This window comes from Eulemur rufifrons, chromosome 4 (assembly GCF_041146395.1).
Source record: "Eulemur rufifrons isolate Redbay chromosome 4, OSU_ERuf_1, whole genome shotgun sequence".
Classification (NCBI taxonomy): domain Eukaryota; kingdom Metazoa; phylum Chordata; class Mammalia; order Primates; family Lemuridae; genus Eulemur; species Eulemur rufifrons.
In genome coordinates, this window is record NC_090986.1 from 65703491 (window position 1) to 65761841 (window position 58351).

Genomic DNA, 58351 nt, shown 5'->3' on the forward strand with positions numbered 1-58351 from the left:
TTATTTCCAGATAGAAGAGACTGATCCCTTGTTAACTGCTCCCCTCCTCCATCTGAATACCCCGTGCTATTCATCCATCCTGATTATAAAGTTGTTGCTGGACCTGGTTCCTATCAGCTTGATGCACTCCAAGAACCCCAACAATAAAGAGTGTGGTGTGACTAGTTTCTGCATACTTGGGAATGGGAACATTCCATTATCTGGACCCTTAATTCTATTAATGTGAGAGAGATTATGTCAGTTATTTTACCAGCTTCATCATAATTAGATTTATGATCAAGTCACAGACTCGGCTCTCATTGACCCAGTACTTAGCCATCCACCCTTTTCAAACCTAAATATAAAAATAAATTCCATATTTATTTCATCCCAGTTTTCCTCAGATTCTGTTATCTATATGTAGCCTTTCAATGTCTTCAGTCTTTTTTATAAGATTTTGAATACTTATTGAGTACCCTATCCCATGCCAGGCACTGTGCTAGGGCACAGGATACTTTTTAAAAAGTCACAGGAATAACAGGTAAAAAGTTATGACATGCTAGGAAAAAAGACATATACAATGGTATATATATAGTAGAAGGAATTGGCTACTTAAGGTGATAATCAGGCTGATAGTGAGCCCTTACTAAGTGCCAGCCACTGTGAGGAGCACTTTACAAGTACTTGCAGTTCCCTCACCTCTGAAGAAGTTTCTATCATCAGGCAGAGAGAAGTTAAATTTTCCCAAAACTACACAGCTGACTGGTGAAAAAGCAGGAGTTAATTGGGCAGATATTGACTGGAAAAGCTTTCTACAGTGGGAAGAGTATATGCACAATGCCTTGTGGGAAGCACCATGGGGCATTCAAAGGGGGTGAAAGAAAGCTGGTAGCGCTGGGTCAAAGATTATAGTGGGGAAAAGGATTAATAGGGGCTGGGGAGAGGCTAAAAAGATAGGGGCCGGCCCCCACAGCCTGGTAGATTATAGAATTTTGGTATTCTAAGAGTAATGTAAAGTCATCATTAAGCAAGATGCATGATAGAAGATTTATGCTTAAGAAGGATCACTAGTTGGTAAGGCTGAGGCCAGGAAATGGCCTTTGGGTTTAGTGATGTAGAGGTCACTGGTCACATTAGTGAGTGTGAAGCACTGAGACGAGATGGTGAACAGTTTGGTCCATGAAGTGCATGGGATCAAGAGATGCTTGGCTGCTAAAATAGACAGGAGTTGGCGATGACTTAGATACAGAGTTTGGGGAGAAAGAAATATCAAGAATGATTTCTCGGTTTCTGAATTGTAGAAACTGATGAATGGAAGTATGAAATAGGGAGAGTCAGACATAAAGTATGGAAGGTGATGAGCTCAGATGATGAGTTTTTTTTTGCAGCTTCTAAATGACTGTCAAGTAAGGCAGTGGGAAATACTAATCTGGAGTCCAGAAGAGAGGACCGGGCTAAAGATTTGAGTTCTCTTCCTATTTTGCTGGTTATTAAAGCAATGGGTGAGGATGAGGCTGCCTGGAGGGCCTGGAGTGAGAATGGCCTAAGACGGTGCCGTGGAGCTGCAGCATTCAGGTGGCACATAGTGGAAGGTGAGCTTGCAAGGGAAACAGAGGGAATGACTATGGGGGTAGGAGGAAGACTCTGTGTGTTCTCAGAAAACCTAAGGAAAAAGATTGCAGTTCCCAATGCTGCTGCTGAGAGAGGTCCAGTAAGGTAAGGACAGAAACTGTCGTTTGGGTTCAGTGATGTGGAGGTGACGGGCCACCTCAGAGCATAGGTGGCAGGATTGGCCATACTCCTTCAGTCAGCAGTTGTTTAATTGAGCAGCTAGTACATGCCAAATACTGTAATAGATGCCACAAATACAGCAGTAAAACAAGCTAGTCACAATCCCTGGCCTTTAAGAGCTTGCATTCTAAGGGCAAGAGACTAGCAATAAATGTGCAAACAAAAAGATAATTTCATTTGTTGTTAACTGCTATACAAAAAATGGTATAGGGAGTGAATAGGGGAGAAACTTTTTGAATTGTGCTCACGCCAACATTTTTTTTTTATTGTGGTAAAATACACATGTTTTACCATCTTAACCATTTTTAAATGTACAGTTCAGTAGTGTTAAATACATTAACATTGTTGGGCAACCAATCTCCAGAACTTTTTCATCTGGCAAAACTGAAACTCTATACCCATTAAACAACACTCCCCTTTCCCCCTCCCTCCAGCCCCTGGTAACCACCATTCTACTTTGTTTCTGTGAATTTGATTATTTTGAGTACTTCATATAAGTGGAACCATAAAGTATTTGTCTTTTTGTGGCTGGTTTATTTCACCTACCTCATGGAGTTGTAAGTTAAAATAAGGTAGGTTAGGCTGGGTGCGGTGGCTCACGCCTGTAATCCTAGCAACTCTAGGAGGCCGAGTTGAGAGGATCTGGGAGGATCCCTTCAGTTAAGGAGTTCGAGACCAGCCTGAGCAAGAGCGAGATCCCATCTATACCAAAAATAGAAAAAATTAGCCAGGCGTGTTGGCAGGCGCCTGTAGTCTCAGCTACTCGGGAGGCTGGGGCAGGAGGAGGGTCCCTTGAGCCTAGGAGTTTGAGGTTGCAGTGAGCTATGATGATGCCACTGCACTCTAGCCCAGGCGACAGAGCGAGACTGTCTAAAAAAAAAAAAAAAAAGTTAAAAGCATCTAGCACCAAGCCGATATGACTTATTGCTCATCTCCCCATACTTGTGCTGCTTTTCTGGATTTTTAAGAAATGGAAATATTGTCAGAGTCGGTCACAAGGGCTTTAAAAAGCCTACTGGTGGCTGGAAACACTCTTGGTTCGCACCTCTCTGGCAAGACTTGCAAGGGCCTAATTAAAACCTTTTGTCCCTAAAATTCTCCCCCGTCTATTGGCCAAATTTCCACCATCTGGGCTTCAATTTGTGGCTTCAAGTTTTGAGCCTTGCTGAAATTCAAACTGCATCAAAAAGTGTGGTCCTATTACCAGTCCTATGGGCTTGGTTTGGGACTAGGTTTGGTCGAGGCGGTTGAGCGAGTTTGCGAGCACGTTCCTCGTCTCTAACCTCCACCCCCGAGACCCGGCAAAACCTTTGGGACTCCGCAGGCCCGCAAGGCGGTAAGGGAACCCTCCCTGTTGCCCGCCCGGGCCTGGAGCCCCGCCCCTCCCCGGAGAGCCCCGCCCCGCACCCGCGGCCCCGCCCGGGTCCGTCTCGTCTGTCCCCGCGCTCCTCGGCTCCCTAGCGGTCGCGGGCCCGGCGTCCGCAGCGGCGAGCATGGGCTCCGCGTGGGAGCTGGAGGCCGCGCCGGGCGGCTCGCTGCTGCTGTGCGCCGCGCTGCTGGCGGCGGGCTGCGCCCTGGGCCTGCGCCTGGGCCGCGGGCGGGGGGCGGCGGACCGCGGGGCGCTCGCCTGGCTCTGCTACGACGCCCTGGTGCACTTCGTGCTGGTAAGTGCCGCCGCCTTGGGCAGCGAGAACGCGGGCGGCCTCTGCCTCCCAGTGGGAAGTGAGGGGGGAGAGGACGGGGGTGGGTCCAGACTCCCCTGAGGCGGGAAGTCTGCCCGGACCCGGGAGGTGCCTGGAGGCCGCGGCGCTCGTGGTCTTGGGCCAGATGTCCCCGTGCTCCGAGTTCTGATTCCCAAGTCTGTGCGCAGAGCGCCGCTTGCCTGGCGCTGCCGATTCCGCCACCAAACTTGAAATAAATTCCGTACGGGTAATGGTAGTTTGCGAGATACTGAAGAGGACCTTGGCTTCGTCGTCTTTGTAACGAGCACATAAATGTTGAACTGAAAATGGAGAGTGAAGATCGTTTTTGAATGTCCCAAAGGGAGTAAGGAAAGGTGATAGGCTACTGTTCAAAGTCCGAGGCCTGGACCAAGAAAAACAAACAAAAAATCCCGAACCTACACATTAAAGTGTTATGCATATTAATTACTAAGTCTAAAATTTCTAATCTTGAAAAACATTAGGTGACTTTCCAGTGCCACAAAGCTGGCTTGATTCTGAGTTAGTTTAGTCTGGCTCCAAAGTTTGTACTCTTTATCACTCTGGGCTTTAGGAAACATGTAGCCTTAAAAATTCAACCCACTTTATAAAATAGCCAGGAGAGCTGCACTTAAGGGAATTAATTCTACTGAAGTACCCCCCCACACACACACACATACACACTTCTTTTTAGTTTTTTAGAAAGTATGAAAACAAATCTTTTTTTACAAACTTGACCTTTCTTAAATCTTAAATCTAAACAAACATGTGGCTAATGTGAAGCCAAAGTCTAGTATTGAGAAAGCAAGCAAGCAAAGTTTCTGGTAATCATCTGGGTCTGCAGGTGCCTGGTGTTGCTGGAATGATGAAATTCCTTCTTTTCTAATAATCAATATATGGAGATAAGGGACACTCTCAACTCCTTTATTTATAGAATTGATCTTTAAGCTATCACTTGAACACAAGGTCTCCCAAAGAACAGGGGAGGTAAACAGGTTGCTAGGCCCACTTAAAGAAAAATTTATTATAACATATTTTAGACATACAAAAAAGCTGTGAAAATACTGAAATACATGCCTGTATGTTCAACCATCTACTTTAAGATTGTCTACTTTTCAAGCACAGATTGTTACAAGGAACAGGACACACAGCCTCATTTGTGGCACTACGAGGTGTGGTTTGGTATGTGGAGTCACTGCTCTGCTCCCCAGCCCCCCACCACCTGTTTCTGAAGGAAATGTCCCCCACACGGCCCTATATTGTGCCATTTACCTGTCCCCCACTGCCAAGTGTTCCACCATGTGAATACACCATACCTCAGTTCTCCAAGTCTAAGATGCATGTGGCTAGAGGGGAGGGCAGATTGACTTCCCTCCAGTGCACCTGGAAGGAGCTGTGGCAGCGTACCTGAAGAAATAAATCGTGACTCACCATGCTCACAGGTCACTATGAGTGTGCCAGGCACTGGTGCTTCATGGGTTTTTCTCCCTTCTGCAATCTAAGCATAGCATTCTAGGCATGGCCAGAAGTAGGAGGCAGGATATGTCTGTCTATGCCTGGGAAACATCCTGAAGTCCAGATTGACTGGAGCACAGGGTTTACATGAGGAAGAAGTGGGAAGACCAGCTGGAAAGGTGACAGGTAAGAATTTGAATGTTATTCTGTAGTAGGAAGCCAGAGGAACTATCTCAGTCCCTTGTTTTTTTCTTCATAATACTAAACACAATTTCTAACTATTTTATTTTATTTTTCTTGGCACCTGGTTTTTAGGAGCTATTTGTGTATTTATTACTATTGAATGAATGGAAGAATGATTCCTTTTATGATAGTTATCAGTCATTTATATTTTTAAGTCTCAAATTGTTCAGATATCTAAGGTGTCAAAGTTCTTTTTCTATCTTAGTCATGGTCTTTTAAAACAAAATTTGTTTAAATCGCATATTTTCATGATCAGTGTAAAAAGGTATAACATATATGAAAAAGGAAGAAAAGATACAATTACCTGGAAATAATTATTGTTAGTATTTTGGCAAATAGGCTTCTAGAATTTGCATGAAAATGTATATCCAGATAAGTATTTGTCATTTTACTTTTTACAAAAATGGAATCACACTGTTCATTCATTATTATTTTTACCATTTAGCTATGTTCTGTGACCATTCCTATCAGTATCTATTGAACTATCTCATAATTTTAAATCAATCTCTAATTGTTAGACTTACAGGTTCTTTCCTGTTGCTGGCAATTATATAGAATGTTCTCTGTGTATTTTTATGCCGTTGTCTAATTATTTACTCAGGATAAATCCTGATGGTAGAATTGCTGGGTCTAAGGGAAGTCAGTTTTTAAAGACTCCAGAAAGGTGGTAGCCATTTATATTCTCATCAGCTGCTTTCTCACTCCCAGGCCAGCTGTAGGTATCATTATTGTATCAGATACCTCCTTGGTACCACCTGGGGTCTTCTTGGCCTCATCTAACGCTTGACGATATGATCTGTTCCAGCTACCACATCAGTGACCAACTCTGACTCTGTTTGGATCCAGCCAGCCAGCACCTGCTCTCACCTCACCAAGGCTTTCTTGGTGCCACTGGGGCATGAGACTCTCGGGCCCTGCTCAGGGCCCTCACACATTAACTTTTGATGGTGGGATTTGGGAGCCACTGGACAGATTTTTCTTTCTTCTTCTCCCAAGATGGACTCCCCAGAGATGCAGTCATTCCTATAGTTTCTTGAAAAATTCAAGATTGAAACATTAGTTAGCTTGTTACTAAGTGGTATTATCTAAGTTACTAAGTTCAGTAATGCAGCCTCATATTTGATTCATCCTCCTATCTCATTTTTCATTCTCCTCATTCCTGCTTCCTTGAGATAGCAATCCCCATAAAAGTAGGAACATATGGTATTATGTTTTCTAGGGAACCCAGGCCAAGATGTCCTTCTTTTTAATAGTTGTATACTTTCTCATAGCATGGATATACCATGAACCAACCGTGCAAGTTTCAGGTTATTTCCAGGTTTTTGTCACTAAAAATAAACAAAAAACTACAATAAACATCATTAAACAGATATCTTTACCTCTGTAAGACAAATTTCAAAATTGAGATTCTGGGTCAAAAAGTATATCTAAGGAGATGGAAGATTTATACCACAAAATGTGTTGCATGAGAAATGGTCCTTTTCTTTCTTTTATTCAAATCAAAATAAATTGAATTGGCAAACTCCTATCCTGCCTAGGAAATTCAGCCTTAGTTATTAGAGTTCTTCTCTGTTTTGTAGGGTCTCATGAGAATATAGGAGACTTAAATGATTCCCAGGAAAAGGGGGCAGGGTATCTAGTCTTTGGTCCATCTTGATCACAGCTGATATCCTCATTGACTAAGCCTTTGGTTTTCTTGAAGGAGGACTGCTCTGCTGTTTTCAGCCAGGCATTAGGACAGGAATCGGACACTTAGATCCTGGGGTCTGCCTGTTTATCTATGGGGCAGTTCATCTTTTCCTTATTGATCTATAGGAGGTGTTCCTATGTTAGTACAAATAATTTCACCCACACTTTATTTTGCTTTTTTGGAGGAGAGCAAGAAAGTGTTGTCTCAATCTTGCCTATTGACTAATCCATTCTTTCTCCACTTATTTGAAGTTCTACCTTTATCATATGCTATAAAATCAATGTATTTTATTAATATATGCATAGATATGTTTGGGGATTTTTGAAGTTCTGTTTTATGAATCTTTTGGTTTCAGTTTTGTCCACACTTTTTATTATTTTAGCATTATAATGTTTTTTAATATCTGATAAAGCAAACTTCTCCCTACTATTCTTTTCCAAGCACTTTTAAGTTTATTATATATTGGAGGGAAGGTGTGGGAGACAAAAAAGAAAAGATATTTATTATATATCTTTCCAGATGTACTTTTAGATTCACTTTGCCCAGTTTTAACACTGGGTATTTTGATTTATTATTTTCTTCAATGTATTAAATGATATCTGTCTTGCCGGGCACGGTGGCTCATGCCTGTAATCCTAGCACTTTGGGAGGCCAAGGCTGGTGTCTTGCTTGAGCTCAGGAGTTTGAGACCAGCCTGAGCAAGAGTGAGACCCTGTCTCTACTAAAAATAGAAAAGAATTAGCTGGACAACTAAAAAGATATAGAAAAAATGAGCCAAGCATGGTGGCACATGCTTGTAGTCCCAGCTACTCTGGAGGCTGAGGCAGGAGGATTGCTTGAGCCCAGGAGTTTGAGGTTGCTGTGAGCTAGGCTGATGCCACAGCACTCACCTGGGCAACAAAGTGAGACTCTGCCTCAATAAATAAATAAATAAAATATATCTTTATAATATAGAATCTTCCCTTCGAACTAGATGGATCTCATTTTGTTTAAATCTTCTGTTACAGTCTCTTAAAGTTTATTTCTAAATATTTTATATTTTGTATTTCTCCCTTGTATTTTAACTGGTTATTGTTACTATAGTGAAAGCTATTGAGATATTCTATACTAACCAGCCACTTTTCTAAATTCCCTCCCCCCTGCTTTCTTGAGTTATAATTTACATAAAGTAAAACTCACCCATTTTGTGTGCAGTTTGATGAATTTTGGTGATTGTGCAGAGCGTAAACATCAGAATCACAAGATAGAACCCTGCCATTGGCTTTTTAAAGTTTTCTTATGCCCCTTTGTGGATAATCCCAATCTTGACTGCCAGTCCCAGCAAACACCAACCTGTTTTCTGTCTTTAAAGTTTTGCTGTTCCTTGGATTTTATGTAAAATCCAATCATATAGTATATAATTTTTTGTTTAACATAAATTGCTGAGTAGTATTCTATTCTGTGGATTATCTCAATTTGTCCATTTGCCAGTTAATAGGCATTTGGATTGTTTCTAGCTTTTGACTCTTATTAATAGTGATGCTATGAATATCTGCTTACAGGTCCTTGGGCATGTTTTTATTTCTCCTGGCTAAAGGATTAGGAGTGGGATTCTTTAACTTTAGTAGAAACTGCCAAACTGTTTTCCCAAGTGGCTGTGCCATTGTGCATTCCTACTAGCAGGGTAGGAGAGTTACTGTTGCCCCAGGTCCTCACCAGCACTTAGTATCGTTGCATTTTGTTGTTTGTCTTTTTTTTTTAAATCATCCTGATAGATGTATATGACTAAAACTTGTCACTCACCCTCATACATGCCACAGGTTGCATTTTTAAATGCAGTGCCAGTTACTAAATGCTGTTTTAGAGGGGTTCTCACCATCATCCAAGAAGCCTGGGGCAGGGTGAGAAAGTGGAAAGAATATGGGCTTTGGGGTGCAGCAGATGCACCTCGAATGCTGGCTCTGCTGTTTGTCAGCTGGAAAGTGACCCTTTTCCCCCTGCAAATCTTTTTTGTAATGAGGAGGGGAAGGAAGGAAACTGTTTCTGTCTTGGTTTCCTCATCATAAAATATGGAAATAATGTTTTCTTCAAAGAGTTATAAGGATTAAATAAAGCTGTAAAACTTAGGACAGTGCTTCTCAAACTTGAACATACACACAAATCACCAGGGATCAGCCAAGATTCTGCACTGGGAACCAGCTCCCAGGTGATGTCCAGGCTGTGGTTCATGGACCGTGTTTGGGCAGCAAGGATGTAGGGTGCCTGGCATTTAGCAGAGTTCAGTTAAATATAATCCTCTCTTCCGTCCGCTTGGTCATTCCTCCTTTTCACATTCCGTACTTGGATTAGCTTTTCATCCCATCCCTGTGTACTAAGTGATGATGTATGTGTCCAATTAAGATGAGCCTTGGAAGATTTCCTTTCATATCCTTAATCTGAGAAGTAACAAACCTTCTCAGCAGGGTATATTCTTAAAAAGGGAGAAATGTTTTTCAAGTCCTGAATCAAACACTAAGCTGCCATGTTGTAGGAACGATAGAACTCCTGTGACTGTTTGATCCCCGCAGTTCTGAGAGAGATCAGCATGGTCTACTGTGAACATTAGGTGACAACCGGCTGCTGGTGCAGGTTCCATCAAATGGAAGTCGTGGTCTCATTAAGCAGATGACAGCTGGGCAGCATACATTTATGAAGCCACTAAAGCCTTGTGCTCGAGGGGCCGTAGGAGGCTGCAGCAGCTGATCCCTCCGGAAGCAATGATGTATGCCGTTGCCATGAAATGGAAAAATCCACTCTGATTAGGCTGAGGTTTTGTGAGTCAGATTTGAAAATGCTAATAAATGTTGACAGGATTTACGTACTGATTCTATTCTTACCACACTTCATTCTCCCACTCTTGACAATGAATGTTGCGCTATTTTCTCTGGATCTTCATTCAAACACACTAAAAAAAAAAACACCTCACAAATACATTCAGATACAAATTCAGCTTCAATTTGTGTTCTTTTTATTTCTATAAGGGCTTTGTTCTGCTAAATTTTTCTTAAAGGATCAAAATGAATAAGTTGAGCATTGTCTATAAATCGGACATTTAATAAATTATAGGTAGCAATAGCTAGCACAGCTTAATCATTTGTTTTGTCTGAGCTTTGACTTATAGCTGTCTTCAAGTCTATAAAATAGCTTAAGATGTCTGGAGCATCTTAAGAGAAAAATAAGAGTAGCCTTTGTTACTTAATTTTATTTGCCATGATACATTTTGGTTTTTAAGCTGATTTTGTTAGCAGCTCAATGAAATATAGTTCAATCCGATATCTTTTAGAGCATCCAATAGGAATTTTCCTTTTTTAAACCAAATTCCTGATTTACAGAACTTTTAAATATTTTTTTATGCCTGATTTTAAAGAACACAACATCTCTTTTTTTCTGCTTGAGATACAAATGTTCGGTTTGATTGATGAGAATAAGCCAAGTACTAGAGACAACGCTAGCTTTTCTGTTTTTTCCAACGAACTCCAATGGAGGAAGAGGCCACATGGGATCTGGACTGTTTCAGTCCGCTGATAATCCAGCTATCAAATCTCCAGCCTGGGACTTCTTGAGCAGGACTGCCCCATAAGGCCGGATGTGTTGACAGTTGAAGATGGCAGATACGGAGAATTCAGCATGTATGTGCAGTTCAGTCTGATGTCCCCGTATGTCCAGTAGGATTCCATCTTTGGTGAGCACTGGGCTGAGATCAGGGTGCTGGCCCATTTTTGATGCGGTGCTTCTCTGATTCTGCTTTGCTGTCTTGGAGGGACAGTAGGTTTAGCTCGTCTGGAAGGCGGCTGGGCTAACCGTGACTTGTATCCTCCGGTCCTGGGCCTGTCAGAGGTCCCCGCAGACACAGGCACCCGCACAGCGCCAGGCCCACGTCCGCCGCCTCGCTCCGTGTGACGGGCTCTGTGGTAACTCTCGTGCCCGCGGGGCGACCGCGGCCTCCGGGTTCCTGAGCAAGTGGCGGGCAGCCGTTTCAGGGTTCAGCTCCCATTTGACACTGTTCTTCATCTCCACCTCGAGGTGACAGCTCCTCGGAAATTTCACTGTCGCCTCGCACGCCTCGGTCTGGATCTTTTCGCCTTTTCCTTCTCTCAGCAATTTCTCCCTTTCCTGGTTTTCAGGGGATGCGAACACGGCTAGTCCCAAGGAAGGAGTCGATTCCGACCCAGAGGCGCTCACTGAGACCAGGGCACCCCGGACTCCAGGTCCTCCACAGGCCGCGGGAGGATGGGCTTTCCCGGGCCGGTGTTCCGCGTCCCGCCCGCTCCCCGGCGCCGCCTGGGCCCTTCCCCGCGCGCGGGCGCGGCGCCCCCTGCAGGTGGCGGCGGAAGCAGCTCCCGAGCCCTTCCCGTGGCCGCCGCGGTCCCCAGCAGCTAAAAACGTTCTGAATAGATACGCACGGTGGAATTTTCCTCCTCACTCTCCGAGTAAATAGTAGAAAAACTAATAGCAAGGAGAAAGTATTTTAAATATCTATAACCACATACTAATATAAACGTGAAAAACGTCTTGAGGGCTACCGTGGAACTTAACAGTGGTTGTCTCTGGGCAATGAGACTGGGAGTCAGGAGGGAGGGGGGCTTTTATCCCTCCCTTTGGACGTTTTTGTAGAGTTTCTTTTGAAAACTTTCAGCATGTGTCACTTTTATAATATTTTCGAAAAGTTTAAATTTGCAAGGTGCACTACCAGAAGAAATGTCAGAAGAGCAAGGAAAAATGCGCTGAAATATCAGCGTGCAGCAGGTGTTGTGGGGACCACAGACTTCGGCCAGGAGGGCAGGAAAGGTCCCTTCACGGGTGGGCGGTAGCTCCGGGCAGCTCCTCTGCAGACCCCCGTGGGCAGCAAGGGAGAACTGCTCAGCGTGTCCCAGAGCCAGGAGGACTCAGGGCTGGCATTTTAATACCTGGTCATTTACCGAGAGGGTGCAGATATTAAAGAGGGAATATGAATAACAAGTTTTTTCCTTTCTCTTTTGGTCATGATCACGGGCTCTCCGTACTTTTAACCCTTAACCTGCCACCAAACTCAAATATGAAAATTCCCTTTGGTTTCCGTGAGCAGGTGGTTTGACAGTTGAGGGGTGTTGGCACCCCCACACACCAGGTGGAAGCCAGCATCCCTGGCTTACTGTGGGGGGGGGGGGTAGGGGTGGGCATGCTGAGCCTCCTGTGGCTGGGCACCTTGGTGTGTTACTCAAGAATCATCTTCTGCCTGGCAGGAAAGCAGAAGGCAGGAGAGAGAAGAAGATAAGCAGGTTTGCCCTGTAGTTTATTGAGGCTCAAGTAATCACCAGACTCACAGTAATGCTGACTACAGAAACACCGGTTTGTTTGATATATTAATAAAAGTGCATCTGAAGGGCAGGAGAGTAATAAATGACTTGCTTTTGTGGTGTGCTCTGCCTGCCATGTGCTGCAGATCTCTGCTGATTTTTGCCTGTGTTCATTTAGGCTGATCCAGAGCCAGGCACCCGGCTGCTTTGGGTCCTTGAAGGAGCTAAGCTCCAGGCTGTCCGGAACCTCAGGTGCTCTGTTCCTTCCATCATCCACTGTGGTCTGGGCCTCCTGCTTGCCTGTTACAAACGTGAAGGCAGAGGGCCTCTGGGACCACAGGATCCTGTGTCTGGAGTCCAAAAACACGAGGAGCACCTTCTCTGACCTCTCACAGGTGGAATGCCAAGCTCTGTGCCTGGGTCTCTCTAGTGGTGCCACATTCTAACTTGACAAGTTGCTATCTATCTTTTTAAAAATTAGGTTTTACAGTGAACCATTTCAGACATTCACAAATGTAGAGAGACTGGTACAGTATATGTGAACAGATTCGGCATTTTCAAATTTTGCTGCACTTGCTTCATCTGTCACTTTTTTTCTTTTCTCTCTCTCTCCTTTTTCTCCCTTTCTTCCTCGGTTTCTCCCCCCACCCCCTTCCTTTTTAGTTTGTTATTGCTGAAGTAATTTGGAAGCGATCTGGGCCTCATGTCACTTTACCCCTACATACTGAGTAAGTCTGTCTCTAAAAAGTCAGGTCGTGCTTCTTCAGGGATAGGTGTCTGCCTCTCGGGTTACTATAGGAATGACAGGGTACCTGAAAATGTCATTCATGTCCCAGCCAGTCAAGGAGTCTACCCTGGTCCTCTCCGTGAGCTTGACTTATAGGCACTGGCAGGTGTAGAATGCATGGCCCATGCCCACTGGAAGTGCTGGGACTTAAGCAGGCCCTGTCCCCACGGCTCATGACACCTGGCCCTCTGCTGACACACTGCCTGGGTTTCTGCCCCAAGTCCTCACCATCCTTTAAATAAGTGATAATAAGTCTTCTGAGTGCTTTGCTCAAGGCTGTAAATCAGTAAGAGAGACCAGCAAAGGTGGACTTGCAGATCCAGTCTAACTGTGCTTATTACTCATTCATTCAGTTATTCATTCACGAGACCTTTATTAAGAGCTTAACTCTACTTTTTATTATCGATTAGGAAACTGAAACCCAGAGAAGTGAGAGTAGCAGTGAATGTAAGAAATAGAATCTGTTGTACTTGTTTTTGCTCAAGCTTAACCATATCACACCTACACCTGTGCAAGCCCTGCCTTCCCAGTTATAACAACACCCTACACGTGGCCCTTTGCTGTGTACAAGCACCTTTCACCTGATCCTTAGATCCTCAGGGTGCTTGTTGAGCTCAAAACTGACTTGTAGTTCCATGTGCCTGGATCTTGGCCATACACTGTGTTTAAAGACTTTCGGAGCCAATAACCTCCCACGTTTATTCTGCAATTTAATATAGACTTCATGCCCCAGAGGCTGGAAATAATTTCAAGAGGAAAAAAAAAAAGCACTTTATATAGTTCACTTAACATAGGTTATTTAATTTAATATGGTTCATTTACTATAAAGTGTGAATTCATGGAAGGAACTGTCTGTCTACATTCTGTACAATTCTACAGAAAATTTTGGCCCTTGACAAATAGTAACTAGTGTTTTCAGTGGCTTTGATTATAAGTCTTTGTGTGGTTAGAGCAGATTTGGTTCAAAAGCCCCCAAAGAATCTTTAAAACCATAATAGCTGCTCTCATTGTGAAACTGGAGCCTCTGCCCCCACACCTGATTTGTTCAGTTTTATATCGAGTCTATTACTGATGGAGTTCCAGCTGTAGATGGTGCAGCCTACAGTGATGGGGATGTGTTTGTTGTTTTTTGTTTGTAAAGATAGGGTCTTGCTATGTTGCCCAGGCTGGTCTCAAACTCCTGACCTCAAGCCATACTCCTACCTCAGCCTCCCAAAGTGCTGGAATCACAGGTGTGAGCCACCATGCCTGGCCTAAGTTTATTGATTTACATTTCTCCTGGTGAGTTCCTTTAGAGTATGAACATGCCAATCTCAGAATCACAGAACCTTCCAGAGATCTCACCTAGAACTGTGATATTGACTCGCTCACTGCTTTTCACTGTGTGCTTTTCCTGACTTTCATCTCAACATCCATCCTGTGGTGGGATGCATCAGGACTCGATGTGAGCCACGGTGGGGTGGACAAGTTTGATGGTGTAGGGAAGGGTTACAGGCTCTTAGGGTTGGTTTTTTTTTTTTTTTTTTTACAAAGTCTCACTCTGTTGCCTGGGCTAGAGTGCCATGGCGTCAGCCTAGCTCACAGCAACCTCAAAGTCCCCGGCTCAAGCAATCCTTCTGCTTTAGCCTCCCGAGTAGCTGGGACTACAGGCATGCACCATCATGCCTGGCTAATTTTTCTATATATATTTTTAGCTGTCCATATAATTTCTTCCTATTTTTAGTAGAGATGGGGGTTCTCGCTCTTGCTCAGGCTGGTCTCGAACTCCTGAGCTCAAACGATCCTCCCGCCTCGGCCTCCCAGAGTGCTAGGATTACAGGCGTGAGCCACCACGCCCGGCCTATAGAGTTGTTTGAGGGAAGAATCAAATAGTTGCTAATGGTGCACAGTCTGCTTTATGCAGAAAAGCCAAATGTGGATCTGCTCCCTTTTTATATAAAACACAAGGGCAGTGTCCCTGCGTAGAACTATTGCACCTTTTGGGAAAAACATGACCTGCCATTTAGACAGTGCTGATCTACACTGACCCACTGTACCTGCCCCTATGTCTGCAGCGGTCCTATTTCTTTTATCTCATGAGAGCATTTTCTCCATGTAGTGAATGTTTCAGCCAAGCACCTTTGTAATTCACACCTCTGTACCCATTCATCTCTGCTATAGCAAAAAAACAAAAACAGAAAAACCCAAAGCCTGAGGATTAGGAAATTAAGTGACCCAGCTAGTACTACACAATTCAGGGGTAGCTGTCCAAAGTCTGGAGAATCTGCCTAGGGCTGTCTATGGAAGTTCACCATACATGTGTTTGGTGTTTACTGCATGTAATCAACACACGGGCCTGCCCTTAGTAGAAGAAATGGACAGGGAAACAAATCACCGTCGAGTGGTCTGGCGAGTAATAGAACTCTGTCCAGGTCTAGAGGTGGCACCAAGGAGGGAAGGATTCACTGGGGTTTTAAAGGCCGAAGAGGAGCTTTCCAGGCAACAACGGAGTAGGCATTTAAGAGTCACCGCAGACCCCTTGTTCCCATGACGGATTGACAGATCGTGTTCTCCAGTTCTTATGACAGTGGCCTCTGTTCTGCTTCACCAAATGCTCTGACTTTAGCAGAATTGTTGGTTAATCTTGCCTGTGGGGCAGACTAGCCCACTGCTTTCAAGTACCAAGTGGTGATAGTGCCACTTTAAAACTTTTACAGGCCGGGCGTGGGGGCTCTCGCCTGTAATCCTAGCACTCGAGAGGCGGGAGGATCGCTTGAGGTCAGGAGTTTGAGACCAGCCTGAGCAAGAGCGAGACCCCTTCTCTACTAAACATAGAAAGAAATTAGCCAGGCAACTAAAAATATATAGAAAAAGTTAGCCAGGCATGGTGGCACATGCCTGTAGTCCCAGCTACTCAGGAGGCTGAGGCAGGAGGATCACTTGAGGTCAGGAGTTTGAGGTTGCTGTGAGCTAGGCTGATGCCATGGCACTCTAGTCTGGGCAACAGAGTGAGACTGTCTCAAAAAAAATTTTACATTCATATCAAAAAAATAACTCAGGCCAGATGCAGTGGCTCACACCTGTAATCCTAGCATTTGGGAGGCTGAGGTGGGAGGATTGCTGGAGACCAAGAGTTCAGGACCAGCTGAGCAGGAGCGAGACCAAAAATAGAAAAAATTAGCCTGGCATGGTGGCTCTCGCCTGCAGTCCCAGCTACTCGGGAGGCTGAGGCAGGAGGATCACTTGAGCGCAGAAGTTTGAGGTTGCAGTGAGCTATGATGACACCACTGCACTCTAGCCAGGATGATAGAGCAAGAGAAAGATGAAAGAAAAGAAGGAAGGAAGAAGAGAAGAGAAGAAAAAGAAGAAAAGAAAATAAATATATAGTGCATTCCAAAAGCCTTATCAGGGTATCCTTTTTAAGTAATCTATTATGTGAACTTGCAATTAATTCAAGATTAGCAAACACTGAACACAAAATATCATACTAGATTCTTGAGGATTCTAAGATAAAGATGACAATATTCCAGGCCCCAGAGATGTATGATCTCACAGGAGCTGGAGATCCACAACCAGCAGACAGCTGGTGATTACAGAAACACAAATTTAATAGCGTGAGAGTTATAGGAAAGTGAGACATTAATCCTCCCTAGGAGGTATGGGAAGGTTTCTTCAAAGAAGGGAGATTTGAGCTGGGGTTTGAAAAATGAGTAGAGCATCAACAAGTAGCTATAAAAGGGAACAAGTTTGTTCCATACTCATAGGTCCCTGCATGTCACTGACACCCAGGTCCCCATCTTGCCCTTACAGAGTTGCCTCCGAGGAAAGGTCCTCCACCTAGTGTCGGAATCCGTGTTTTGCTAATGGGTCCAGTTGAAGACATTGCAAATGGAAGTCACATCTAGGTTTAGGGTGAGATCCACAATCTAATTTTAGGAAGTCCTTCATCTTACAGATAGATGGCCTGAAGCCTAGAGAAGGTCAAATTCAGCCGAGCCCCACTGCCCCTACTCTCTGAGCCAGTGGACATGCTTTGTCTAGAAAGTTCCTACGCCAAGCCAAGGAAGTGGTGTGGATTTCCCCCTATGGCTGTGCTAAAAATAAAATATTGGCTGGTGAAAATAAAGTGTTGAAAGTAAGTGGACTGGGGAGTGCTTATTTGTTTAAAAAAACATCGCTGTTCATCTCATATGTCATTTTTGAAACATCTCCTTTAAAGAATATAATTTTTACATATGCTGAGCTAAACCACATTTACCAGCTAAGTTACTTGCAAAGAGCGTCAAGAAAAGACAAAATAAACCAGTTTTAAAGCCAACAGCGATTAAAATGGATGAGAAGCTGAAAGATACTCATGAGATGGAAAGAAAGTGAGGTTTCTTCTCTCAATCAGAAAGAAAAAGAAAGGTGATTATAAACTGTAGGATAAACAAAAATATCTTATAAGAAAGTCATGGCTCAAATACGAAGCAAACTAAAATCTAGCATGATTTTGAGAAATTCATGAAGTAAAAAAGGATATTCCATTTGCAACACGCTCCTGAAGTGACATGGGAGTCAAGATACTGGATCCGTAGAGTAAGACATTGTGGCCCATTGAAGTGAATGATATTTCCACAGTCACAAAATTGTAAATACTGTTAATTGGCTTATCAGTTTGTAGAATCCACTTACAGATAAAACAGGGAAGACAAATATGTTTTCTGAAGAGGAATGGAAATGTGATGAATCTCAGCGAGCAAAGTGGACAGTTGCGAGTTGGAAGTGGGGAGGGAGGAGCATGGAGGGGTCTCGTGCTCTTTTGTGGTAGGATGTCCAGATGCACAATATGGGCGAGCGAGTGAGCTGAGGTTTTCAGTTTCTTACTTAAGTTACAAATTTGGATAACTAATAGAAGAATAATGTAGCTATCAAAAAACCTGGAAGGACTGGACAGGGGAAGGGAAATGATATTAATTAAATAATTGTTTATGCTAAGCAGTCCTAAAGAAATAGCAGTATAAGTTAAGAATGTAATCGCCAGAATTACAGACAACGTGGTTAAGAGTAGTAACCTCTAGGAGGTGGTACCAGAAGTGAGCAGAGGGGAGGTGGAGACATAGTTTTAATAGCATATAGGAGATTACTTTGCTAAAAAAAAAAGCTGGGCAGTGGCACACACCTGTCCTCCCGGTGACATACATGGGAGGCTGAGGCAGGAGGATCACTTGAGCCCAGGAGTTCAAGGCTGCAGTGAGCTATGATCTTGCCAATGTACTCCTGCCTGGGCAACAGAACAAGACCCTGTCTCAAAAAAAAAAAAAAAAAAAAAAGGAAGAAAGAAAAGAAAAGAGAAGAGGGAAAAAGCTGTATTGACCAAGAGCAAAATGTATTCAAAGGAGCAACATGACAATCAGACATCCCAGTGGTTTCTAGTTGTCTAGTTTTTGACATCTTAGGTAAAGAAACACTTCAGTGAAGGGAAAATATTACATGTAATTGCAGATATTTTATTACCTAAATGCTAAAATGTAGCCTGTAACCATTTTAAATGTTCCTTAATTTGCCCTCATGGAGGAGGGGGTAACTCAACTCTGATATAGACAATCAATTGCCATTTTTAAGAGACACCTTGGAATTTTTTTTTTTTCAGGTTAAAAAGAAATGAACTGCTGTGAGGTTCTTCTCAAAGATTTAAGATCCCTGGAATAATCTAGAACTTTATTTAATACAACAGTTAAACTCTTTTCTTGTGCAAAATTTTTACTTATTTTTTTCACATAAGAACATGCCTCTGATTTTATAACACCTATCATTAAAAATAACATTGATTACTACATTAGCATTGGACATATCCATCTCCAAGGTCCAGGTAGCCAAGCTCCAGGGTCACACCCTACAAGGGTGTGCAGGTGTGGTACTCCCAGGCTGCTGACCCCACGTGGACATCGGGGAGTGGGGGGCAGGGGGTGCTGCCATGCAATGCCATGTGTCTGCAGTGCCATCCTGTGGTTGTGATGCTAAATTAGAACATGTCTTGATTTTCTTCTCCAGGAAGGCCCTTTTGTCTACTTGTCTTTAGCAGGAAACATTGCAAATTCTGATGGCTTGATTGCTTCTCTATGTAAGTAATTAAAAACATTTGCATTTGAAATGTTTGAGATTAATTGCAAGTGTGGCTGCCAATTAAATGAATGCCTGTATCACATGTTGTATGACTTCATTTATATGAAATGTCCAGAGTAGGTAAATCTGTAGAGACATAATAGCTTAGTGGTTGCCTAGGGCTGGGTGTGGGGTAGGGGTATTGGGGAGAAAAGAGGAATGGCTGCTCATGGATACAGGTTTCTTTTGGGGGGCATAATAGAATGTTCTTAAGTTAGATCATTGTGGTTCAAATCTTTGAATATACTAAAACCCATTCTTTAAACAGGTGCGTTGTGTGGCATGTGAATTTCATCTCAGTAAAGCTATATGTAATATTAAAAAATGTAGTAAGTGCAGATTGAAGACCTTGCAGCATTTAAACTGGGTATTTTTTCATACTTTTTAATATCAACTTTCTTTTTATTTTACATATATGTCTGCAGTCTTGTAGATAATTTCTAAAATGTTTCCTGCTCTGCAGAGATATAGTTAATATCTAGATCTAGTTAAGTTTTCCCTGTCTTCTTCATGCTCATTTTTTTTTTAAAGACAGAGTCTTGCTCTGCTGCCTGGGCTAGAGTGAGTGTTGTGGCGTCAACCTAGCTCACAGCAACTTCAAATTCCTGGGCTCAAGTGATCCTCCTGCCTCAGCCTCCCGAGTAGCTCGGACTATAGGCTTGTGCCATCATGCCTGGCTAATTTTTTTTCTATTTTTAGTTGTTCTCCCGCTTTGGCCTCCCAGAGTGCTAGGATTACAGGCGTGAGCCACCACGGCTGGCTCATGCTCATTACTAATCAATCAACATTCAAACAATTAGTATCAACTACCTACCATGGACTGTGTCAATAGTGACAAATAAATGAGCCATGCAGTAGTGTCCTTTGCTGCTTTTTTTTTTTTTTTAGTAGAGATGGGGTCTCACTATGTTTCCCAGCTGGTCTCGAACTCCTGACCTCAAGCAATCCTCTTACCTTAGCCTCCCAAAGTGCTGGGATTACAGGCATGAGCCACAAGTTCTTGGCCATTTGCCACTTTTATAAAACTGCCTTGCTCAGGATAACTGCTTTCAGATTTTGCTTCTGAAATTTTGCATTGTTTATCTCATTTCTTTCATGACTCTAAAATCTCATCTCCTCCAGCTGGGATCTGTGTGGGGACTCCTGTTCACCACTAGTATTAGGAAACTTCTAGAGGATTGAATCAGCTTCAGTCAGCGCTTCTTGAAACAAAACAAGTATCATTTTTGATGCCTCAGGTCCTAGCCAGTGGTCTAGGGAGTCTGTAGTCCAGACTCTCTCCTGCCCCTCCTCTCCCTATTGTCCCTTCAACACTGAATTTCTCTTCAGTTATTAATAAATATGTTTTTTTGGCTCGGCACAGTGGCTCACACCTGTAATCCCAGCATTTGGGGAGGCCAAGGTGGGAGGATCGCTTGAGGCCAGAAGTTTGAGACCAGCCTGGGCAACATAGTGAAACTTCATCTCTAAGAAAAATAGAAAAATTAGCCAGTGTGGTGGCACGCGTCTATAGTCCCAGCAGCTTGGGAGGCTGAGGCAGAAGGATTGCCTGAGCCTAGGAGTTTGAGGTTGCTGTGAGCTATGATGACGCCACAGCACTCTAACCTGGGCAACAGAACGAGACCTCATCTCTAAAAATATAAATAAATAAAATAAACATGTTTCTTTTCTTTTTTTTTTTTTTTCCCCAGGACTTGTGGATTACTAACCTACAAGGGCCACATCATAGTGGAGAGAGAATTCCTCCACAAGGCCTTTGGGTTTTTGTTAGAAAGGAGGAATAGAAAACAGGTGAAAAGAAAAGAAAGGAAAGGAAAAGAAAAGAAAAAAGGAAGGGAAGGGAGGGGAGGGGAGGGAGCTATAGAATCTTGTGACTATGTCCCTTTGCTCAGAATTCCATATCCTAGGTGACATGCCTGCCCCTGCTCTATTCCAGGATGTTGATGGAGAGCATCTGCAGCAGCAATTTCCAGGACTCTTTCAGTTTCCCAAGTAGGAGGGCAGGACTTGTGGATTACTAACCTTCAAGGGCCACATCATAGTGGAGAGATAATTCCTCAAAATGGCATTTGGGTTTTTGTTAGAAAGGGGGAATAGAAAACAGGCAGGAAAGGAAGGGAAAAAGGAAGGGAAGGGAAGGGGGAAGGGAAGGGAAGAGGGAAGGGAAGGGAAGGGAAGGGAAAAAGGAAGGGAAGGATAAACATGTTTTTAATAAACGTTTCCTTAATAACAATTTTTCCCACATCTAAATTGCACTTACAGACTATAATGAAATTTTGAAGGAATTATAATGCATTTACCAAGATCATCAGGTGTTTTTTTTTTTATTTTAGAGATGGGATCTCTGTCCCCCTAGCTGGAGTGCAGTGGCACAACCAAAATCATTACTAAAGATTATCTTTGCAAAATCTGACTATGTTGAATTAACTGAGAATTTTACTATTATAATGAACAAGGGAGGGTGTATATGTGAAATCACTTTGGAAACTATAAATTATTGTACAAATAAAACCTGATATTATTCTTACTACTGTGTCAGGTGGTGAATGCATTTTAGTTCCAAGACTTTTCCTTACCTTCCACTAAGGTATCGGGAAGAATGGAGAGACAGTGGTGGAGAGATGATCCTATCTCCTCCTTAAAGGAAAAAAGGTCATTTCCATTGACTGTCACAAAAATGGTTGCCATTTAAGTAACTACATGGATTTTGTCTTTAGGGAAAGAATATGGCAAAGCCGATGCAAGGTGGCTTCATTTTGATCCAACCATTGTGTCTGTGGAAATTCTGACCGCCGTCCTGGATGGATTTCTGGCATTGTCCCTCATTTATGCCATAGTCAAAGAGAAACATTATCGGTAAGTGCACTTCTATCCTGCTGGAAAGAGGGGAAACATTAGGTGTCCCAACACCAAAGTGACATTTGGAGTAGGTCCTTTACTTGTTAAATAAAAGGTAGAATAGAAATGAAAATTGTTTGATTTAGATAAGGAGCATAGTGACACCAGGATAATTTCAGACTTTTCAGAATCAAAATTATGAGAAATATGATTTTAGTAACAGCCTAGTCATTGTGTTAACACCATTGGATGATTTGCCACCAACATTTTGGAGAATAAAAGGGTAATATTTCTATCTTTTTTTTCCCCCAAAATTGCTCTAGAAAACTCCTATGCCATGTGATACAAAGTAAATTCACTTGTATAATTCTGAGCTAGACATGCAAGATAAATAAGAAATCTTTTCAGAAGCAGACTGTGGAGGGTATAGGGCATGCAGAGGATGGGGAGAAGGAGAAAGATGAAAAAGTAGCCATCCTATCAGTCAGACTCTGAGAGACTCTGAACTCTCCTGCCTCCCTTTTCTTTTCTCTCCTTTTTAGGGACAAAGTGACGTGGGGTAAATAGGTTGCTATCCTGGGGTGATTCCCTAAAGCGACGTCTAGTAGGCTCAACTGCATTCAATTTTCACTATATTGTATTGAAGAAGTCCTTTTTAAAGCTTCATCCTAAAACCCCACATTTGAGCAGAGTGTGGTGGTACCCATCTGTAATCCCAGTTACTCAGGAGGCTGAGGCAGGAGAGTTGCTTGAGCCCAGGAGTTCAAGGCTGTATAGTGCACTAGCACAATGCCTGTGACCAGCCACTGCACTCCAGCCTGGGCAACGCAGCAAGACCTCATCTATATATATAAAAAAAAAAAACCTCTCAAATTTGAAAGAAGTCTCAAAGGTCATTTAACCCACTTTTCCCCACTCAATTTTATAGAGATAAGAGGCCTTGAAAATTAAATTTCTCTTTGGTGCCTTGACATATTTTTGGCTCCATGACCACGGATGTAGATTTACTACATGCACCTGTGTGTTTATTATTGCAAACATTTATAATATTTGATTGTTGAGCACTTCCTGTGTGCCAGGCACAGTGCTTGGTCCTTTACCTACATATCTCATTTAATCTCCACAAAATTCTTCGAGGAAGGTGCTATTATTATCCTCTTTTATGATGGGTGAAATTGTAGCTCTTGGCGAGATTTACATTCAGGTCTCTCTTTGCTGGTTCAGGTGTAACCTTACTAAATCTTCTGAAGAATAGGCCGGGATACCTGAGAGTCCTTATTTAACTCTAAGAACACTCTTCTAGAAAGGACAATGTTGCTTCTCCGAGGAAAGACTGAGTCTTCATGACTAGCCCCTTGGAAGGAGCAGTACACGACACCTGAGGTCCAGCTTCAGAGAGGTTTTCTGTAGTGAAGACTGTGTTGATGCTTCCTCTAAAGAAAAGATGTCATGATCCAGGGTGCCAGGCTGTGCCACACTCACAGTTTCATCCCTGGCTTCCTTCTCTCTAACAGGCATTTCCTGCAGATCACCCTGTGCGTGTGCGAGCTGTATGGCGACTGGATGACCTTCTGCCCAGAGTGGCTTGTTGGAAGCCCCAACCTCAACACCGACAACTGGCTCTACTGTTGGGTCTACCTGGTATTTTTCAATGGCGTGTGGGTTCTGATCCCAGGACTGTTACTGTGGCAGTCATGGGTGGAACTCAAGAAAATACATCAGAAAGGAACCAGTTCAGGGAAAAAGTTTCAGTGAATTTTCAAAATCATAAACACTGTTATCTTGCTTTATGAGCCAAAATGGATCAAACTTTTTGTTTCGCCAAAATGCAATACATTCCAGTCTACACATTCCTTTTATATTGTTCCTGAACAACCTGTTTCAAGTTGGTTATAAGGTGGCAAGTTTTCATTGTTTGTTTTTGTTGTTGTTTTTTCTAAGCAAATGGCAATATAGGGAAGAGAACAGATTTTACCTTATAAAAATAACACATTTAGTTAAATGTTTTTATGGCTGGCAGTAATTGTTCTACATTATTAGTAAAGCCAATTACCATACAATACTGTACAGAGTATTATATTAATTTTTTTATCCTAAAGAACATGGTGTTGGTTCCTCTTATAATCTTCTCACTAGTCTTTTTTAGTTACCAATGTGAAAACGGAAATGAAATGAATGCTTCTATTTCATCTTTGTAGTTTTTCAACTTTGTGAACCCAGCAAAAAATAATAGTATTAGGAACTTGTGAGTGGGCTAACTCCTTTCGGGTAAATGTTGGGGTCCCCACATGGATAGATGATTGATTTATGTTTGTCCTTTTTTAAGGGGGGAAGATTTGAGATGCCTTACAGAAACACATAGTACATTATGATAAAAGGTAAATCAGGAAACAGGAACGCAGGGAAAAATAAGGATGAGAAATAATAAGATGAATGTAAAGTCACTACGCAAAATGCACGCCCTAGCATTCTACAAAATCGAGAGAAGTGAAACAATTTGACACTTACCCTCAGTACCAAGAGGGAGACATGGCCACATTGTGTTTCAGAAAACACTAGTTCTGGGAGATGATGAGAGAGTTCTGTCATGGGCGGGAAGCGGGTACTCACATTCATTTGTTCAGCGCTTGCCTTTCTTAATAGGCCCTCAACTTACACATGTCATCTCCGCCTGGAACAGTGCCTGGCACCTAGACCAGGCTCTAGGTATGTTGTGATGGATGTTGTGGCTCAGATAGCCGTGTGTCCCACTCTCCTAGTTGCCTCCTTACCCTGCAGAGGGTTTAGACTCTGGTCCCAGTTGCCAAATTGATTTCACTCTTCAGAGGTATTTGAGAGATTTAGAGGCTGAAAGCAAAGAGGCCATTTTTGAGTGGTTTTTTTTCCCTCTCTTTCTTTTTTCTGTTTTGTGCTAACAAGTAAGGCCGTGAAAATATGAGGGTTTTAGCATTAGTATACCGAGTGTTCAACTTCCTTAGTATTGAGAGACATCATGGATAGAGGTCTGTGGGCCTCATTGGTCATGCCTCTCTGGGGAGGGCCCACTCTCTGGTCATCTGGGAATCATCCCTTGAAGCTTAGTCTAGCACCTGTACCCTAAAACTCAGCAATACCCTATAACCCAGCTGACTCCTATGTGTGTACCTCACAGAAATGCTTAATAGGTGCACAAAAGTGGCTGCGTTTTTTTTTTTTTTTTTTTTTTTTGGTGAGTTGGAGTTTCGCTCCGTCACTTGGGCTAGAGTGCTGTGGCATCATCATAGCTCACAGCAACCTCAAACTCCTGGGCTCAAGCAATTCTCCTGCCTCAGCCTCCCGAGTAGCTGGAACTATAGGCACGTGCCACCACGCCTGGCTAATTTTTCTATTTTTAGTAGAGATGGGATCTCGCTCTTGCTCAGGCTGGTCTCGAACTCCTGACCTCAAGCGATCTTCCCTCCTCGGCCTCTCAGAGTGCTAGGATTACAGGCGTGAGCCACCGTGCCCGGCCCAAAGTGGCAGCATTATTCATAATAACCCCAAACTGGAAACAATCTAAATGAATAAATTGTGGTATATACATGCAGTGGACCACTCTACCGGAAACTTAACAAACTCTGCTACTGATAACGGCCCAGATGAATTTCACAAGTGTAATGATAAATGAAAAAAGTCTGACCAAAAGAATACATATTCTATGATTCTATTTATGTAAAGTTCAAAAACAGACAAAAGTAACCGATAGTGTTAGAAATCAGGATAGAGGTTGCGTTGGGGGAAGAAGGTGGGTGTAGTGGCGGGGAGAACTCATCAAGGGGCTTCAGAGATGCCGCTAATGCTCTGACCTCTCATTGGGTGCTAGTTGTAATTTGTGATAATACATTTGGCTGTACACTTGCGAGTTGGGTAATTTTTGGTATATATGTTATAGTTGAATTTTAAAAGTTTATTTTAAAATAATTTGTTTTGGGTATGAAAGCCTGAGAAATGTCTGCAGTGGGTCCTCATAAAGACCCATTCCGTGTCCCTGACAACAGGTTCAGTACCACTGGGTGGGTGCTGGCGGGAGAGTGTGCAAGCCTGTGCCGGGGGATTACCCCGTGTGTTTCCAGTGCTCTGCTCTCTGCTGATCTGGCTCCATCCGAGGGGAAACAGAGTAGAGCAAAATGGACGGGCTGCAGATCCTGCCGGCAGCCCTGGAAACACAATTTCTCTCCACTGAGTTTTTGCTGAGTATTAGACGGGACAGAAATGGGGATTATAGACTCTGACAGGGACTTGGAGTACTGATGCGCTCAACTGCCAAGTGAGGACAGAGCTAAATGTTTTCTCGATTAAGTGAATTGGAAGGAGGGTTGATGTCCCCTTGTGGCAGTAAAGGAGTCACAGATCACTGTGAATAGGACCAAGCTGACATAGGGAATGTCATATTTCATTGATTCTAAGATGCCTCCCCTTTTTAATATTTTAAAAATTAGGATTACAGTTGATGTGTCATAATTTAGTTGGCAGTGATTTTTTCTTTCAGAAATATAGTACATCTTATGCTTGATGGCATTTTAGATTCCATGAAATAAGGCACTACCTTCAAGGTTGTTCCCCTCATTAATCTTCAATAGCTCTAACTACTTGGAGGTGATAGATAATTGGAATTTATTTTTGAATTCTAAATTTTGCTTGGGATCTTGGAGACCAATTACCCTAGTGCCTTCTATCCCCTCTCTGTCACATTTGTTGTCCAGGGGAGCCAGCCGTAGAAAGCACCCTGTAATGAAAATATAGAATGATTTGCAATGGGTCATGCATGGCTTATATTGTAAAGAGTGAGATTTCTGCAAACTATCCATCTCTCCTGCTGTGGTTTGAATGTGTCCCCTAAAAGGCATACAGTGGAAACTTTCCCAATGCAATTGTGTTGAGAGGTGGGACCTTTTAAGAGGTGATTAGGTCATGAGGGCTCTGCCCTCATGAGTGGATTAATGCCATTATCCCTGAGTGAGTTATCTCAGTGGAGTGAGTTCCTGATAAAAGGATGAGTTTGGCTCCCTCTCCCTCTCTCTGTGTGTCTCTTGCATGTGCTCTTTTGCCCTTCCACCCTTCTGCCATGGGATGGCATCGCAAGAAGGCCCTCGGCAGATGCAGCCCCTCATGCTTGGACTTCCCAGCCTCCAGAACCGTGAGCCAAATAAATTTCTGCTGCTTATAAATTACTCAGTCACCGGTATTCTGTTGTAGCAGCACAAAACAGACTAAGATACCGCCCCAGTATTATTTATACTGTAAATTTTCTTTGCATCTCAAAACTTCCTTTCCAGATGATGTTGAGGCAAATATCAGCATAACCCATTTAAAAGAGTCTAAACGATGAAGGTTCCTTGTATTTAATTATGTCAGCTCCACAACTCCTGAAGTACTTACTATAATAGTACTGGGGCTCCAAGAAAAGTCTGTGGATTGCAATATGAAAATAGTAAAAGAAAACTTTGTCAAAGAACGACTTGATGGGAACCAAAATGAAAAAGTTTAGAGAAGAATCCCTTTTTTTTTCTTTATTTTAAATTACTATTAAAATCCATATGCCCTGTTTTTGTTTGTTATGAAGGCTGGAGTTTGACTCTAATGAGAAGTTATTTATGAAGAGAATAATTGGGCAAAGCCTTTCGTCAAAGACGCTAACTGTTCCTATCCTTAATTTTAATTGAAGCTGGGCACAGTGATACGTACAGCTATAGTCCTAATTACTTGGGAGGCTAAGGTGGGAGGATTGATTGAGCCCACAAGTTTGAGACCAGCCTTGGCAACATAGTGAGACCCCATTTCTAAAACAATAATAATACAATAATAATAATAAATGCCCTCAGAGTAATAGGTTGCACCTGGCAGGCCTAAGGTAATGTGAGCCAACCTCCTCTACCACTTCCCTTGTGGAGGCTCTACACCTTCTCTTTCCCCTTTCCTCTGCCTCAAGCACTGCCTGGACATCCGCAGACCCCAGACCTAACAAAATACATTTCTTACCACCACTTCACTGTAGAAAACAAATCACATCCATTAATTAATCACTAACAACTGATAATGATTTGAGGTATTGCCCTTCCTGAATGTATTTGCATTAAAAAATTTATTACACTATTGACATGTTTATGGCTGAAAAATGAAAAATTCAGATGAGCAAATAATAGTAATAATAGTTACCACTAGAATCATTAGAAGGAACCACTATTACAGATTTAGTTTCTATTTTTCAAACTGCAGGTTACACCATGTGTGTATTAACATTTGGGGGAGATTCCTGAAGAAAGACTTTAACACTCTCTTTCTTGCCCTAAACTTATCATCCAGGAAGTAGTAGTTCTACATGTACCCCCAAACAGACTGTGGACAGTATTACAGAAAATTCCCCTATTCTTGAAAAATTCACGTGCTTAAAGAGGTGAGTAGGTAGCAGTTACCATTTGTTTTTGGAAACCAGTTTCCTTAAATGACTATATTGGTACAAGCCAAGTTGACATCTTAAAATATTTGATCAGCCACCTCCCAGCTCTTAAAGGGCAGATCAGGTATGTTGATCATGATGTAGCATTCAGTCCTGGGTGTTGAATACCTTCTCATCCAGAAGCCTTCCCTCAGTCTCCTAAAAGTCAGGAGGAAGGAACTCTGAATTCTCAAAGGCCTTGTCTGTGTCACTAAAGTGGCCCTGGGTGGCACTGCATTGTAATATTGGTACGTTCCGCGTTCCCAGCTGCACAGGAGCCTCTCTCAGCCACATGTAGAATCCTGGAAACTTGCATTGCTTAAAGGCATCTTGGAGAGGTTCTGTTTATACACAAGGACACTGAGGCACACAGGGGTCAGATCAGTGAGCTGGGACCCAGTCCACTTAAAACTGGGTCTTTCCATTCCAACAGTGAGTCTCAAACTGAGTATTAGACATGTTCCCAGGAGCCTAGAGATTGTGAAAATTATTCAATTTGGGGGATTTTTTTTCACACTCTAAAAAAATCAACCTAAGCACATGTCTGACTATCTGAGTCTATTCATTATACTTGTGTAGCGACTCGATTTCATTGTTTGATTTTGTATCTATGAATGGCCCTGTTTGTATTTTTTGCTGGGTTGGATCAAGTGGCAAAGTGACAGCGGTTACCTGTAATGCAGTGGTTTTTCCAGGGGCAGAGGTGGCAAATGGAGGACGTGCTCTCAGGGGTCCTGCTTTTGCAAATTTAAGCAACACTACTACACAGTGCTTCATGTTCTCCACGACGGTGTGTGGATGATGCATTCCAACGAAACGTCAATTAAAAATTCTGTCTTTGCATCTACACTCGAATGTTTATAGCAACACAATTCACAATTGCAAAGATGTGGAAACAAGCCAAGTGCCCATCAATACATGAGTGGATTAATAAAATGTGGTATATGTATACCATGGAGTACTATTCAGCTATAAGAAACAATGGTGATATAGCACCTCTTATGTTTTCCTGGATAGAGCTGGAACCCATTCTACTAAGTGAAGTATCCCAAGAATGGAAAAATAAGCACCACATGTACTCACCATCAAATTGGTTTCACTGATCAACACCTAAGAGCACATTTAGGAATAACGTTAATCGGGTGTCGGGCAGATGTGGGGGGGAGGGGATGGGTGTACACATACATAATGAGTGCCATGCGCACCATCTAGGGGATGGACACGGGGATGGACATGTTTGAAGCTCTGACTCGGCGGGGGGGGCAATTTATGTAACCTAAACTTTTGTACCCCCACAATATGCTGAAATAAAAATAAATAAATAAATAAAATTCTGTCTTTGCCTCTCATTTCTGATTCATGGTATTGTGTTGAGAGTGAAAGTGAGCTGATTTTTTTAGCATTTTTTGTTGTGTTTTCAGAGTCAGACTGATTTCAGCTACTGCAGGTGGCATCTTTCCAGTGAGAACTGGAAGCAGGAAATGGATTTCATGGGACAGCCTTTGAGCACCCATGTTTTGAACTGATCTCTCCATAAATTCAGTCCCTGTCCTGACAACTGACTACAAATAGGTGTGTTCCCTGTAATAGTGACATCTGGTGGCCCTGAGGTAATAGGACAGCAGTTGGGTGGCTGATACGTGGATTTTGATGGGATGACCTTATTCTATTAATATATATTAATAATAAAGCAGTTCTTGCTGTCATCACCTCAGGAGCCACTGCCCTTTCCTGGAGTCCCCCTCCAGTAACGCATTCCACAGGTAACACTTTTGGCCCCAGAGCCTGCACGGTGAGCCTGCTTCCTCCAGGCACCCTCTCCGGGCCCAGAGGCCCCAGAGGCCCCAGAGGCCCCAGAGGCAACCCGTTGTGAGCTGCCTGGGTGAGAGGTGGACTGAACTCGTGGGTAGGTGTCTACTGCCCCGTTAGGCCAGGCCTGACCCAGATTCTGGTGCCGGGAGGCCAGTGATTTACTGCCTCCCCGGGCAGCAGGTGGCCGGGGTATTTTTGGTGTGTGGAGCCTTCAGAAGAGGCTCGTGGTGAGGTCTGAGGAAGTCTGCTCTCCAAAGCCTCCAGAAGGTGGGTCTCGTCCCCAGCCTCCTTTGGGCTTCCTGGCTCTTGGCACGGGGTGCCCGCTTGTAAAGATCACATGCGTGTCTTCTCGCATCTGCCTGCCTTTTCCCTTTTCCCAGGCAGCTTGTAAACACAAGCTAGAGAAAGTGATCGCTTCAGGATGCCACATTGTTGGGCATCTGGGAAAAGGACGGGATGTTCTTAGTGCCCCACGTGCAGATCCACTCCGCTTCCGAGCACTTTTCTGTTCATTGTATTGTCTGATCCTCACCGTGATCCCATGAACACCATGGACAGGGATTATCTTCCTTCTACAGAAGAAGGACCTGGCAATGAAAGGAGCCATCTGCCCCGTGCCGTGGGCACAAGTGGCAGAACCTGAAACCAGGCTGCCTGCGAGGGGCAGGCGGGGCCCAGCGCCCAGGCTGTGCCACCAGGCAGGGCTGAGTTAGCACCACTTTGGCCCCTCGAGGGTTGGGGGACTGGTAAGATGTGTGACTTCCCCAAGCCCCGGCCTCCGCATCCAGAGACTCTGACTCCTGGCGCTCAACACACACGTTGTGCGGATGAGCACGTGTCAAACACTCAGTAATCTGTTCTCGTCCCGTACAGCTCTCACCTTTATTTGGCTTTGAGTCAGTCCCTGGTACAGGCCTCGAACAGATGACAGTCTCAGAAGCAATTGTAAAACATGACAGGGTGCTCAAGGTTCGAGCAGAACAGCTGGCCGAAACCTGGGGCTCTGAGCAAGGCACATCAGAGAGAATAAGATGTAAAAATTGAAAAGCCTGTGTGCCTACAAGCTTTGTCAATCGGACAAGCTGAGACTGGGTTTGAGTTACTTTCACACTGGGATTACTGTCAATGCTTTTGTGACACCTTGGCCTTGGCATCCGTTTGTTTCCCTTCAAAGGAAACATTCTTCCGGTGCTTCAGGGAAGAAGGGGTTTTGTCAGCACCTGGGTGAAATGGGTCCGCACCAGGGAACCCCGACTAGAGACCTGGAGAAGTTGGGGGAATGAAATGACAGAGCCCCCTGCAGCGAGTGGGACGGGCTGTGGTTGTGAGTTGTCAACTCCTGCATTTCACCCACACCAGTGAGAAGTTACTTAACTTCTGTGCCTCTTCTCCAAAATTAGGGTACAAATCCTTCTAGCGTTTTGGGAGATTGCACAAGTTGATACATCTTTAACCCTTAGATCAGTGCCTGGCACAGGGTGAGTCCTTTGAGCTCCACACCCCCCAGCCCCACCCCCAACAGCAGCAGACTTGGGTTTCTGCTTTTTCTGGTCTGTGAGGTCACGTCCCATCTTCCAAAATTTTCTTGCTATCTCAAGCCTGCTACTCTCCTTTTCTGCTTTCTTTGTCCTCGTGGGTTTTGTCTTTTTTTTTTTTTTTTTTAATTCTTCTATCTTCTCTCTGGTGAGTTTTGAGGAGATACTATAGTTAAATGTACATAGGCATTTCAGAATATTAAACCACAAGTCACAATGTTTTTCTCTCTTTCTTTCTTTCTTTGTCCCTCCTAGAGACACTCTTTAGGTAGTACATTCATCATAGTCTAGCCTGAACTCACTGAGTATTGTAGACACAGTCTAGGGTCTGAATGTTCCCACTTCTGAGTCAGGTCTGGAACTAGCTCCTAATGTTTTCTAGAAAATGCCTGAGAAGTTCCCCAAGATGAACCTGCTGGTTGAATGTCCCCTGGGCTCCTTTCGAAAACCTCCTGAGTCATCACCGACTGAGGGGAAGGAAGGGCCTGTGGTGGGGCCATCCCAAAGCTTGTATAAAAGCCTTGTGACCCACAGCTGTGGCAGAACGAAATAACCCACCGGCTTCTGCCCCCGCTGCCCAGGGCTCTTGGTTCCTCGGGCTCATCTGATTGTCCAAGACAACATGATCCCATCTTTAGAATGGTAGAAGGGGAACAATACAAATGACGTGCTGGAAGAGTTTGGAGTGCTGGTGTAAGAATGGATTCCCTCCCCCTCGAGGATTAGGCCCATAGAATTTTGTGATCACAGGTGTTTTTTTTTTCTGCCTGGGTCATTGTTAGAGTGGAGTGCTGGTGCAGAGCTAGTGCATTCGGGTTTTGAGAAAGATTTCTCCAAAGTTTAGGATAGAAAGAAGTTTATTTTACTTTTCCCAAGCAGAAAAGGGCCAACACGGTGAAAGAGAGGAAGAGGAAAAGCGTGTTAGCAGAGAATCAGGTATTCAGGCTTTTTACTTAGGAATTGTAAAAGGCAGGTGAAGATGATTTATGGTTGTAGCCAAATTAACAGGGTACTGTGAAGGCCGCATCCTGCATTCGCTCCTCTTCTTAGCAGCAGCTGGTAACAGAAGCGGCAGAGACTGAGGCCTGTCGCTGGCACCCTGCGCTTGTCCCTGCAGGAGCTCCCTAAGGCTGTAAAACAGATTCTCAAAAGCGGTTCAGGTTTAAAGAAAAAGATTTACATTTCCTTTCTGTCTGTTGAGGCTCTTTTCAGGTGTTGTGAAAACGGAGTCTCTGCAGGGTGCCTGTCAGCTAGTCTGCTAGGGAGAGCAAGAGCAGAGAGCAGGGAGGGAGCTCGTGATTGACTTTAGCTGTTACTAGGAAATTGTGGGATTAGATATTTTCCTGTTATTTCAGCAAGACTGCCCGCTTCAGTCACAAGGCTGTCCTTCTGCACTTGGAGAAGCCCCACTCGAAGTGCGGCATACAACTGAGGACAACTTGGCTTTTCCAGTGAAAGGCTTTAGCTGCCTTCCAGCTGGTTGTCCCTTAGATATCAGCCCTCTCTATTGAACTGCAATGATGAGTTTGGGCTTCTTACTGTCCATTCGCTCTTCCCCACCCCACCCTGGATCCATTCTCCACACTTGTCTACCTGCTTCATGCCCTGAGCCGCTGATCTCTAATGGAGACATTTGGCTGAAACCAGAGGGTGGGAGGCAGGAGAAGAAGGATTATTCCTTTCCCACCCACTCCCTGGCCTAAAGGGGCACCCCTGGGCCAGGGATTTAGTTCTGTGGCTCTGCACCTGGAGGCCACCCTTCCCAAGTGCCTGGGAAACATGGGAGCCCCATACCCTGGAGGTCCTGGCTGTGTGGACCGTGACACCGGTTTGGGCCACATTCACCATGGCCTTAGGCAACGTTGTGAGGCTGCCACCCTTTCTCTTTTTGGCGGTATCTGTCCCTGCTTCTTTCAGCTCTTCTCAGCTTTTAGCTTGGCTGCCTTACTAAAACCTCTCCCGAACAGAGCTTGAGAACTCATTCACATTAATGTGTAAATGACAAACCATCCCTGCTCTCATCCTTCTAGGGATATTAGCTTTTAAAAACTGAAGTCCAAGGAATGGATCTGGAACTGTCCAGTTTCAGAGAGGAGCTGAGTGTGGGATTCAATTCCCAATCTTCTGAAATCTTTCCCATCTTTCCAACCTACTGGCCTACTCGAGAGGAGGGTGCATTTAAAGTGCGTGGAGGAGAAATTCATGCAGGGCTTTTGGGTGCTCAAATTGCAAGGGCTTTGGCCTAGGAAGAGGGAGAGAAGTCCTGGGCTAGAGATGTTAATTGTGGCCAAGAGAAGGGAGGCTAAGTGTTCAGCAGGTACCAGAATGCTTAAGAATAGTTTTGGGCCCTGCACGCCCACACTTCCACCCCTTTCATCAAGCACAGGACCCTCTTTCCTCCAAAACAAGTCTGGTTCTGGAGAGTTCCAAGGGTGGGGGAAGGGATCTGCAAGAAAAGCCTGGGCCCCAGAATTCTATGCTTCGTTTGCATTTTTAACATGCTTTAGTGGGACTTAATATTAATAGCTGTCCCTTATTGAAAGTTAGGCTATACGTTTGAGGGCAGGGACTGGGTTTGTATCTCCTTCATCCATGTATCATATCGCTTAATTCTCACGTGAGCCTTGTCAGGTGCCTCCTATTATCACACCCATTCTGCAGATGAGGCAGCTGGGGCTGAGATGAGTTAAATAATTCGCCCAAGGGTACACCCTTGGTGAGACCTAGGGCTGGTGTTCTGGTCGGTTCTGCCCGACTTCAAGCCCAAACTCTAAGCCAACACGGTCCATAGCATTTAGATATTTGAGCACAGGGTGAGGTTGCATCTCCCTCTTGGTAATGATTCTCTCATGGAATAATTTTCATAATCCTGAGAAATCTTTACATACATTTCTTTGTATCCTTTATATTAAATAATTCGCCTCTGGGTTAAGCTAACACTTAACGTCACATGAAATTGAAGGTTGTGGAATTCAGAGAAGAGGTGGAGTAAAAATTGCAAAATGTTATGGTGTCGTGTTCATAATGCAGAGATTATTTATAATCCTGATGCCTCCTTTTATTTGAGGAATTGGAAGTGCTTTCATGGAAATCAGTTTGTTTAGGTTTGCAATTTCATGCTTGAGGTAACCTGCAAAGATACCCATGTGCCCCAGGCTGGGGGCGGGCAGGAGGACTCAGGATCAGGTTTTAGCTTGAGATCTGCAGTAGAGCAATGCCGTTTCTGAGGGAGACTTTGAAAATACGCATCTGTAGCTACATAGCCAAGTTTTCCTGGGGGGTGAACGTGTCAGAGGAGTGGAAATCAAGACAACGTGGTGAATATAAAAGACTTTTCTTCCTTTCTAAAATTGTTTTGTTGCTTCTTCGGGCCATGTGGGAGGGAATTTGGGGTCACCCCTCACACACTGCGAAATACTTCCTTCAGTGAGTTCAGGGACAGTCACAGGTGTTCATCATCTTGCCTGTGGGGAGGGTCACAGGTCTTGCTGAACTTGTGTTCATTATTACTAATTAAGTGCCCTCCAAAAGCCACCTTGAGTTTTCCTTTGTTGACTAAGATGCCTTTGGGTAGAGCAGCCCTCTGACTGGTCGTGGGTGCAAATAAAAGTTCACAGAGCCAGGCAGATGGGGCCTGCAGGGGAACTATTGTTAAAAACAAATCTCCTGCCAGCCCAGAAAATCTCTCCACAAAGGTAGTAGAGAAAGAAAAGTGTTTTATTGTTAAATAAACATTCAACCAGAATGTGACTCGCATCACGGGCAATCCCCTAAGAGACAGCAATGACAGAAAGAAACCTCACCCTCTTACTGAGCGGAGCAGAGGAAACCCACCCTGACGTGTTCCCAGGGCAAACAATAAAGAGCGAGTCAGTCCTCCAGCAAGAGCACTTGACAGCCCATTTGTCCCACGGAGCGTACCCTAGATTCAACTGGTAATTGGGGTCACCATCTGTGTTAGCTAATTGGCTTTCTCCAGAGGAAAACCAAACTTCTCATAGCTTTAAGACAGGAGGTAGTTTTGCAACTCAGAGCCAAGCATCTGCCAGGTTAGGCTCCTGAGACTCCTGGGAGACTGTCTCCTTTGATGATGACATTTCAAAGGAATGGCTCCTTGGTCCTTGGAAAAGACATTCCCAAGTCCTAAAGCTGCCAAGAGGCTAAATTAGCTTTTAAAAAGATTTACATACATCTCAAAAAATGGAGGAAAGAACTTAAGATTCCAAGTTTCCTAAAGTAAATGCTCTAAGAAGAAAAGGAAGGGAGGTGAAGTCTCTTCCCTTATTTCCAACAAGGAGAATTAAGCTTCTTATTCTTTTAATTGATACTTAATAGATGTACACATTTTCAGGATACATGTTATTAATAAAATTTGATACATTCACATAATTAAATCAGGGTAATTGGGAGATTCATCACCTTAAATATTTGTCTTTTCTTTATGCTTTGGAACATTCAACTTATTCTCTTCTAGCAATTTTGAAATGTACAACAGGCCACTGTTAACTATAGTCACCCTACTGATCTATGGAACAAGTGCTTATTTTTAATTTGTATTTGCTCTTATAGGCCCAAGAGGTGGCAGCACAGGTCACATCTCCACCTCCCACTCAGGACACGCCGTCTCGACAGGCTGCGGCAGGAGGTGCAAGCTGAACATTCTGTCATTCCTGTTCAACTTCCGGTCTGGTTACGGCTCCCACTTTCCACCCCCTCTGGTATGCAAGCTAAAAGTCAGGTCATTCTTAATGTGTGGTGTTCTAGAAAGAGCACGTATGACGTTTTGTTGTTGCTTTTATCACAAAAGGTGTCTAAGGTATAGTTTTGTGCTGCCATCTTGGCGCTCAAGACAATGAGCCTCTTGGTGTTCTTATTTTTGGATTTTATTATGGACAGTTCAGAGCACCTGGGGACTCCCAAACATGACACCCAGTTCCCTGGCTTTAGTCAGTCATTCATTATTCCCCAGGTACTTAGCAACGCTCAGTGTCTAATATTGTTCCAGGCTTTGAAGAGGGTCGGGAGGACGGAAGGCTTGGCCCTCGTCTCTAGGAATTTACACCACACTCAGGGAGGCCACGTATCGACATGTGGAACAGCCCCAGTTAGGGCAGAATGACGCCAGGCACCAAGAAGCAGAGCGGGACCATCAGTGACACGGAGCTCAGGGGCAGGGTGGGTTGGGTGTGCAGGCAAAGCTTCCCAGAGAGGTGGAGTCTGGGGGTCCTTACATCATGGGCAGGATTGAAACAGGAGGTACAGACAGGAAAGCCCCCTGAGCCTAAGGAAGAGCAGGGGTGTTTGGGGGCTTCCCTAAGTTATGTGACCCTGAAGAAAGGCTGCCACCGCTGTGGTCACTACTGCAACTACAAGGACTGCCTGCATGGCATGGAAGCATGACAGGGGACACGCACAGGGGACACTGGCAATCCCAGGAGGGTGCACGGGGCCTCATACCTTGTGGGATCCCCTGCTCACTTCAGGCAACATCCAGCAGCCAGCGAGCGGAAGGCTGCCAGAACCACCTGGACTCCGAGATTGTCAAAGCCACCTCCGTCCAGAGAGAATCGTGCAGGTAGCATCCTAGAACTCACCTGCTGGGCGATGCTACGTGAGCGATTTGACATTCATGTCTGTCCAAGCAGGAGGCAGACCAGCACTAACACTCGCTAGGCACGTTATTATGGTTTGTTCTTGTCCATTTTCTGAAGTCTTATCTGAGGGAGATGATGAAAGGGGACTTCTTACGGCCTGTTGAGACCAGGTGTGTCTGCCTTCAAGGATGATGGGTTTGGGGTAGAAACTCGGAGCTGCCTGCGGGCCCTCTCGCCCACTCTGTCCAACAGGAGCACACACTTGGAGCTGGGCAAAGCATGGTGCATCCTGGTGTCAGCGAGGAGACCGGCCTGGCTGAAGCAGAGGGATTGTCAAAAGAACGGTAAAAATATGTCTATAACATGATGAAGTGGCTGTGGTGACAGTCCCTGCAGACCAGTGGTGTCAGTCATATGTGTCAAAATACACCTCTGGCCTTCCTCTAACCTGTCCCCTGCCTTCAGGATCCTCCCCCACCCAAACACTGCTGCCCGTGTTATCTTCCCAAGCATAGATCTTGTCAGATGACCCTCCTGCCGGCACCTCAGGGGGGCTCATGGCCACATAGCAAAACAAGTTCAGGACATCCAGCCGAGTGGCAGATGGCTTTCCCATTATGAAATCATAGAAATGCTGGGTAAGCAGAGGCATGACACCTGTGTGGGAACAGCACACGTGGCCTTCGGCTTGCTTGGAGGAGAGAAAATGTTGACCTGAGCTCAGCAGAAATGTAAGAGCATCAGAGAGAGTGCCCCTGTGGGTGGGAACCAGCAAATGTATCCAGCAGGTGCTCGCCATCTCCAGAACTGCAGGGAGCAATCTGGAAGCAGCTACAACCAACATCAGACCCAGCGTTTTGAAAGCAGAACCCAGTGGCCCCAGCCCCGTCCCACCTTCTCACTTGTATGGTGTTGCAGTCCCTCCTGTCATGCAGACTCGAGATCCTGAGCCATCTTCAAATGCTTCCCCTCTCAACTATTTCCCTTAAAATAGCTCTCAGTCATCTCTCTTCCTCTGAGAGGAAGCATTTACCCTCATAAATGGCAAGTCCCATGGTTTCGCTTCCGTGAGCCAAACTCCTGATTATTAAAATTCAAACAGCCTGGCCCAACTGGGACCTAAACTTCCTTTCCAGTTTTATTTCCTATTATAGCATCACCCTCACCCACCTCTGTGCCTCAAGCAACAAGAGGTCGCAACCTCCCCCAGCCTCAGTTTCTAATTATATAAAAGAGGAATAATATCTATTTTGCAGAGTTGTGAAAATTCGAGATAATCTATGTAAACACCGAGCACAGAGCCTGGCCCAAGTAAGTGCTCAATAAACAACTGCTGAATTGAGCTTCTACCCTCACGCTTTTACAGTAATTATGTCCCTACTATCTCCCCAGCCAGAGTTCCATGAGGCCTGAGGCCTTATCCAGCTTTGCATGCTTAGTGTCTAACACAACAAGTCTGGAAACACGTCAATTGACAAGGAGTGGAGAGAACTAGGCGTGCCTCACCTGGTGTTTGCAGGCGAGGCTTTGGGTAGAGGCACCTGGCAGATCTCAGCTACTAGAAGGGTCTCGAAGGCCAATTTACATTATATCACTCCAGAGAGGGCAGAACACCGCCAGGAGCTATAAGGAGGCTGATTTTAATTCAGCATAGGAAGGAATATCCAACATTTAGAGCGCTTTAACATGAGAATAGGCGCCAAATGTAAGCTGCTTGCCATTAAATAAACTCGATTACAGCTGGTTACAGTGGTGTGTGCCTATAGCCCCAGCTGCTCAGGGGGCTGAGGCGGGAGGATTGCCTGGCAACATAGGGAGACCCTGTCTCAAACAAACAAATGAACAATGAAGAAAACCAAACAAAAACAAAAAACTCAGATTACAGGTGTGTGCGGAGTCACGTGCCTGTAGTGCCAGGTACTCGGGAGGCTGAGGTGGGAGGATCTCTTGAGCCCAGGAGTTTGAGGCCAGCCTGTGCAACATACCGAGACCCCATTGCAAACAAAACAACACAAAACTCAGGTTGCAGTAAGCATTCAGGGTTGGATGAGGGTTAAAACCAGATCAGTAATTCTTAACTTTTGGGAGTCACAGATACCTTTGAAAGTCTGATGAAAGTCCTGTATCTTCTGATCCCTAGAAAAATGGCCCCAAACATAACATTTTGCAAATAACTTCAGGAGCTTCATGGATCCTAGGTAACAATCTCCTGAAAGCCCTTCCTGGAAGCTACATTCAACTTCCCTTTTGCCTGTCAGTCATGAGAGAGGAGGCACTGATTGCTGTCGTCTGCGTCTTCAGAATTCATCGCCCCCATCTGAAGCACCTCCGTCCGTCCTACCTGGAAGTTCAGCGCCTTTACCGCAAATTAAACACTCTGCATATTCGTTGGTTAAATGAATGAATAAATGAAATAATTGATTGACCTGATCTTTAAGGAAAGAGATGTGCTATGAGGAGAAAAGACAAGGAAAAAAAGAAAATGAAGGGATTTTGAAAAAGACCAACACAGGATCCCAAAGGGTGGAGAAGGGCTAATCAAGCCCATGTTCAAGATGAAATTCTGATTTGATTTTAAAACCTCTTGCCCTCTGTGAATTTAGGTCTCAATTATTATGTAACCACTCACTGCCCTATTATGACAGTCGCTCCAGTCCCACTGGTAATGAGCACTTAAATCGTGTCATGGTGGGGTTTTTTTCTTAGAGTATCATTATTCAAAGGATAGTTGATTTGCAACATAAACACCGCGGAGGATAAATCCCTAGAAGAAAATATCCTGTCCAAGAACAGAAGGAGTGCTTGTTTGATAATCCGAGCTTAAGTTTCTCAGGGATCTGCTGGTTCTTCCGGTTCGGCTCGGAGGAGCAAAGGTAAGCTGCTCTGTCCTGGTCAAGATTTGTGGCTGGCGCGACACTCCCCACCAGCTCTCACCTGCAGACACCGGTGGCTGCGGGATTTCAGGAGGCGCCGCAGGCTCTGCAGGGCCTCGGGCAGCCCCTCGCCAGTGAGGGCGCTGCAGGCGCGGAGCTCCCAGCTGCGGTCCTGGAACCGCTCTAGGCCCAGCCTGTTTCCGATTTCAAGCGGCGAAAGAGCGTCAGGCACCTCCTGCTTGTTGGCCAGCACCAAGAAGGGGACGCCAGCCATGTTGGGGTCGCCCAGGACTTCCGTGAGCTCAGCCGCCGCCTCGGGCAAGCGGGCTTCATCTGTGCTGTCCAGCACATACACGAGGACGTCTGTGCCTTCCAGATGGTCCTTCCAGCTGCCCCTGAGCTGGGTCTGCCCCCCAACATCCCAGAAAGTCAGCAACACGTGCCCAGGAGCTTCCAGAGGCTCCACATTGAAACCAACAGTGGGCAGGGTCTCCACGAGCGGGTGGCCCTTCAGTTTGTACAGGAGCATGGTCTTGCCGGCGGCGTCGAGGCCCAACATCACCACCTGGGCTTCCGCCCTGGGACCCCTGGAATGCACAGAACCCATGATGGCCGCTGCTGAACCCTAGGGGAGAAAGGCCGGAGGCGCGCATCAGCTGTTTTTTCCTGAAGGGACACAAATCCGTGCAGACACATGGAAGAACCTCTACTTCAAAATAGGAGAAGTCTTCACAGGGCAGGGTTCAAACACAGGCCTGGGCTTTGAAAGGGCCAGGAAGTGAGAGTATCTGAGTCACCATCAACTGACCCATGTCTGGGGCCTGCCTCAGAGAAGAGCGTGGGGCCCCCCGGGGGGGACACAGCACGTGGGCTCACATTCCTTAGTAGCTTAAAGCCAAGAGGCAAAGTGAAGTTCCACTCAGACAGACCTAGTTTAATAGAAATTGTAGAAAGGTGTGTTCAATTCCTGCTAGTCTGTGGCTTCTAACCTCTGCTTTCCTCCTATAAGCTTAAACCCTGAAATAGAAGCTAAGCTGGGTTCCATGCACAGAGTGAGGAGGATGGTTCGGCTCATGGAAACTTCTGCTACCTTTGGAACTGCCCACAGGACCAGCACTATGTCCCGTAAATACGGTCAGGCGTCACTTAATGATGAGGGTACATGCTGAGAAATGCGTTGTTAGGTAATTTCCTTGTGCGAACACCATAGTGTGCGCTTACACAAACCTAGGTGGCAGAGCCCACCGCATGCCTGGGCTGTACGGTGTAGCCTCTTGCTCTTAGGTCACACACCTGTACAGCCTGTTACGGTACTGGATACTGCAGGCAATTGTAACCGTTTTTGTAAGTATCTGTGTGTTTCAAAATATCTAAACATAGAAAAGGTAATTCAATGCACCAGGATGTTAAGAAGGGTATGATGTCACTAAGAAATAGGAATTTTTCAGCTCCTTTATAGTCTTATGGGACCACTGTCATATATGTGGTCTATTGTTGACCAAAATGTCATTATGCAGCTCATGACTGTCGTGGTCATTTATAAATACTGCTGACTGTGGGCAAATTTATGAGTCAGAGCAAAGTGGTTTCTTCCACTATCTTACTAAGGTAAATGACCTCTAGAACACTCCATGTGTTTTTAAAGAACCCCAAATTTTAAGACATAATACCTGTTCCCAACTCAGCAGATGCCTGGGTGGGACAGAAAAAGGGACAGCTCACCTCCAGGGCTGTATATCTCAGCTGCCCCTGGAGGAAAACAAGACAGCCTGCGTTCATCCCTCCTCCCCAGGGTAGAAGAGTAAATATTAAAATTACCTCTGTGTTATTATTAGCTTGTGGCTCTGTTCTCTCGCAGAGCTGCTTTCTGCTGTCTGGCGTGTCCCAAGAGCGAGAGATGCAAAGGAAGTGAAGTGGCAGTTGCTGCTTCTCCTTTTTCTGCTTCCTTTTCCCAGGTGGTTGGGGGGCGGGGCGGACTTCACAGCCCCCTTCCTGGCCAAGGGTACCCCAGCAGTCATCCTCATAAGGACCTGCCATAAAGATGTGCCCAGCTCGTCAGCTCTGGGCAGAGCGAGGCCGGCACCCACCCGTTCCTTAGCAACTCAGACTTGTACGGGCTCAGAGCGGTGCCAGGGCCAGCTGCCTCCTCCTGCTCTTCCCCTCACAATCCCCTCACCTTGTCCGGGGGAACTCCAAGAAAAGGACCCTTCCTTTCAGCACATGCCTCGATGTTTTTCTTGTGCGTGGAGATCTTTTCTTTGCTTGGAACCACATTTTTTTTTTTTTTAACTGCCTGTGCATGATTAAAATACTTTAAAAATAGGTATATATGTTGAAGGTCAACCACAAAAATTTAAAAGTTGTGTTAATGTGGAACTTAACAAAACTTCCACCCATGGTGGAACTATGAACCATTAAAGTTATTGCTCAATTTTTTCTTTCTTTCTTTCTCTTTCTTTTGTTTTCTTCCTTTCTTTCTCTCTCTCTCTTTCTTTTCTTTCTTTCTTTCTTTTTCTTAGAGATGGAGTCTCTAAAAAGTCTTGCTCTGTTGCCCAGGCTGGACTGTAGTAGTGACATCATCGTAGGTCACTGCAGCCTCGAACTTGTGGGCTCAAGTGATCTTCCTGCCTCAGCCTCCCGAGTAGCGGGGAGTACAGGTGTCACCACACCGGGGTAATTTTTGTATTTTTGTAGAGATGGGGTCTCACTCTTCCTCAGGCTGCTCCAGAACTCCTAAAAAGCCACTATTTAAAAATTATCTGATCCTAGAACCTAATTTTGTTTTATATATAAATGCAGACTATTTTTTGCATGGCTTTCATGAACACTATACTTTCTAGAAACATAACTGCTATGTGAATTGAGGAAAGCCTGTGCTTTGTTTTGTTTGAAGCTTTACCATGAGCTGTTCATCATTTCAGAAAATCGCTGACAGCAGGGCGGCACTGACATTGCGGGTAAGATGCACCATGACACTGGTAGATGCCGTTGCCCTCACCTGGATTCTATGTAGGGATGCAAGAGTTTGACCGCGTCATTAATGTGCTTGTGCCTAAGCACTTATGTCTGAGAATGTATATTATTTTATTATAAATTACCTTCTTTTATTTATGTCTTATATTGCAGTTACAGCATTACACTGATTTTCTTTCAAGATTATGTGGGGAGATAGATTCTATTATTTATTATTTTCATTTCTAGATTTTTAAAACAGATGTTGTAAAATATTCATTATATAAAAAAAGAGCTGACCTGCTCTGTGTTAGGGCCCCGTAGTAGAGGAGGACAAAGTTGGGTAAAGGAAACTGACAAGTAAGGGACCAGAAGTGATGGTGCCTGGTGGGATGACAAGGGGCGACCCCGAATTGGAAGTTATCCTTGGTGACAGCCAGAGGGGCCATCGTTGTGCCCTCTGAATCAGTGAGCTCTCTTCCTCCAGGGTGGCACGTGGTCTCATTCCCACACGCAGGCTGCTTCTACCTGCGAGCCACGGGCTACCCTGCAGCACAACACCGCCTTGCCAACGTGGCCAACAGTCGCACAGGGGGCAGACGAAGGAGCTGGCAGGAAAGCGTGCGAGTCTTCCGTCAGAAAGATCTCCACGTTCACCACGGGTTGGGATTTTCATGGATGAAGATCTAAATTAGTCATAGGATACAGTAGATGTTGATTGCAAAGATATTTTATTTATATTTATAATATATAAATAGATTTATATTTATTATTTATTTTATTGTTCATGTGCTTTGTTAAAATATATATTTGTGATTTCTGTATGCTTTTCCTAGGTCATTGGCTTCACGGAATACTGCTGATCTATCGCCCTCCACAAAACTCCCGAGAAGGACCGAAGTCTGTCTGCCTCTGCTGTCCTAGTTTGCTGACCACAAACGAGACTGTCAAAATAAGAGGGTGACTCGATAGGAAACATCCTACAAGAAATATTTATCCAGCAAATGGCACGTGGAAGCTGCTTCTCTGTGTTCCTAAGTCCCGGATTGTGTCCACTGCTCATCTCCCTTGCGGTGTCTGGAGAGCCAGACGTCTTCCTGGTCCTGTCCCCACTGCCCGTGCTGCGTCCTGAAGGTGGAGCTCCTGCCTTGGACGCCTTCTCTGGGTTTTTCTCCCCTTTTCTGGCAGCGTTTCTTCAACAATCCACAGCGCCTTTCCTTCCTGTGTTCGGTGCGCTTATTTAACAATCGGGTTGCCAAGTATAGCCCAGCCTAGTTATAGCCGTGTTCCACATGGTTGTTATCAGAGTGTATAATACATACACTTTTATACTCTGATTTTTTTTTGCTTAAGTTTATATCAAAAATTACATTGCCTTATTGCTACATAGTCTCTAATAAAAATTATAGTGTTGGGTTCATAATTATATTATATCATGGGGAAATATTATTATTTACTTGTATCTAAAGACTACAAAAAATCATGCTGAGTTAAAGTTTTGGTGAGCAAAATTTTTCTCTTCATTTGGATTATTTTTGCTGGCTAGATTGACAGAGTTGGGACTTCTGGGACAGAAGAAATGAACACTTTATGGCTTGCTGAGATCATTCAGTACATCATCATGTTGCGCTACAAATGCTTTCACTTTACGTGCTTGCTTTTTATTTTTATTGTTTTCCCCTGTAGGCTGGACCCCCAACCTCCCAGGCCCAAAGCTGCCAAGCCTGAGCTCCTGAGCACTGGGAGAAGAGGTAACAGCTGGGCGTCCTGTAGGGAGAAGGGACCAGGTGCCGTGACATGGGTGGAGTAGAGAAAACACTCCCGCTGTTGCGGATTTTGATATAATGGTTATCATGATTATGATATTGGCAGCTACCACTTACTGAGTTTCTCTATGTTTGGCATTGTATGGTTTCATTTCCTCCTCACGACCACCTTGCAGGTAGGTATTGTGATCACCATTTTATAAAGGAAAAAACAGAGGCTCAGAGAGGTGAAGTAACTATGCTTTCAGCTACAAGTTACAAAACACCCAACTGCAGGTGGCTGAAACAACAGGATTTTCTTATCTCACATGACAGTACATCTGGAGAGGGGTCGTTCCAGGTTGGCTTGGCAGCTCAGGAGTCATCTAGGAGCCAGTGTCTGCTTTGGCACCATCAACTCTTTGGTGTAGCAACATCAGCATCTTATCCTCACACAACTGAATTTAAAGGCAGGAAGAAGGGAAAAGTCTTCTTGTGTGTTTGTGTGCATGTGTGCGTATTTATTTAATCAAGAAGGAAATACTTCCCAACGCCTCCCAGGCAATTTCCTCTTGTATCTCACTGGCCAGAAGAATAAGATTACTTGGGGTGGCCAGGCTGGGTCCACCTTCTCTGAGCACATTGCCCCCCACCTTGCAGTATCTGAATAAAATTATGCTACTCTTAGCAAGAAGAAAGTGGGAATGGTGTTGGGTGGAAACAATGTCTGCCACACTTTCTTTCCTGACGTTCCGTGGCAGATTTTCTTCTCACAAGACAATGCAGTCCTCCAAGACCTTTGTCTCCTAAGAGGTGTTAACAGGTATGTGTGCATGTGTGTGTATGCACAGGTGCTCGTAATTTTGTTACTGATGTAGCAAGTTCATCAAATTAGAAATCAGAAGGAATGCTGTGATAATTCTTACAAATGAGACAGAGCAGGACAGTGTGGCTGTACCAGTGAGGCACCATGATAAATTAGGAAGAACACAGATTGAAGAATTAGATCTGGATTCTAGTCCCAGGTTTGCTACTTTCTATCTGTGTTGCCTGGGGTAAATTATTTAATCTTTCTGAGCCTCAATTTTCTAATCTGCAAAGCAAGAAGTGTGGAGGAGGTAATGTCTAAAGCTCTGATATTCTATAGGTATAATACAATTTTTATTGAGCAGCTATGAGCAATGTTCTGTACAGTCTATCACATTATTTAAAAAACAAAACCTGCTCAAATGCATTGGCATTCCAAATGAACGAAGGAGGTCAACATTTTTCTGGTATATGAAGAATAAGACATCATGGAACAATTAGATGTAGAACATAAGCAGATTATAGACTCTTTAAAATGTCTTTATTTTGTATTGCAACTTGTACTTTGATTATACATTAATTGGCTTGTGAATGTTTTACATGTATAGCACAGCTCATATTCCAGAACTTTCCTACTATTTCCATTTCCTATTTTATTAGCAATGTCATTTCTTTATAACTGAGTGAAGAACTGAGTGACAAGGATAGGGAAATTTTTTGTGCCTGTCTCTTTTTGCTCTCTTTCCTACTCTAAACAGAAATAGTATCTTGGCAGTGGATCTCTTTGTCTCTAAAAAAAGTAGAAAGATTGTGAAAAAACAGTCTTAAAAAAAAAAGAAGAAGAAAGAAAGAAACAGGAAAAGGAAATAGCAGTGGATGATCTACTTTCTGGAACAGTGTGAAAAACATCTGGAGAATGTTAGCTTTGCACCGAAGCAGCAGCTTCAACTTCTGTTTTTCCAGTATTTGCAGGAAGTTTCCTGACACTAACGGGGAAAAGAATCCGTGGCCAGAGACTTTCTCCTAAAAATATGCAGGCGGGACAGCATGTGTGACAAGCTCCAGGCCTGACTCACAACAGGAGCTGATGATAGTGAGTTTTCCGTATTCTTCTTCCACGGTTGTTTCAATATGCAAAGCAGGTCTTCAGCAGCAGCTGCTATTCAATCAGTCACATTTCTTGAACTGTATAGTGTATTTTTAGTTGGCAGGAAAAAGAAAAACAAACCAAAAAAACCCAACTTGATTAGGAAGGAAGTTGGAAGGTCACTTAGTAGTTAGAAACTCACATCAGTGCTTGAGACTTTGCTATATTTCCCAGACGAGTTACTGTTAGCAATGAGCAAAGTGTTTACTTCAATTCTCTTCTTTTGCTTGAAAAAAATCACATAAGTAATGATAAATATATTTTTCTTACAAGAGTCAAACAATATGGAAAACTGCAGGGCAAAATTCCTAAGTTCTCCCTCTAAAGCACTACTTCGAGGTAATCAGAATCAGTAGTTGGAGGTACGTTTTAAAAGTTACCTTTCTATAATATACGTACATATTTTGGAGCACATGCATATGTTTTATTATTTGTTTTTGTTTGGTGGAGTCTTTTTAAATGTAATTGTGATGTCTGTAACTAACTTCATTTAGTAACATGTTGATAGGATCTTCTTCACTTTAGCATATATAGGTTCACTTCGTTATTTTTTTGTTATTAGTAAAAAGAGTTTATTAAATATTGAGAAGGCCACGAGAAAATACAAGACGTATAGTACTAAAATATTTACAGGTAAAATTATAAGATTCTGACATTTGCTTATAACGTATCTGGTAATGCACAAGAAGTCACTTGGGATATAAATATAACAAGATTGGCCATAAATCAATAATTGTTGAAGCTGGGTAGATGGAAGTGTACTGTATTAGTCTCTTAGTTTTGCATACGTTTGAAATTTTCCCTCGTAAAATACAAAAACATATATGAGTGGCATAAACTATTCCAGTTCACCAAATCTGTCATTCTCTCATAGCTCACAGGTCCCCGGGGTTCCTAGGTGTGTCCACATTCCACATTTCTTCTGCAAGAACTCAAAAGTCATGTTTCCTGGAAACCTTTAGGGATGTCAGCAGATGTAGGCTGGCTTTACTGCTTTACTCTCACTGCACTTTGTAGATATACCCCCAAACAAACACAGCACACACACACACACACACACACACTCTCACACATTAAAAGAATTATCTTATTAAATTGAGATTTAAAAAAAATATCTATCATGATTATGCCCCAAATCTGTATCATACATTATAAATAGTTCATTTCCTCCTCCCAACAGCTCGGAGAGGTAAAATTTTTTTGTCTCCATTTATAGATGTGGAAACTGAGGCTAAAAGAGATTAAGTAACTTGCCCTAGCCTAGTTTTTTTCTTCTCAGATATTACATCATTTTGTCAACAACTATTTTTATATAAATATATGTGAAAGGTGATCAGTACAAAAACTGAGAAAAAAGCAAGCACAAGTCTCTCAGAAGGAAGGAATGGCATTGCCACTGTTGGATGAAGGCTCCCAGGAAAAGATGAGTTGAAGAGAGTCTAAATTTAGCTCCCTTGGGAGTTTCACAAGCGCCCCTTCTGGGGAGTCCCGTGGCGTGGCCCAGCAGGAATGTGGTTGCGGGCATGGACTGCTCTGCATCTTCCACCGCACGGTTTGCCCCAGTCTCAGGAGTGAGCCAATCAGAATACTTGGGGCAAAGGGAATATCCCCAGCTGGCCCAGGTTACAGGGCATGACAAGGACGAGAAACTTCGTTAGCACATGATCAAGACAGGCCAAACACAGATAAGAATCCTAGTGGGATTTACCTGGGATTTTTGTCCTCAAGGTCAGGAGAGTGTAACTGCAGACCATCTTGGTGATGACAGTCCTGGCTGTGTCTGTCTCTTAAGACTACTGGTTCAATTTCAATTAGTTGCTCTCCACGTCATCTGCACATCCTCTTTGAGATTCCCTAGGCCTCTCTCCTATGTTAGATCTTCTGCTTCTATATCCCAGGTTTTCCTCTTTCCTGGTTCACTCTGACATTTTGGTGAAGCACATCTTCAAGTAGGTTCTAGGATGCATGGGAAGAAAGTTTTCTGAGACCTTGAATCTTAGAAAATGTCTTTATTTTACCCTTACCATAGGTCGATAGCTTGGTTGGGTATGAAATTCTAGCATGGGAGTCATTTCCTTTCAGAACATGGAAGGCACTGCTCCACTGTGTTCTGGGTTCCACCATTGTTGAGAATCTAAAGCCAGACTGCCTCTTGATTCATTGATTGTGACTGTTTTCTCTCCGGTAATTTATAAACTCTTTTCTTTGTTCCAGGAATTCTGAAATTTCATAATCCTGTGTCTCAGTATGCGTCTCTATTCACCCATTGTATTGGAAACCTGGTGGACCCTTTACTCTGCCACTTACTATAAGGGGCAAGTTACTTTTAATTCTGGAACGTTCTCTTGAATTCTCCTTTCCATTTTTCATGGAACTCCTATTATTTGGTTGCTATACTCTGACTTATTCTCTAATTTAAAAAATATTTTCTTTCCTTTCTTATAACTTTGCCTTTTCACTCTACTTTCTGGAAGATTTCTTCAACACTATCTTCCAATCCTTCCATCAAAATGCTAATTTCTGCTATTACATTTTTAATTTCCAAGGGCTTGTTTTTGTTCTCTGGATTTTAAAAGATAGCATCTCTCTGAGGATCCAAGGAACCCAGTAGAATGGCAATAGGAGACCCTGAATCAGAAAACATACATGGTGACAACCAGAATGTTCTTATTCTTTTTTATTTTATTTATTTTTTTATTTTTAGAGAGGAGGTCTCTCTCTGTTGTCCAGAGTGGAGTGCAGTGGAGCAATCATAGCTCACTGTAACCTCAAACTCCTGGGCTCAAGCCATCCTCCTGCCTCAGCTTCCCAAAGTGCTAGGATTACAGGTGTGAGCCACCACACCTGGCGTGGGTGGCTTTTAATAGATTAATTTGTGGGGAACTGACATCATTGCACTACTGAGACTTCTATAGAAATGTGCGTTGCCTCTCTATTTATGTAAGTCTTCCTCTGTATTCATCAGTGAACTTTTAGGTATTGTACTTTTCAGCTCCAGAATTTGTATTTGTTTCTTTTTTATAATTTTCATTGCTCTGTTGAGAGTTTTTACCTGTTCATTCAGTAATGCCATTCTTTCATTAAGTTCTTTAAACATATGCTTTGCCAACTCTTGAACATATTTACAACAGCTGCTTTGATGTGTTTGTCTGTTGAACCCACCATTTGGTCTCACTCTGATTCTGTTACTATTGACTGATTTTTATAATTGTTATCTATGGAAGAACTTGCCCAACATCTTTAATGGTATTATTCCTGGAAATTCTGCTCTTTAGTGAACTTTAAAAATTTTCTCCATATAGGCTTTACATATTTAAACATTATTACTAAGTATTTTGAGGTTTTTACTACTATTGGTAATGGCATTTTTGTCTAAATACATTTTCTAATTAGTTATTAATTTTGTATGTCTCTCTTATACTTAAATTATACTTATGCTGAACTCTTTTGTTCTAATTGCTTTTCAGTTGATTGTCTTGAATTGTCTGTGGCAATGGTCACATTGTCTGCAGATGACAGACATGTTATCCCTTCCAACATCAGGCCTCATATTTCATTGATTTGACTTATTGCTTTGTCTATAAGCTCTAGTTGAATATTAAATAATAGCAGTGACAGAGGGCATCCTTTTCCACTTCTCATCTGTTTTGGTTACTATTACTGTGAAGCAAATGTCCTCAAAACTTAGTGGCTTAAAACAACTATTATGATTTTGAGGGTCAGGATTTCAAGAAGAGCTTAATCAGACAGTTCTCACTCAGGATTTCTCAAACAGCTGCAGTCGGATGTCAGCTGGGGATGGAGTCGCCTGAAGGCTGGATGGCCTTCACCTCGGACTCACCGAGGCTGGATGGCCAAGATGGCTCATTCATGTGGGTGACGGTTGACGCTGCTTATCAGCGGGGAGCTCAGCTAGGCTATCCACCTGGAGTGCCTACTACCTATGGCTTCTCCATATTCATTGGCCGCTTCACAACATGGCGGCTTCAGGATAGTCAGACAGTCAGACTTCTTTTTTTTTTTTTTTGAGGGTTTCATACTGTTCCCTGGGCTGGAGGGCAGTGGCCTAGCTCACTGCCATCTCCAACTCCTGGGCTCAAGAGATCCTCCTGCCTCAGCCTCTTGAGTAGCTGGGACTACAGGGGCATGCCGCCACACCTGGCTGATTTTTAATTTTTTTGAGGGGCGCGGGGGCGGGGGGGGTCTCGATACGTTCCCCAGGCTGGTCTTGAACTCCTGGCCTCAAGTGATCCTCCTGCCAGGGTCACATCTTCAACGTGGGCACTCCTGTAGCCGCTTTGGAAATACTGCAACAATTTCAGAATTGGCTGAAGAAACGTATCTTGAAATTAAAAATCACTTAGGCCTATAGAATGTACTTGGGTATAAATTTCCTGTTAGACAGTATCAAATCTAGGTTGGTAAGTAAATACACATAGGCAACCAACTAAATGGGAATTCATTTAGCAGATGCGAGGTTTGGCCCCACCACAAGGTGGCAGGCTTACCCTGTATAGTTCTTCCTCCGCAGGCCCCTGGGAAACCCGGGAAAACAAACTTCGTTGAGAAACAAATCTTAACGCTTGGATTTAAATACATGAAACCACATCATTTAGGAAACTAACTTTTAGAAAGGATGCCAAAAGTTATTTTGTCAAGATTGTATTTTCTTTCAAAAGATGTTACTTTACATTGTATGGTACTTGAGCAGTAATGACTTTGACCTTCACTAGGACGTTCTACCTCTAGATCTCAGTTTCTTCATCTCTAAAATGATGGGATTAGGCCGGGCGCGGTGGCTCACGCCTGTAATCGTAGCACTCTGGGAGGCCAAGGCGGGTGGATGGTTCTAGCTCAGGAGTTCGAGACCAGCCTGAGCAAGAGTGAGACCCCATCTCTACTAAAAAAAATAGAAAGAAACTATATGGACAACTAAAAATATATATACAAAAATATATATACAATTAGCTGGGCATGGTGGCACATGCCTGTAGTCCCAGCTACTCGGGAGGCTGAGGCAGGAGGATCGCTTGAGCCCAGGAGTTTGAGGCTGCTGTGAGCTAGGCTGACGCCACGGCACTCTAGCCTGGGCAACAGAGTGAGACTCTGTCTCAAAAAATAATAAATAAATAAATAAATAAAATGATGGGTTTGGATTACTTACAGTTCCAAAATCATTATACCTCTCTTACAACTGCAAAAAAAAAAAAAGCCTTCATAGTCTTTTCCAGTAAAAGGGATATCAGTCATGTTGCAGTTATGACAGCTTTATAAGGAATGTGGTTCCTGAAGTTAGACTGCCTAGGTTTGAGTTTGAGTTCTGTCATTTATTAAATGGGAAATATTAGGTACAGTACTCTGCCTATCAAAATTTCAGTCTCCTCATCTGTAAAGTGGTATAAATTATAGTGTATATTTTATGGGGTTGTTAGGATTAAATGAAAAAAAAATCCATGTGTGGCAGAGACTGGCTAACTGTTCACCAAACTACTTCTTTGTCTTCCTGGGCAAACAACTAACCCATATTCCATCTTCACTTGCAGCTAATTGTGGCCGTATCACTAAATTCTGGATAGTGGGATGTGAGAGGAAGAGAGGTGTGCTATTTCTAGGCTTAGCTCACAAAAATCTCCCATGTGATCCTCCTTGTACTTCCTCTTCTGCAGAGACCCTGGAAACCACTTGTTAAAGATGGTGGGACTGCAAAATGAAAGGAACCTTGGTCCCTGAATCACAGCTTGGAGGAGAGTTTGATGCCTATTAGGAACACTGTTAATGTCATCACTCAATATTGCAAACCAAAAGCCTAAAACCCTGAACTTAAGACACAAGCAATAGTCTGGGCATGGTGGCTCAAGTCTGTAATCCTAGCACTCTGGGAGGCTGAGGGGCGAGGATTGCTTGAGATCAGGAGTTTGAGACCAGCCTCAGCAAGAGCGAGACCCCGTCTCTAGTTAAAACAGACAGAAATAGCTGGGGAACTAAAAACAGGAAAAATTAGCCGGGCGTGGTGGTGCACGCCTGTTGTCCCAGCCACTCGGGAGGCTGAGGAAGGAGGATTGCTTGAGCCCAGGAGTTTGAGGTTGCTGTGAGCTAGGCTGACTGACACCATGGCACTCTAGCCCAGGCAACAGAATGAGACTTTGTCTCAAAAAAAAAAAAAAAAGTGTTAAAAGACACAAGCAAGTAGAGTAGTGATCCTGTCTGCAGTATAGATGTGGCCTTTTTCTTTTTTTCCCCCAGCTCTCTTACAGGGCTGTTGAACTTTTTTTCCTGAAAGCTAGAGAAATCTAGTAAATAAAGTTGTATGCGGAAGCAGTAAAAATCTGAGCTATTCAGGCTGGGCACAGTGGCTCACGCCTGTAACCCTAGCACCTTGGGAGGCTGAGGCCGAAGGATCACTGGAGCCCAGGAGTTTGAGGTTGCAGTGAGCTATGATGATGCCCTGCACTCTAGCCCGGGTCATAGGGTGAGACCCTGTCTCAAATTATAAAATAAAATAAAACTGAGCTATTTGCATATGTAACTTGCAGAAAGTCAATATCTTGTATTTATATTAATATTTGCCATATTTTTTGAAAAATTTAATGGAATATAAAAGAAGGAAATCAAATAAAAAATTGAAGTTGGTATCATCTTGAAAATAATATTTAAAATTACTTCTTCCTTGTGATTACTTTGGCCCATGTTATGATTCATTCAATGGTTTCTCTATTTCTCACAGTGCTTACCTTTCTTTGTTGAAAATGTCTTCTTTCTGGGCTACAACCCCTTTTGCTGTTTTAGTGCTTCTGCTCATACCAATCTCCAGTCTTCTCTGATTAACGAAATTCTACCTCTCTTAAAGCCCAGATCAAATTTCATGTATTAATATTTGGTCAAAGCCTTCCGAGATATCCCAATGGGAAGGGATCCCACATCCCCTGAACTGCAATGCTTAGACCCATCTCAGGCTCTTACCGTTTGCTGTTTTCTATCCTAGCTTTATTTCCAGGTGAGTTTATATAGCTTGCTTCTCCCTAATCAGATCATAAACTCCCTCATGGGAGGGACTGTACTTTTTTCTTTGCATAAAATAGTAAAAGTTCTGTGCAAACAGCTATTGATGATTAACTCATTCAGCTAAAAGCCAAGTATATGAGATTTCCCCTAACATTTTAATATCTATCTTTCATGGAGTTTTATAAGAATGAAGAGCAAGAGCCCTCATTAATATTCCTTCATGAATGAATAATAATTTATTAATATAATTGCAGAACAATAGCAGCAGGGGTGGTATTTTATAGTCAGTGGTTTTGGTTAGAGGAATTTTACAAAGAATAAATTAGTGCCTGTTTTTCCACATTGAAATGAGGACTATTTTATAGGTACTGCCAATTAAACTTACTTTGCTTTTGTCTTTCATCTTAACTATTCACTTTTTTTTAATATTTAAGATGTTTTCTTTAAAAATATTTAGTTATAGCTAAAAATTTGAACATCGTATACTTCACCATCATTGGGACCTCAGAATGTCTTGCCTTTCATCTTTAATTTGATTGCTCTGTAATGTTCTAGTTCGACTCTGTGCTTAGCCTCTTAAAATTAGCCATTTCTTTGCTCATCGTTGACTCTTGCATCCTAATCTTTTCTGTTGGGTTTATTTTTCCTCTTTCTAAACTACATCCTTCAGAACTTCCTTCAGTAAGGGTCTGTGATTGGGAAATTCTCTTAGTCTTGGCTTGAAAATGTCTTTATTTTATCCCCACCTTTGAATGCTAATTTAACTAGAGAATTCTAGATTAACAGATATTTAATCCCTCATCAATTTGAAGATATTCTATTATCCTCTGACATCTACTGTTGGAAATAAGAAGCCAGCATTCAGTCTAACATATTGTTTCTTTACAAGTAATGTGACTTCCGGGCCCACCCTTAACATTTACAGAGCCCATTGCAAAACTACAAATGGAGGCCTACGTGGCATATATCTAAAAATTTGTAAATTAAAAATCAAGGCCGGGTGCGGTGGCTCACGCCTGTAATCCTAGCACTCTGGGAGGCCGAGGCGGGTGGATCGCTCAAGGTCAGGAGTTCGAGACCAGCCTGAGCAAGAGCAAGACCCCGTCTCTACTAAAAATAGAAAGAAATGATCTGGCCAACTAAAAATATATATAGAAAAAATTAGCCGGGCATGGTGGTGCATGCCTGTAGTCCCAGCTACTCGGGAGGCTGAGGCAGTAGGATTGCTTAAAGCCCAGGAGTTTGAGGTTGCTGTGAGCTAGGCTGATGCCACGGCACTCACTCTAGCCTGGGCAACAAAGTGAGACTCTGTCTCAAAAAAAAAAAAAAAAAAAAAATCAAGCAAACAACATGTTACATAAAGTATGTTCTATCCTCCTATCTTGACAGATACAGCTTTTTCATGACCTGGATGTCTAAGCTTCGACTTTTGATTCCTGGAATCCTAAGGGTTTCATACTGGAACTTGGCAGGGTAGGGAGTGATTGCCACGCTGGCCCCCACCCCTCAGCTCATCCCCCTCCTTTTGCAATCCTGGCTCCATGTGGCACTGTGGCAGGCGTCACACACATGCCTGTGGACACTCCGCTTCCAAGCTCTGTCCACATTCCCCACAAACAGCCACCTCCCTGGCTCTAGAGGTGTGCAGTCTGTCCTTGGAGGGAAGGACCTAGGGAAGAGGTTCACACAAGTCCTGGAAGTGGGGTGGAGCTGTCTGGGCAGGAGCTCCAGGGTCTTGGGCATTTGGAACATGGTTTGGAGGGAAGGGGCAATCTTTGGGAAGTCATCTTTCCTTGACACTACAATAACCTCCTTCGTGGTTCCTCCCCATCCGATCTGTTCCCCACACTGTATCCAAGAGAATTTTTAAAAAATATAAATCACAACATTTTACTCTCTTGCTTTAAAACTCTTTAAAGGCTTCTCATTGCATTTGAAATAAAAATCCTTTAGAAAGACTACAGAGCTCTGGGTGGCACTAAAACATGCCGGGCTCTTTGGGAACAGCTTTTATCCAAGATGTTTCTTTCTGGAACACACTCTCTTTCCTTTTCTTCATGTGGCTAACGTCTGCATGTTCTGTAATTCTTGGCTTCAGTGTCACCTCCTCCCCAAGTACAACTTCCCTGTTATCTGCTGTCACTGCATCTTGTTCATTTCCTTCAGAGTACAGGTCACAAATTTATTTTACTTGTTTGCTGCCATTTCCTCCAAAGTGTAATCTACAGAGAGACTGTCACAGATAAGATGTCCTGGGAAGCCGACTCTGAGATGGAGATTAGCACGTAGGAAGTTTACCAGGGCGTGCTCGAATCAACACCTATGGAACACAAGGAAGTAGGATTGGGCATCAGTCAGGCAGTGAACCCCAGCTGCCTGGAATAGGCCTGTGAGTAAGGCAGCTCTCTTCAGCTGAAGCAATCCCAAGAGGACTATCAGTGTATGAGCTTTCCAGAAGCTGGGGGAATAAATCCTTCCGTCTTAAAGGAGAGACTGGGTAAAGCAGCACAGTACCCATGAAAGAAACCATTACTATTGTATTCACCAGTGTATACCCAGAGCTTAATACAGTGCCTAGACATGGCAGGCATTCGAAAGATCTTTCTGAATAAATAAATTACTGAAATATCCTGCTTTCCTTAGTTTGAAATATAAAGGTCACATCTTTTGGAGTTTTTATTGGTTTGTTTGTTTTCTGAGACAGAGTCTTGCTCTGTCACCTGGGCTAGAGTGAAGTGATGTGATCATAGCTCACGGCAACCTTGATCTCCAGGGCTTAAGCAATTCTCCTGCCTCCCAAGTAGCTAGGACTACAGGCATTCGCCACCACACCCAGCTAATTTTTCTATTTTTTGTAGAGATGGAGTCTTGCTCTTGCTCAGGCTGGTCTCGAACTCCTGGCCTCAGGTGATCCTCCTGCCTCGGCCTCCCAAAGTGCTAGGATTACAGGCGTGATTAAGGTCACATCTTATCCCACTTTCCAACATTTCACTGTGAAAATTTCAAAGTTTAAATAGGAGTATATAGAGAACACCTCCCAGATTTAACAATTATTAACACTTTGCCATATTTTCCCTCTCTTTATGGATATGGATATGTATACTATTGTTTTTTGCTGAACTATTTGCAGACCTCCTTACACTCTGTTCTTAAATATTCTGGTATGCATCTCCTGAAAATGACATCCTCAATGATACTATTATCACATCTAAAAAACTAACAGTAAGTCCCCTAACATCATCTAATATCCAGTCCATATTAAATTTCTATAATTCTCCATAAAATATTATTTATAGCTTTTTAAAAAAATGTATAGAACCAGGATTCTATCCAAGGTTCATGCATTGCATTTGAATATCATGTTTCTTTAGTCTCTTTTAACTTAGAACAGTCCTGTCTTTTTTTTCTATAAACTTAACTTTTTGAAGAAACCAAGGCTAGGAGTGTTCTTGTCCATCATTCTGTATTTGTCTTTTTCTTCATAGTGTCATTTAATTTGTTCCAGGTAACTTCACCTTTAATATTCCAAACCAATGAGTCAAGCCCAATCTGAGACTATTCTTACTATCTCCATCACTACCCTGGGGTCTCTCCAAGAAGTCTTCAAAGTGCATATTAACATCCAGAGAGGAGCAGTCCTGTTTCACAGTCAACTGCAATCTTCTCAGAAGACAAGTGACCTTGTATCTCCTACCAGAAGCTGGTGGCCTCCTAATGAGCCATGGTGCTACCACAGCTAAATGCAGGTAGAACAAGGATGATGGCTGATATATTAAAAAAATAAATCAACAAATATGTCACTGTCAGCTGACATGGACAGTGCAGGAATTCCATATTTAAGAAGCTATTTCACAGGACAAAGGACAGGAAAGCAATTCTAAACAGAGGGTTTTGAGTCCATTTTATGCCTAAAGGAGATTTTATGTGGAGTGATATTGACAGTCACAAAAGGTGCTATGTTTGGAAGGGTTTTGTGCCTAGTCTAGGGAGCAATGTGGGTTTATCTCATACCACCTGTTCAGTACAGGATCTGCCTCAGTGCAGGTGAAGATATGAGTCAGCAGAGTAGTCTACTGTAGCCAGGGCTAAACCACTTATTTGTTTATTTAATATGTTTGTCTGGTGAATAGAAAGTTTTCATCTGGTTCTTGGGGTGATGGAAAAAGGGAATTAGAATAATTTCATTCCAATTCTCTATCACCTCTTCTCTCAATGTTTTCCCCCTGTTCTATGCAATGTTTATCTATCCCACCTATAAAAACAGAAGTTATCACCACAGTAGTTTGATAGATGTTTAAGGCTGTAAAACTCATTGTAAACTTAAAACGATTCCACCTTGATTTTCAATTAGCTTTACCCTGTTTGGTTAAGCTAATTGAAAATCAAGGTGGAATCGTTTTTTAGAGATACATTCTGTATTTTATTATATTTGTAAAATCCTAAAACAGTTATGTCATCCTCAATTCTCAAAATTAATCATATTGTTATTGAGGCTGTCAGAACAGATTTCCTGACTGTATTAGATGAGAA

The 58351-nt window shown here is 43.4% G+C and overlaps 2 protein-coding genes across 3 annotated transcripts; one reads left to right on the top strand and one right to left on the bottom strand.

The window, feature by feature from the left end:
* Nucleotides 1–3203: 3203 nt before the first annotated feature.
* Nucleotides 3204–26262, top strand: EBPL (EBP like). 2 transcript variants are annotated; one of them, XM_069467702.1, is made up of 4 exons: nucleotides 3204–3434; nucleotides 18952–19021; nucleotides 21780–21918; nucleotides 23415–26262. In XM_069467702.1, exons 1-4 carry the CDS (start codon nucleotides 3264–3266, stop codon nucleotides 23653–23655), a joined length of 621 nt encoding a protein of 206 aa, XP_069323803.1. In that variant the 5' UTR covers nucleotides 3204–3263; the 3' UTR covers nucleotides 23656–26262. The 2 variants fall into 2 exon arrangements, with proteins under 2 accessions (XP_069323803.1, XP_069323804.1); XM_069467703.1 differs by lacking the exon at nucleotides 23415–26262 and adding an exon at nucleotides 22443–22467 and having other exon boundaries at nucleotides 3249–3434.
* Nucleotides 26263–40187: 13925 nt separating this feature from the next.
* On the bottom strand, nucleotides 40188–40775 carry ARL11 (ARF like GTPase 11). The gene has a single exon (XM_069466951.1). It carries the CDS (start codon nucleotides 40773–40775, stop codon nucleotides 40188–40190), a length of 588 nt encoding a protein of 195 aa, XP_069323052.1.
* Nucleotides 40776–58351: the final 17576 nt, after the last annotated feature.

Bases quoted from the DNA above. Each gene is read 5' to 3' on its own strand.
- ARL11 (XM_069466951.1), bottom strand. From the start codon at position 40,775: ATGGGTTCTGTGCATTCCAGGGGTCCCAGGGCGGAAGCCCAGGTGGTG.
- EBPL (XM_069467702.1), top strand. From the start codon at position 3,264: ATGGGCTCCGCGTGGGAGCTGGAGGCCGCGCCGGGCGGCTCGCTGCTG. The intron at 3,435-18,951 runs GTAAGTGCCGCC...TTTCTTCTCCAG, and splicing joins CCCTGGTGCACTTCGTGCTG to GAAGGCCCTTTTGTCTACTT. The intron at 19,022-21,779 runs GTAAGTAATTAA...TTTTGTCTTTAG, and splicing joins TGGCTTGATTGCTTCTCTAT to GGAAAGAATATGGCAAAGCC.